This window comes from Lissotriton vulgaris, chromosome 6, assembly GCF_964263255.1.
Source record: "Lissotriton vulgaris chromosome 6, aLisVul1.2, whole genome shotgun sequence".
Lineage (NCBI taxonomy): Eukaryota > Metazoa > Chordata > Amphibia > Caudata > Salamandridae > Lissotriton > Lissotriton vulgaris.
Genome location: NC_141694.1, coordinates 919,181,830 through 919,253,918, shown reverse-complemented (window position 1 = coordinate 919,253,918; position 72,089 = coordinate 919,181,830).

The window sequence follows — 72,089 nt, the reverse complement described above, 5'->3', positions numbered from 1 at the left end:
TACTGAAAACAGACATTTCGAGTTTTAAAATGCGTGTGCAATAAGATGCATTTAAATGTAGCAAAGATTAATTTTAGCTGAAGTGTTTGCCTTTTACATGTATGACAATGCATGTAAGTAAAAAAATGCTATAAATTTGTTTTCCTACAAAACACACAATTTATTTTTGAGGCCTTTCATATTCCTAATGAATGTGAATTTTAAATGTATCTAATTTAAGCATTTAACATTTTGCACATATGCGCCTTTGCTTAGTCTATAAATTAAATAGCAACATATAGCGATTTTAGCATGTCGCATGGCAAATTGCTGCATTCTCATTTAATTTCCACCTAATATTAATTAATCTAACATTTTACTTAACAGACTGAAAACATCAAGAAACCCACAACCACACATCGAGCACATTTCAGACAGAAACAGAAAAATTTCAAACATTCAGGACACACAATACAGCGCTTTTAGGCATTTGTTTCATAAATTGCGTCAACGCTATTCACATACCAAAGTTACACTAATGGGAAAAACAACATCGACATTGAAACACACATTGAACCCACAGATCAACACATAATACTGAAACAAAATACAACCTACAGACTGTACTTAAACCAAACCATTTGTAAATGCTAGTTGTAAGTCATATTTACAAGAAACGCTTCTCAATAGTATTTCAAAAGACTGCAAAAATAGCCCAAGAGACTGCTATGTAATTCACCAGTTGTGACTGGCAGAGCACCAAAAATCGCTCTGCATTTCTCCATTCATAAAGGTGCACAGAACAAAGGATCCTTATATGTATTATGTCCATATTTTAATTCCCTGGGGATACAAAATCACCAAGGAAGAAATATGTTTTTACACCTAAACCTATTTAGGTATCCCTTCTAAGGGAAGCCGGCTAATTTACTTCACATCACATTATGGTACCGTCCAAAAAAGCAACACATTTTAACATGTGAGCTTAACAGCAGGCATGACCAAAATATTGCAGAAATGGTGCTTCGTACGTGCACCGCTCAAATTTCAAACAAAGTAGAGAAAAGTCTCTGCATTACCTGCCTACGTGAGTTGCAACTCACATATAAACCAAAAATATGACTAGTCAATCCAAACAAACAAACAAATTAGTCGCAGCAAGCGTATCCTAAAACTGCCTTGCCAATCAAGACTACCAAAAGCTCGCAGCAAGTACCGTAGAACGATTCTTAGCAATCAAGAGCGTCCAAATTCTAACTGCCAAATTCTGAATGACCTAACGGTCTCTCTTTTTTTTTTTTTTTAATACTCACGCCCAAAATGTTCTCAGTCAGGGGTGACATCATGTGGAGGATCAAAATCAGGAAGATCAGAAACACACTGGGCTGCAGACACAAAGAATCACCAGAAGCGCCGTGCACAGCATACCTCCTTAGCAGAAACCCGTCTTGTTTCCCTCCGTAGATTTCTGTCTCCTGACAAGATCTCTCCTTCAGATAGCCACCTCTCTGATGAGCCCCACGTGGGCGCCATTTGAGGAAATCAAAACCTGCTTCTCAGGGGTCTCACTGATACGTAGTCCTTTAAAAGCAGCAAGAAGTTGACACAGAAATCTGGAATACCAAAAGACATTTTATTAAACTCACATGAGTTGAGGCTGCATCACACAGAAGCCGTGGCAATTGAATGAGGCAGTCTGCAGAATACAGAAACCTGGGGCTTTTTATATGTTTTAGAATGACATAGTAAGCATAAATGCAAGGGGCAGTCTTGGCTCGTGCAAGCACACAAAAAATACCTAATATGGACATACAAGTTATCTTTGTTCAACCAAGTGGGAGGAGCTAACAGTTTTCAGAACGTAGTAAACACATTCCTATGTGAAACTAATCAGTAATAGCTGCAGACCCTACCGGGCATTTCTGAGCATGCGTTAAAGTGGAGGAGGCTAAAAATATCCTGTTACTGGGCAGACTTCAGGCGCAGCTAACAGGAAAGTAGGACAAAGCACATGGTGAGCACATGGCAGCACATGGCACTCAAAATGGCCTCCAGAAAGACAAAATGGCTTCTGCTAACGCTAACCCATTGCTGCTAATTTACGACACCTTTCCCCTATAGGAATTCCCCACCCCCTCACCCTATCCTGAAGAAGCCTCGCCATGTAAGGGGCAACATCCCTACAATGAGGGTCGAAACGTTGACCACTAACTGGAACACATAATCAGAGTGTGATTTTGTACACCTGTGTAATATGATGTTATAATAATGCTTACTTGATTTTGGATTATTTCCTGCCAGGCTCCCCTGAGAAGCCATTTTTCAATTGTTGAAAGCAAGTTACAATTGATTTGTCACTTCACCTACCCACACCAATCCTGAACACTGCACTACCCCTCCCCTTCCCTGTACAGTGGGCACTGTTAAGATGTTATTTATATGTGTATATAAACCAAAAATGAAAAAAATACAGTGAAATACGTATTGACACTATGTGAATAAACAATAGTGTACTACTAATATATTTGTCAATGAATGTTTATACTTTACTTATAGTTATTCCTAATTGGTCAGGGACCACTCTTTCTATATCACTGATTTTCTTTACAGCAGGAGAAGCTACCGACTAGCTGGATGCAAGTAGCTCTCCAGGACCATGTTTGGTTCCCTCCACTCTTACACCTTGCAAGCCCCGTCCTCGTGATCGATCTAGGTGCCAGCGATTACAGAAATATTCTTAGGGAACCACCGGACATTGCAGACCCCGAAGAATAACGGTCTGCCCAGATGGCAGGCTGCGGGCCTTGGAGATTGTACTGGACTCAAGGGCTTTGTTGCCAGGACGCACACCGAATACTGACGCTAATGAGTACTCTGATGCCTGAAATTGCCCCCTATCTGGGAAATTTTTTACATTTGTGAAGAACACTTCTGATTGGTAAGACTGACCTACTATGGGGGATCCAAGGTGTACCGCAGGGGGAATTCATTGATGCACAGACTTTTCTTTTCCTACGCAATGCTTTCTATGACGGGGGCATGCCCCCCAAGTGACTGGTACCTGCTGATAAAGTTGGAGGTTTGGCCTAACACCTCGGCGGCATGTCACTCACTTTTGTGGAATGGGGTGGGATGGGCTGGAACTCACATGACTGTGCTGCAGGCACTATAGTTGTGTTATTTTGAATTTGCAGAGTTTACTAAAGGAAATAGGGTGTTGTCTACATACCCTCACTGAGCATGGGTTTGCCAGGGAGGGAAATGTGATGATGCCCAAGGGGTGGGGGGTTCTTAGGGTAGTTCCTTGTTGGTATTTGGCCTTCCTTCATGTGAAATACTGTGTAAATTGTCAGAGGTTACACAACCTGGGGACACCACGTAATGTCTTGCAAGATGGGCAGGATTCTTTGGGAGGAGTGTTGAAAGATGAATGGTATGGTGTCCACCATGACTAAATTCCATTACATGGAATGTACGCGGTATCGCTACATTTGTTAAACGTAGACAAATATTTGCTTACCAGAAGAGGTACTAGGTGTGGGTGGAGTTTGTTCTGGAAACCCATGTCTGGGGTGATTCGATAAAATGTCTGAAGAAAAGGTGGCGAGGGCATATTTATGCCACCTCTTATTCCGGGTTGCAAGGAGTGCCCTCATATGGACAGCACCAGGAGTCCTGATCCAACATCTACATCACGTGGTTGATGTGGATGGCCGGTATGTTATTTTACATGGAAGGCTTGATGGCTCTGAAATCTGCATTGTGAATGTGTATACCCCAAACGATGACAGTCCCTCACTTTTAAGTGACCTTTTAGAAGCGGCTTCTTTATATCTTGGGGCTCCAATATTGCTCACTGGGGACTTTAACTGTATGTTGGAGGGTGGGCTGGAAAGGGAACTCCCCAAAATGCACACAAAACCAAGAATGACATTAGCGCTCCATCACATACTGCAGGGCTTACAACTCCAAGATGTATGGTGAGACTGATTCCCCCTCACAATACAGTTCTTCAGCTATACTCCTGCTACGGGCACTTCCAGTTGATTAGACTACTGGTTTTTATCCTCTGAGCTCGGTCCCCTGGTTGGGAGTATAACGTATCAGACGAGATATCTGTCGGACCACTTCCCGGTATTACTGGAGTTGGGGACTAGTAGGGGCAGATCACAGATACCTGTATGGCGCTTAGAAAGTGATGCATTAACTGATCCCCCATTTTTGGCCACGGTCACAGCAGAGTTGAGTAATTACTTCTGAAATAATTTGGAAACAGCCTCCAGCTGGGTTACTGAATGGAAAGCGATGAAGGTTATTATTAGAGGTGTTTGTATAAAAACTACGTATGGAGTGTGGACCCAATTGGAAAGGGAAGTTGCTCTTCATGAATCTAGAATGGGAACATTGCACAGAACTAAGTTCAGATCCCCAGAAACTGAAAGAGGGGACTGACGCTAAAGAAGAACTCATGACGGACCTCCGCAGACTGCAGAAATATGTCTATACGACGTATCAACAGCAATTATACAGAGATGGTGATAAAACTGGAGCCTTACTGGCTCACCTGGTACAACAGGAGACACCATTTACTCCTATCCAAAAGATATGTGCTGCAGACGGAACACTACACTTCACTCAGAGGTTCATAGCAGACACCCTAGCGACGCATTTAGGAAATGTCTAAACTAACTGGGTAGACCTGGGGCTGAGCCAGGTGACAAAATATTTAGACATGGTTCAGTTGTCCTCTGTCACCAATGATGAATGGGAGGCGCTGGACTCTCCAATCACTAAAGAAGAAATTCCTGGGGCTATCAGGCTCCTTAAACCGGCGAAAAGTCAGGGATCAGACGGACTCCTGGCAGAATTTTATAAGAGTTTTGCGCCACTATTAGTAGATAGATTACTTGCAGTTTATAATGAGGCATTGCAGATGGGCTGCTGCCCACCTACAATGAGTGAGGCACTGGTGGCTATGATTCCCAAAAAGGACAAAGATCCTGTTCTGCCAAGCTCTTCTAGGCCTATCTCCTTATTGAGCATAGGCGCCAAGATACTGATTGGTATTATGGCTCAACGCCTTCTACCCTATATGAGACGTTTGATTCACACAGACCAGGCAGGGTTTATCCCTGGACAGAATACTACCTATAATCTATGACGTCTGGCGAATGTGTGGCATGCCCCCAGCCTAGCAGATTTGGATAGTGTGACAGTATCCCTTGAAATCAAACAGGCATTTGACTCTGTGGAGTGGCTTTACATGTGGCAGGTCCTGGGGGCATAGGTGTTGGGGAGCCGTACCTTCAATGGGCACAACTACTTTATGCGGCCCCAAAGGCCAGAGAGCGGATGGGCAGGACTGTGTCTAAAAAAATTAAATTACGCAGAGGAACGAGGCAGCGATGCCCACTCTCGCCCCTGCTCTTTGCGATTGCCTTGGAACCATTGGCAGTTTGCATATGGGCAGTCATGGACAATTGGGAATACAGTTGAGTAACACCAACCATGTGGACGATACGCTATTGTATCTGCGTCAGCCAGGAACATCCATCCTGCTTCTCTTACGCAAACTAGGGCAATTTGGAGACATCTCGGGGCTGCGTCCTAACCCAGGTAAATCAAGGGGATACCGTTGGGTAGGACGGCCGCTACCAGCCCGAAGTGCGACTAAATATATACCTCCCTTGGGCCACTGAAGGAGTATGATATCTAGGAATCCACCAGGTTTACTCTGGGGACACCTTTTCTACAGCTAATATGGGACAGGTCCTTGAGGGGCTACAGGGCTCTGTACGTTTCTGGGCAGATTTACCCCTATCGTTTATGGGACGTATAGAAATTGTTAAAATGATTATTCTCCTACGGTGTCTCTATCTTTTACAATACTCTTTTACGTGATACCAAGATTGTATTTTGTCACCCTGGAAACCCTCATTGTCAAGCTCTTGTGGGGGAAAAAGCAAAGAAGGATCGGTCTCTCAACACTGCAAAGAACATGGGAGGGAGGTTCCATGGCTGTATGTGTATGATATGGCATCCCAATTGCAGTATGCGGTTCGCTGGTTTGACGATGAAGATAACTGGTTGGCCGGAACAGATGGAGGAGAGTCGCTAGCTACAATATTAATGATGGGATCTTCGATCCCCGATAGGTACCCCTATATATAATACATCATATGGCAACTGTATGAGAACAGGTGTTACGTAGGATAGTCTGACATGCTGCGTATTCAGCAGACATGCCTTTGTGGGCAGTTCATCCATTTGTAGCAATAGCGAATTCAATACCGAATTCTATGTTGGTTAGCCGCCGGAGGGAGGGGGGCTGTCTGCTGATGGGGATCTGTATACGAATGGCTGCTTCTTGCCCCGTGAGGAGGCACAAACTTACTTTGACCTAGGTCAGGGCCTTTTTTTACAATATGCCAAAATATCGAGATTCCCGCAAGAGCTATGGCAGACTTTTCCGGATGAACCACCTGTTACTAGTATCCTTAAAACTATGCTAAAGATGGTCCAAGGAGGAGATTGATATCGTTTTCATGTAGAGCCTTAAGAGATGATCTTCCGAGAGAGTCGCTGTGCATTTGAAGAGCCCATGACGGAGGCAGAATGGCGGAGGATTCAAGGGGGGTCTGTAAAGTTAGCACAAATGCTTGTTTGAAATTACTCCAAATCAATGTTATATACCTGGTACATCTAACCCCCGGTACGCTACATGTAATATAACCTGCTCAGGAGAACTGTTGCCCTAGATATCGCACACAGGGGTGGGAATTCATCCATATGATCTGGACTTCCCGACATTGCAGTTTTACTGGGAGGAAGTGCTGGGAAGACTGGGAAGGGTCACAGGCTGGACTATTACGCGGGATATCAGGATGGTGTTACTGGGACCACTGCCAACTCCTAAAAATAAAAACATAAGCAGGTGATTTGTAAACTTGGTCTAGTGTTAGCTAAGAGGTGGGTGGTAATTGCATGAATGCAACCAAGACCCTGAAACATCCAGAGTGGGCACGAGATATAAATGAGAGTGCAACGGCAGAGTTGGTCCGGATGCAATCTGTCAGAAAATATGAAAAAGCAGAGTAAGACAGATTAGCCTGGGCATCCATGATTACAGAGTTACAGGGAGATCAAAGTCATCCCACACAATGCTCTCAAGACAAGGAGGAGGCTCGGGGGGTAACACTGGGGGAACTTGGACAGGTACACCCAGACACCTAAATAACGGATACCTTATATTGGACTAATGGTATATGCAAACATGCATGACATAATATGGATCAGAAGGAAGGTAGGGAGGGTGAGGGGTTATTGGGTATTGTTTAGTTTCTGTTAAAGTTCTTCTGGCCATTATGTAATGTTGTAGACACTACTGCTGGAAATGCACACCCTAAGGGGGATATCAGTGGGACCACACTTATGGTCCGACACGCGCTTTTGTATAAATACTGATTCCAAATGTGTCTTACACCACCAAATGTACGTATTGTGCAGACTGTATTATGTTTACAGTTGAAAATGCTAATAAACCATATTTTAAAAAAATATGTGGAGAGTTGAATGTACATAAAAAAAGTGTGTAATGTCAAAGGAAATATTATCAAGGGTGTGTCCTTTCTGGACCTTATACTATACCCTAAAGAAGGAAAGATTTTTTACAGAACTTTTTCAGAAACCCATGACAAGGAACTCGTTGCTCAGCTATCATAGCTTTCACCCACGTTCCCTACTGACTAATCTGCCTGTAGGTCAGTTTTTAAGATTATTATGAAATTGTACAGAATTAATAAAGTACAAGAAACATGTTAAGAACCTCAGTGAAGAACTGACAGTAAGACAGTATCCACATTGACTGATACAGACAGCGGCGAAATGAGCACCCAATAATATTAGGGCAGCCCTTCTAGAATCACATGAGAAACCCACAAGTTATAGGATGGTCTGTGTAACCACTTTTAGCAACATAACAGACAACATCAAAAAAGCCATTTATAGAAATTGGCATATTCTAAATACTGGAAAACTGACTCTGGAAAGAACACTATTTGCATTAAGACGTAGTAGCAATTTACGTCACTTATTGGTTCACGCAATACCCAGAAATAGACAGCCCTTATTGAAACAACCTACACTCTGGGGTAGTTCTCCGGTTACTGGACATTTTCCGTGTGGTACCTTATCTGTGTGTCCGTTCCCTCAACACACAACACAGTTGGATATGACATTAGAGACACCTTGGTTACTTAATAACCACACTAACTGCAACATGAGTGGAGTAATCTACATGATAACGTGACCCTGTTCACTTCGGTAAATTGGAATGACCACCCGCAAAGTCAAGCACAGGATAGCGGAACACCGAAGTGTATCTAGATGCAAAAAATCCAATACACGTATGACCAGACATTATTTGGAAATTACCAATTCAGAAGATGATCTTATGTGGGTCATCATAGACAAACCTAAATATGATGCCAATATGGGCCCCTTAGAAAGAGTCTTCTTCCTATGTGAACAAAGGTGGGTGTTCCGGACCAGGTGTCATATCACAGGACTCAATGAAGGTATACCCTGGTGCTCCCTCTGAATACATTCTTTAGTGACTTTTAAGCTTTTGATTAGTTTGACTTATTATGAACTAATGGCTTGGTGACTGTAACAGACTGCTATTAATCGCTTTCACATTCAGTGCTCAAGAATGTCTCTTATCTTTACTAAGTACACAAAAGATTAGAGAGACATTTACATAAATATGTTAATATAGTGCATAAAAAATGAAACTGTGGGAGCGTGATTCGGTCTCCTTTGCACTGTATATATTTTTTTGACAGTGAATATTTTTTCGACTGTTGTTATTAAGTGGGTTTGAGACTGTATATTCCAAGTCTCACACGAATACATAATTTTTATTCTTGCTTGACTTATTTTCCTTGAATTATAAAGTAACAATTGATCTAAATATAGAAAACGCACAGAACGTGCTCTTAGTGACGAATACGCAAAAACAACAGGTGATGGACCGAATGAGGATCAATGTCACACATTCAACCCAGTCAAAAGATCTGGGTCCTAATCCATCGTTTTTTTGCACTCCACACCACCCTGGGTTAGACAATGGCGATATGCAAATCAGCTCTGACCCTGTACCCCATGGGAACAGTCCAGTCCGAACTACAAAAGCCATGTCCTTCCCAGAACGCAATCAAGCATCCGAGGACCAGACCGGTTTCGAGGTAACACCTCTCATCAGCCCGGCTAGCTTGACTCCAGTGGTGTGGAGTGCCTGGGACCCACGTCTGGGCATCCCCAGTACACTTATAGCGAGTTTGCAAAAACAACAGGTGATGGACCGAATGAGGATCAATGTCACACATTCAACCCAGTCAAAAGATCTGGGTCCTAATCCATCGTTTTTTTGCACTCCACACCACCCTGGGTTAGACAATGGCGATATGCAAATCAGCTCTGACCCTGTGCCCTATGGGAACAGTCCAGTCCGAACTACAAAAGCCATGTCCTTCCCAGAACGGAATCAAGCATCCGAGGACCGGACCGGTTTCGAGGTAACACCTCTCATCAGCCCGGCTAGCTTGACTCCAGTGGTGTGGAGTGCCTGGGACCCACGTCTGGGCATCCCCAGTACACTTATAGCGAGTTTGCAAAAACAACAGGTGATGGACCGAATGAGGATCAATGTCACACATTCAACCCAGTCAAAAGATCTGGGTCCTAATCCATCGTTTTTTTGCACTCCACACCACCCTGGGTTAGACAATGGCGATATGCAAATCAGCTCTGACCCTGTGCCCCATGGGAACAGTCCAGTCCGAACTACAAAAGCCATGTCCTTCCCAGAACGGAATCAAGCATCCGAGGACCGGACCGGTTTCGAGGTAACACCTCTCATCAGCCCGGCGAGCTTGACTCCAGTGGTGTGGAGTGCCTGGGACCCACGTCTGGGCATCCCCAGTACACTTATAGCGAGTTTGCAAAAACAACAGGTGATGGACCGAATGAGGATCAATGTCACACATTCAACCCAGTCAAAAGATCTGGGTCCTAATCCATCGGTTTTTTGCACTCCACACCACCCTGGGTTAGACAATGGCGATATGCAAATCAGCTCGGACCCTGTGCCCCATGGAACAGTCCAGTCCGAACTACAAAAGCCATGTCCTTCCCAGAACGGAATCAAGCATCCGAGGACCGGACCGGTTTCGAGGTAACACCTCTCATCAGCCCGGCTAGCTTGACTCCAGTGGTGTGGAGTGCCTGGGACCCACGTCTGGGCATCCCCAGTACACTTATAGCGAGTTTGCAAAAACAACAGGTGATGGACCGAATGAGGATCAATGTCACACATTCAACCCAGTCAAAAAATCTGGGTCCTGATCCATCGTTTTTTTGCACTCCACACCACCCTGGGTTAGACAATGGCGATATGCAAATCAGCTCTGACCCTGTGCCCCATGGGAACAGTCCAGTCCGAACTACAAAAGCCATGTCCTTCCCAGAACGGAATCAAGCATCCGAGGACCGGACCGGTTTCGAGGTAACACCTCTCATCAGCCCGGCTAGCTTGACTCCAGTGGTGTGGAGTGCCTGGGACCCACGTCTGGGCATCCCCAGTACACTTATAGCGAGTTTGCAAAATCAACAGGTGATGGACCGAATGAGGATCAATGTCACACATTCAACCCAGTCAAAAGATCTGGGTCCTAATCCATCGGTTTTTTGCACTCCACACCACCCTGGGTTAGACAATGGCGATATGCAAATCAGCTCGGACCCTGTGCCCCATGGAACAGTCCAGTCCGAACTACAAAAGCCATGTCCTTCCCAGAACGGAATCAAGCATCCGAGGACCGGACCGGTTTCGAGGTAACACCTCTCATCAGCCCGGCTAGCTTGACTCCAGTGGTGTGGAGTGCCTGGGACCCACGTCTGGGCATCCCCAGTACACTTATAGCGAGTTTGCAAAAACAACAGGTGATGGACCGAATGAGGATCAATGTCACACATTCAACCCAGTCAAAAAATCTGGGTCCTAATCCATCGTTTTTTTGCACTCCACACCACCCTGGGTTAGACAATGGCGATATGCAAATCAGCTCTGACCCTGTGCCCCATGGGAACAGTCCAGTCCGAACTACAAAAGCCATGTCCTTCCCAGAACGGAATCAAGCATCCGAGGACCGGACCGGTTTCGAGGTAACACCTCTCATCAGCCCGGCTAGCTTGACTCCAGTGGTGTGGAGTGCCTGGGACCCACGTCTGGGCATCCCCAGTACACTTATAGCGAGTTTGCAAAATCAACAGGTGATGGACCGAATGAGGATCAATGTCACACATTCAACCCAGTCAAAAGATCTGGGTCCTAATCCATCGTTTTTTTGCACTCCACACCACCCTGGGTTAGACAATGGCGATATGCAAATCAGCTCTGACCCTGTGCCCCATGGGAACAGTCCAGTCCGAACTACAAAAGCCATGTCCTTCCTTACAATAAGTACCTGTGGGGGTCCGAAGTGCATTGGGTCTTAATAAACTGCTTGAGACGAATTATGCTTTTTTACGTATTCTTGAAGAGAGGCTTGGATGACCCGCCTGAATATGAGAAACTTGGGATAATTTGCATTTACCTTGCATGGCTATTTGAATGGCAATAAGAGTGGAGGAAACGAAAATGAACAAAGGTAGCAGGAATTTAAGTAGGAGGAAAAGAAATGCAGAATTTAAAAAAACTGAAAGCAAATGCGCAATGAAAAAAGGCTGTCGCCACTGCCTTTGGGGCAAAAGGAAGCCCCAAAATAATGTTGTTAGGTACATTAATAGCACCTTAGTGGTGAGATGCTTTATAAGCGTACTTATTATTTTTGTATTTTCACGTTTGTTGTGAGGTGGTGGACACAATGGTGTATATGTCCATGAATTTTGGAAGAAATTTCAAGACGTTTAACAAAGTTATATACTTCTTGCAGATTATGGACCATACTGCAGCTGGTACCACTCAGACTGATGCCATCAGAATTAATTAGCTATACCAAAGGGGATGATGGACGGAGCGCTTGAGCAAATCAAACACTCACCCCTAGTCAACTGATCTGGGTTTAATCCATCATTATTCTTCAGAATTAAGTATGTTTTTTTTCTTTCTAATGGCACATTATTCTTATGAAAAATAGCAGAGTGACAAGAAGTGGGTCCTGATGAATGCCATTGAACCAACAGGTCACCTTAGGCAGCAACATGTCGACCGTACACTTATAGGGAACATACATATCCCTATTCACTTAGCTTTTTAGTCGTAACCACCGGAGAGACCTATTAAAAATAATTTTGCTCTTCTGTGAGTTTGTTTTAATACACGTTTTCACTTTATTTGCACTCTGCCCCTCACTCCCTACTTCCATTGGATGATTTGCAAACAAAACACCTCACGCTCCTCTCCTTTTTAGGAAGAGTTGTAGCCCACACTGCGAACCTTGCGGTTGCAGTGTGCAATAGGGAACCCTATGATGAAGCATGTCACCTTTGGGTGAGTGAGGGTTCTCGTCTTTAAAAGACAAATGCCCTACCATTTCACTACGCACAAACATTAAGGTCATGTTTTGACATAATAGATAACATCCCGCTATCTTATGTGAAAAAAGGAAATATTATAAAATCAAGCAGTGCAGGTAACCGTGATAAGTTGAAATTCAAAGGAGTTGAGAAGACACTATTTGGAAATTATACTGATAAGAGATGTTGCTACAAGTGTGGTAGTAGCAAACATGTAGCCTCTTCAACAAATAGCCTAGCTTTTGAAGTGAAGTGATACAAATGCAAAAAAATAGGGCATTTTGCAGTAGTACACAGATATGAAGGTATGGACATAGGGAAAACAATAAATACTGTGAGGATCAGAAGAAAGCCATGCAACACATTGAAACATTGGAAATTGAGGATAAAATGTAGGTTTTGGTAGAGTTTGATGCCGAGAATTCTTCAGTGAAAAGTATGAACAGTAATGAGGAACCATATTCTTCCCCTAAATGTCAAATTAATGTGTGTAGAACAACAATTGGGTTGTGGGCAGATTCTTGTTCATCTTATTCTTTAATCAAGATGAACACCTAAAAAAACATAGGTGAAGGTCATCTCATGCAAACCAGTGTGCAGTCGGAGGGATATTGTGGTGGAAAATTGCCTACATTATGGTATTTTGAAACTGAGTTAACTTTTAAGAATAGATCTCCTTTAAGTGAAGTGTATGTGATGGTGAATAAAAGGATGGTATTTGATTAGGGTGATGGGAACAGTGTGCTTTAGGCATAACATTGATTCCCAATAGGAAGAATCAGTTGCTAGTTATTGAGATAGATATGTGTTAGTTAGCACAACAACTTCCTTGGTTGTTGTGCTAACACAAGATTTTGTATTAAAATGTGATGCATGTCTATCTTTTCACAAGGTATGCAATGTACTTATGTAATTGAGAAATTCTTTAAAAGAAGAGGCGGAAAGATTGTGTAAAGAAGACATCAATGAACCAATTGAGCCATCGATGCAGTTGAATATAATGGTTATGGTACACAAACCCAATGGCAAAATTAGAATGTGCATAGACTTAAGACACTACCCTCCTTTTCTGATCTGCAAAGCTAACAGCTTTTTTAAATATAGTCAGATAATGGATTTTTTAATCAAGCATCCAACTACTATACCTGGAGAGCACCATTTACTGCATTAATGTTTAAGAAAGAAGATAGAATTTGCATTTGGAGATTATATACTTGCTTTAACGAGACTTGGGATAACGATTTTAAGATATTGGGTAGAAAGTGGCATACATTGCTAGGGTAATAGTGAATTCTTCAATGATAATTTTGGTATTCGCAATATATTCAGCACATTTAATATAGGCTAGGTTTACGTTGCACAATATAAAACGATTGCAATGATATACTGTACACAGGAACGCCTAGCAAAGTGGAGGGTGAATATACATGTGATATCTGGTGCCATAGATGAGGTCTTTTGGCTGCAAATATTGTCCATCTGTTTGCGTAAAATGCTCTGCAATCCAAGGTTATTAGGAAGAAATTTGCCTATGGCTCTCTAAAAAACTAGGGTTGAAGGTAACCCTGGGCGAAGAACTACGCTTCGGCAACTCCGCGCTCCGCGGAGAACGCAAAGTTGTTAAATATTCCGCAAACTGCTGTGTAGCGTAGTTCTTGCGCGCTCAATAGCATTTTCGCGTGCGCGAGGATGCTTGTCGGTAAGATCGAGTTGCCGAACACGCAGAAACTGCAATCTGGCACAGAATAACTCGCGAACACGTTAGTAGTGACCGGAAATAAGGGGACGCGAGCGGGCGGGACAAACCTCATGGGTAACTTCGCGCGCTACACATCCCGAGCATGCAGGTAATCAATCAATCAATCAATCAGGATATTTGTATAGCGCGCTACTCACCCAGAGGGTCTCAAGGCGCTTGGGGGAGGGGGGTCCGCTACTGCTCGAACAGCCATGTCTTGAGTTGCTTCCTGAAGCAGAGGTGGTCTTGGCTCAGGCGGAGGTGGATGGGGAGGGAGTTCCAAGTCTTGGCTGCCAGGTAGGAGAAGGATCCCCTCCCATGGTGGATCTTCGGATGCGTGGCACGGCGGCGAGGGCGTGGCTGGTCGATCGTAGCTGGCGGGTGGGAGTGTAGAAGGTCAGGCGGTTGTTGAGGTACCTGGGGCCCAGGTCGTGGAGGGCCTTGTGTGCACGGGTGAGGAGTTGGAACGTGATTCTCTTGCTGACGGGGAGCCAGTGAAGGTCTCTCAGGTGTCCGGAAATGTGGCTGTGTCGGGGGATGTCCAAGATGAGTCGTGCGGAGGCGTTCTGGATGTGTTAGAGTATTTTCTGGAGTTTGGCTGTGGTTCCGGTATAGAGGGTGTTTCCGTAGTCCAGTCGGCTGGTGACGAGTGCCTGTGTGACCGTCTTCCTGGTTTCGGTGGCGAGCCATCGGAAGATCTTTCGGAGCATGCGTAGGATGTTGAAGCATGATGATGAGATGGCGTTGACTTGTCTGGTCATCGAGAGGGAGGAGTCCAGGATGAAGCCCCGGTTGCGTGCGTGGTCCGTTGGTTTGGGTGCGCTGCCCAGGGCAGGGGGCCACCAGGAGTCGTCCCAGGCGGAGGGTGATGATCCAAGGATGAGGACTTCCGTCTTGTCTGAGTTCAGTTTCAGGCGGCTGTTCCTCATCCACTCGACTACGTCTTTCATCCCTTCGTGTAGGTTGGTTCTGGCGGTTCCTGGGTCATTGGTGAGGGAGAGGATCAGCTGGGTGTCATCGGCGTAGGAGATGATGTTGAGGTTGTGTTGGCGTACGATGGCTGCGAGGGGGCTCATGTAGACGTTGAAGAGGGTGGGGCTGAGTGATGATCCTTGTGGTACGCTGCATATGACTTCGGTGGCCTTGGATCTGTATGGGGGGAGGCGGACTCTCTGGGTTCTTCCGGTGAGGAACGAGATGATCCACTCCAGTGCCTTCTCTTGGATTCCGATGTTGCTGAGGCGCTGCACTAGGGTGCGGTGGCAGACCGTATCGAATGCTGCGGAGAGGTCCAGGAGGATGAGGGCCGCTGTTTCCCAGTTGTTGAGCAGGGCTCGGATGTCGTCAGTGGCTGCGATGAGGGCGGTCTCGGTGCTGTGGTTGGCGCGGAAGCTGGACTGCGAGTGGTCGAGGCTGGTTGGGCGAGCGCAATTGGTTATCCACTGTGTGAGGTTGTTGGCTGCTTGGTTGGGGTCCGTTGAGCTGGGGGGAGGGTTCTGGCTCAGTGAAGTGGTGAGCTGGTCGGTGGTGATCTTGTTCCAGTTCCTGCGGGGAACCTGTTGCGGGTGGTGGTGAGTCGTGGTCCTTCTGAAGCTGAAGTGGACGCAGCTGTGGTCTGTCCAGTGGAGTCCGGTGGAGTGGCTGAAGGAGATGTACTTGCTGGAGGAGAAGACTGGGTCAAGCGTGTGTCCGGCGTAGTGGGTGGGGGTGTTCATCAGTTGCATGAGTCCGAGGTTGGCGAGGTTGTCCAGCAGGGTGGTGGTGGTGTTGTCGTTGTTGTTCTCCAGGTGGAAGTTGAGGTCCCCTAGGAGGATGTAGTCAGCGGAGGCGAGGGTGTGCGGGCTGATGAAGTCTGCGATGTCTTCGCTGAATTGTGTGCGAGGTCCTGGGGGTCTGTAGATGAGGGTGCCTCTGAGTGTGGTCTTGGGGTCGGTGTATATCTGGAAGTGAAGACGTTAAGCGGCTGTGAGGGTGTCGTCTGAGTTGGTCGTGATGCGGATGGTGTTCTTGTGGACGATGGCGATGCCTCCTCCCGTCTCGTTGACGCGGTCTCTCCGGGTGATCTTGTATCCGTCCGGGATGGCGACGGCGATGTCGGGCGCTGAGGAGGCGTTCATCCATGTTTCCGTGAGGAAGGCGACGTCTGGACATGTGGTGTCGAGCAGGTTCCAGAGTTCCACGGCGCTCCCGAAGATGAAAAATGGCTCGCAAACGGGTCAAGCAAGCTACTACGCATGCTGGCGGAGCTATGCGTAGTTCGCGGAGTGCAAGTGCATCTTTGCGTAGCTCCGCGGAGTGCGGCTACGCGAACTACGCCCAGGCTTAGTTGAAGGTGGAAATTGACGTAGTGGACATTATGCTTGGTATAAAGGAATTGACCAAGTGTGTGACAGTGCAACAGGTCATTCAGATGCTACCCACACAATGGTCGAGCAGTGTGGATAATAAATTTGAATTAGTCAATTATAAATCCATATGGTCTGAATTTGTGTTCCAAAATGGGGTGTTGAAAGGAGGTAATAAACCTGTTGTTCTTTTGAATTGCAAACAAAATTGTTGGAGGTGTTGCATGAAGGACATGTCTCCAATAAAGAGAAAGGCTCTTGGAGATCTTTTGGTGGTAAGGGGTGGATCGGGATGTTGAGAGATATGTGAGACAACGTGTGTTTTGTGCTTGAAGACACTGTTAAGGAAAGAAGGAAATGCCTTTTTTGCCGATCACCTTTCTTGATGGGGTTTGGCATAAACTTAGCATGGATATTTGTTAGCTATTTGAAGCTTTGGCGTCAAGTAAAATAGATATCATTGTATATAGAGATTATTATACTAAATGGCCAGAGGTGAGTTTTGTTAATGAAGTCAAATCCAGCGTGTTGACTCCAAGGATTTTGAGGACTACTTGGCAAGGTATGGTGTAGTGAGGAAATGGTCTTGTTATAAGGTTTAATTGAGTTTGGGTGACAGAAAACAATTGTCTGTTCAGAAATGACTTGATTGAAGGGAGGTCAAAAGGATAGTGTGAAACTACAGGACAACTCCACATTTTATGAGGGATATGTATCCATCTTTGTTGTTAAAAGGACATATACCAAGTTCTATGGTTGTGCCAGCATGAATGAACATGAACAAGCAAGGACTGGTTGAGGTAGACGATAGGGTAATACTTGAAAGAGTATTTCTGAAACAAAAGATGTATGATAATTATGATCAAACAAGATTTACCATGCCCAAGGTTGATCAGTTAGTAAATCTAAAGAAATGTGTTTGAGTAAAGAAAGGAGAATCCAAGTGGTCTGTTCCAAAAAAGAAAACTTAGAGTGGGAAAATACACTTTTGTTTCTGAGGATGGAAAATTTGGAATTTGAGGAATGGCACAAGGTAAGGACAAGTGGAGCAAGAAAAATGGTTGAAGAGAATGAATGAGGTATCAGAAGCTCAACCACAAATACCTTAAATAAGTGTACATCAACTCTGGCCTCCCATAGGATTCAAGGATTATGTAAAATCTTGAAGTGTATATGATAATTGTTAGAAATAAGATCTCTGGTTGGCTAAGGCTTACGCCAAAGCCAGGCAGAGACCACCACTCTAGTCAGGGCAAGGGAGTTACAGGCCAAAGATAACCCCTGCTCACCCCCTTGGTAGCTTAGCACGAGCAGTCAGGCTTATCCCGGAGGCCATGTGTAAAGCATTTGTGCACGCACACAGCAACAACATCATAGGCACACTACAAAAGGAACTTCACACAAGGTTATATCAAAAATAGCCTTTGTATTCTCATAACACATTAGAATAGTACTCACATAATATACATGGTGACACCTGGCACTAGGTCATTTCTACAAGGGATTATGTACACCTGACAGGGCCCACTGGACCACTGTTAGAACCATCACAGAATGAACTTAGTGAAAGTAATACATCTCATAACTGTACAACCAGTAAACACTGGTAATAACTGTACTTAGCATCAGACTGTAACATAAACTACATTATGCCCAGTATCACATTAGGCGTAAATTACATTCTGCGCCAACCTCACCAGCATAAACGCATTAGGCAATCATCTCATAAGTCTTAACGCATAAGCCCCTTACCCTTCTAAGCATAACTTACATGAGGGGCATAAATCACAGTGAAGGATAACCTCCCAAGCATAAGTCATCTTATGCAAATAACCTCATACATAAAAAAACACATTTAGAGGTATAAAACAGGGTGAGTAAATCATACTACATGAATCACATTTCCTAGCACCACATAAATCACATTTAGCACATAGTCTCCTCAAGACCTAAGTAGAGGCATTAATCACATTAGGGTCTGGCGCCCTACAAACCTCCCAGTCCCCCTGGCCAACTGTCAATCTCCAAAGGGGCTCCAACGCCCTGTGTCCAGAATGCCAGGGCTACTGCCTAGCAGCGGAATGTAAAGTGTGCCACTGCGCAAACCTAAACGTAACAGCTGCCCAGTACTTGCTGGGCAGCTGGGAAAGTATGGGGCAAAGGAGTGCATCTCACTCCTAACTCAGACATGTCCCCAAAAGAATGGTCTAAACGATGCAGCTGGCAATAATTGCTGCACAGCTGGGAATGAAGGAAAGGCCTGGGCACTCAATGTGCCCTCTGATTCAAATGTGCAAAACGCTGCAGCTGCCCGCACTGGTGCGGCGCAGCTGAGGATAGGGAAACTAGGCCCTGGCATGACTGTTCCCTCAGGGCCCCCATTGGGTCTTCTCAAATGAAGGTGACAACCGTTGTAGCTGCCAATGCTAGTGCGGGCAGCTGGGGAAATAAGGATGGGTACTGGCACCACTGTGCCACACAAGCCCCTCTGGGTCCCCACTGAACCTCCAAAAACAAATGGGGCAATATTGCAGCTGCCCACTGTCAAGCGGGGCAACTGAAGAACAGAACCGGCACTGGCACCTGTGGTGCCTCTGGGGCTCTTTAAACAAATAGGCAGATAACAATGGAGCGGCCCGCAACGGAGGGTCGCTCATGAAAAGACAACGTGCCTTTACTGGCACCAACAACCTGTGCCCAGAAATGCCCCCAAGCCCCACTGGGGCCCATGACTAAAAACCACTGCCCACTCTCGGCTTGCTACCAGACGGGGCCGCCCTGACTCTGTGCTACTTCCAAGCACTATCTAACTCGAGCCCCACTCACCGGCTTGGGCAAAGGCAGGACTCCCCTCTCCTCTTGGCGGCCTGCACGGGACCAGCAGTGCTTCTCTCATGGCACAGGGCTTCCCTTTTCTCATGAGAGCCCCACGCTACCCTCGGTGGCCTCCGTCGCCTTTTCTTCTTCACCCGAGCCCTCGCCTGGGACCCAGGACTCCGGCACGGCAATTTCCAGCACAGGGCTCACCCTTCCTCACGGGAGCCCTGCTCGGCTCTTGCATCTCCGGTGGCCTGGACTTCCTTTCCTGAGGCGGAAGTCCCATCCCGCTCCAGGCATCGTGCTGCCTGACTACCAGTTTCGGGGCCGCAGCGGTGATTTTCATCGCAATAAGAACTCAGGGTGGGCTCCCGCCAACATCGCAGCAATTCCGGGTTGGCACCCACTCTTTAAGCATTCCAAAAAGCAGGGTGGGCACCCACAATGCAGCTCCAAACACGGGTGGGCACATGCAGTATTTTCAAAGGCAGGATGGGGGAATCCCTATGCTTGGGATTCCCCTAGAAACAAAGACTGCAGCTCAGTGCTGCAGAGCCTACTCGCTCTTCTCCTCAAAAGTCAGGCTCTCACAAGGCACTAGAAGCAGGCAATGGTCTTGCAGTCCAGAATAAATCCAGCAGAAAGTTCCTGTGAAGATTAAGGGCAATGCAGGGCCCTAGGAGGGCAAGCCTTCCTTCCAGGCCCCCCCTGGGCCCGAGCAGCAGCAGCACGCCCCAGCAGGAACAGAACCAAATACAGCACATTTTCATGGGGTCACAGCCCCTATATTTATATCAGTAAATCCCTTTGTGTCACAGCACAGGGCTTGGGGATACTAGTCAGAATTGGTTTAGGGGGATTTGGAGCACTTTTTTTGCCCAGCTCCTCTCCCCTTTGTCAGGTGGGGGCTCAGTGATCAGACACCCCACAGGGGGCGGAGCCAGCATTATGGAGGGAAGGCACAGCACTATTCAGGTCCCAGGTGCAACTCCTCCCTCCCATCCGCATGCAGAGCTCTGTATTCATCACTGGCTGACTCACCCTGTCTCCTAGAGACACCCACACCTCCCAGCTCGTGTCACTCACAAGCCAGACAATCAATTCACATCAGGCAGGCGGACACATAGCACACAGAAATGCCAACTTCTAAAAGTGGCATTTCTCCACCAGTAACCATACATCTGTGCACACCATTGCACAGCATTTATTCTCACGAGTTCATACCTACTAAACTCGCCCCTGCACTCCTCTCATACCGGAAATTACCATGGACACACATATCCCCCATGCATTCCTATGGGAGGGCACGCCAATCTCACCACACACGCGCAGAGTGTGCACACACTTTACACTGGGCCACAGTGCTAAAGTGCCCAGAGGCCTAAAAACACTACCACCATGTCAGAGCTTAAGGCAAAAAGTTCAGGGGTGAACCTGCTAAAAAGTGCCAAGTCCAACAATAATATTAATTTTTTAGTAGATAGTAGAATGTTATGATGATAAGATTGTTATGCATAATTATATTTCCAATTTACGGTGGGATTTAGCAGTGGAACTCATAGAAGTTGTTGTGTTTAATGTTTATATCTATTTAAAAATATATTTTTTATTTTGTTATATTTAAAGAAAGAGGACATGCATGTTTACATTCAAACATGTACAAGGTTATTGATGATACAGTTGCAATCCTAAGTGCTAGAACGTTGATGTTCGAACACAAGTGTTAGTTGTTGCTGAGCTGTTTGCGCGGTTGGTTGCATCTTTGGTAATTGAATAAATCGTCTTCGTTTCAAACAATGTTTGCTACGCATTTGGAGAAGAGGACGTTTTATTAAAGATGCATGGTTTTTGCCTGATCTGTTTATTTTCAATTGTCCTCTATATTGACGGATTTTAGATTATGCGAGGTTCTGTAATTCTCAAATTTCAAAGCAAAGCAAACGAAAAACAAATGAAATTCTAAGTTCAGCAGTTTTCAAAAATAATTTATTTTGCAGAGATTTACAACCTTATGCGTCCATCTTGTTTTTGCAAGTATGAACACGTGACATCAGTAGCTGATATGTCCTTGGCTCATCTGATTTCATTTGTACTTCAAGGAAACGGACAGTTTTTGCAGATGGTTTCTATTAACCTAGACAATGCTTTCAAGCACGAGCACTTCATTCACCTCCTTAAACCCTGCATTTGTTCACATCTCTCTTTGTCTTCAGACTCTTCGTGAGTAACACAACACTTGTAGGAAACTGTATATTTCCTCTCTGCTACCAGTAAGATCTTTGTCTTGAGAATAGGGGCTTTTGTACGGATATGACTATTCAAATCAAACAAAAGAGAGTCGCTTGCATCTGGCATTCTAGACTAAAATGTGTTTCCATATAATAATTTCTCTTTTATAAAGAGCACTTTACCTTTGCAGGAAGTATAGTTTTCAGGACGTTTTTACAAGAACGAAGTTTGGCAATCTTAACACGCATTGGCCAACACAGAAGGTATCCTATTAGTTTGGTGTGTGGATCAGAACTGCTTGCGCCGCACAAATGCCAGACCTATGATGCTTGTTTGCCTGGCAGAACTGGGGAGCGAGCACATACAAAACCAATCTGGAACATCGATGCTACACAAAGTAAAAGAACCATTTTTTTCCATTGTACAGATGGTTTGTCAATTCTTGCTTCCCAGTGCTACCGCGCTGCTTGCCAATTAATTTCAGATGTAAAATAGTATCTCATGCTTTCCAAAGGGGGAGGGATGGCACACCCAAAAAGCCAATAGAAAAACAGTCAGATTAAAATAGCCCTAGATGTGATTGGCAATATCTTAAGCCAAAAGGAGGCTGAACAAAGCCCCTTCAAGTAAAATAGCACACAGTATGCTTTCCATGAATGAACCAAGCGCAATAAATGCCAACCCTAACAATGAATCAGCTAGACAATATACATCAAAGACATTGCGCTATTACACTTTGTATTACGAAATTGATAAACCTATCTCTTCAGAAAAGCACTGTTCAACCGTGGTTAACAAGCAATGGCAAAGTCAATAGATATGGCAATGTCCGCTTGCCTTTTGACTTTGGCAATTCTTGGTTTGATCTGTCATAGTTTGTGCAAAACCCTATTATTGGGGAAGCAGCCAGGTCCTCCATCTAAAAAAAGTAAATGACCAATGGCAAAAATACTTTTGGGGGTTTAAAAAAGCACACATTACTATAATTGTCTCTGAAACCGAAGATGACTACTTTGTGTGTGGATGTGCTCCTCGTGAAAGCTATACCTGGCTGATGAGCCCTATTCAGGGTAAAATGGTCCTGGGTTGCTTGTGTTCCATTTCAGAGAGAACCTGGCCTGGCAGTTTGGAATGGACTGTTCCCATTGGACCAGGGTCAAGACTTATTTGCATACGACTTGGTCCAATCTGAGGTGGCATATTGTGCAAAATAAGAATGGAGTTGTATGTGTTCCAGAGTAATTACCAGAGGCTGAGATTATTTCAAACATTCCATCCATAACTTTTTTGTATGCTTCCTTGTGAAAGGGAAGCATGCTGTAACCCAGAGTAAAGTCAGCCAGTGGCTGAAGTGTGCTAACCCACTATCCCATGTTGCATGCTGCAGTGGCTGGACAAATGTGAATGACACAACAGTCTAATGGATAAAGTGTGGCTAAAACCCATGTATACATAACTGGGAAAACCTCAAAAGGCCTTGGCTAACACCTGACCTACAAACACCTGGTTTGCTGTTGGCTGCCAGCCTCTTGCCTTTCCTAATGATTTTTTAAGATAGTTTTGTTAAACTTTCTAACATGTAGATAGAGAGGCTTGCCCAGACAGACGCACAGGCAAAGAGCCTGGCACAGAGGGAGAGGTTTGCACAGACAGATATTTAGACTGAGAGGCTTGCCTAGACAGACAGGCTTGCCCAGACAGACAGAGGCTTGCATAGACTAACAGAAAGGCTTGCCCGAATATACAGACAGAGGCTTGCACAGACAGAAATATAGAGGCAAACATAGACCGTAAGGCTTAAATAGACAGACAGAATTCCAAAGAAAGACAGAGAGATAGATAGAGTGGCAGAGTTAAAATTATTAATATAATCATTAAATGTCGATAGAAGCAGAAATTGCACACACACTGAAAGCACACTAGAAAGCATACAAGTAGGACATACAGACTAAATTGGTTCACTAATATAATTGTACAGCTAAAATAAAATAAAATACATACCAGAATAACTTACAGCAGTTAGAAGTGTATTGCATGTATGCATACCAAAAAAATAACAACTTCAGGAAAACAGTTTCAAATGGAATTTGGTATGCTGAGAAATTGAAGTAGGGCTTATAGCTACAAAAGCAACTCTCTAATCCATAAGACCCTTTATATACAATGTTTAAGTGCTTCAGTGATTTTCATAGGGAACCATATAATATAGTATACTATATTTATTAAAGATTGGAAAATATGAAAGAGGTCAAATGCTGGTTTGTAAATAAAGGGTACTCGCCAAACTTAATTCGCACAGCCACAGATATCTCAGCTACATATAATAACCATAAAAAAGTGATAATCACAATGGACACGAAAGAACCTAAGTGATTTTTTTAAATCGTTTTTTACTTATAATTCTTAATTAATAGAGATCCTCAATTAACGTCATGTCAAATATCATTCCTTCGATTCTGGAAACTGAAAGAGAGTAAGACAAAGCTTATGAATTACTCTAGTGCACAGAGAAACTACTATTCTTTTTTTATGGCAGCACTCAGACAGCTTATGGGGATGATGTGCATGACGGCGCCTCAGCGCCGCTGGTTGCTCACGGGATGCTCCTGGGCCATAGTGCAATGCTTGGATGGCTATGGGAGCTGGAATGACTCCTCAGTCAGGCCTAGGAGACCACGCTCCCTCAGTGTTGTCAGGGCGCTGATCGGAATTGGTGCTCAGTGATTTGAATACTATGAACCCATGACCCACTAAGATACTGGAAGGGTTGTACTCCAAACGAGTGCATCATTTTGTGAAAATGGTCCTGTACTCAACAAGGAACCAACATAAATTCAGTATCGATAATGGACAATGTTATGGATATTTCCTATAGAGGGAAACTAATTATGCCTTCTTATTTTACTTGATATGTTGACCATTTTCAAATTGGCATACTTTGAGTTACTACTAGAGCGCTAGTTTTTGATTGAACAGGTCAATGGTTTTCTTCCTTCCTTCCTTCCTTGTAGAGTTAAAGCAACATGGTAGATTGCACCTGATGAACCTGTCCCTTTCTTCAGTATTAACCCCAAACATTTTTCCTTCCTCCTCCCCTTTTTGAGAATTCCTCTTTGTTGGGCTTAGGACTATGAGCACTTAATCACTGCTAACCAGTGCTAAAGTGACTTTCTTCTCTGCTTAAAACATGATAACATGGGCTTAGCCACAATTGGCATATTTAATTTACTTATACTTCTTTAGTAAAGTGTTGCTCTAAGGGCTTGTCTGCTTGCCTCCTGTTGGATGTCTCAGGGACATCAAAGACTTCACTCCACTCATCAACAGCATCTGGACTCTGACATCTGATAGTCTTGACCTGCCAATGGTGCCAATCCAGTCTTGAGCCCTTGGAAGTGGGTATAAAATGCTGAAACTACAAAAACCCACGAATTGCAGTTGTCATGCTTGGAACCAGCGTATCTCCTTCAATGCCAAACCATTACTGCTACTGCCAGGATCGAGGACATCGCATCGCTGGCTACGCAGTTTGATGACAACACATTCTCTACATTAGATGGATTCAGCCCTTCGATTTGTGCAGCTCAGAACCAACACATTGCCTACATCTCTAGGATCTACGCCAATGCATAGCTTCCCTTGCTACTCACATCTTGCACTAAACATTGACGCAACCCGAGCGAAGGTACTGTTTCAGCGAGCCAAGGCTGGTTCCTGTAGTCGACTGAGGTCCATAAAAGGCAGCATGAACTTTTGGATTTGTACCGGTCAAGCGTGACCAGATAGCTCCGGTTGACACTTTATGCTTTTAACCCCTTGGCTGCTTGACACATTCCCCTGCTGTGCTGGGGGGAGGGGGCGCGCACAGCGCCCCGGTGCTCATGACGAGCTGAGCTCGTCATGAGCCACGGTTCTCGTGTGCTCATGACGAGCTGAGCTCGTCACGACCACGCCCGTGTAATGGAACGCTCAGCACAGCAGGGGAATTAGCCCCGCGTGTGAGCGTTCCAACGGTCATGGCATCATGAGCACACGGGAACCGTGGCTCATGATGAGCTGAGCTCGTCATGAGCATGGGAGGGGTTAAGCACCATAATCCAAGATATTTTTTAAAACCTCATAACTTTAGTTCTTCGTATTGGATTATTGTCATTGTGGTCTTGTATTGTTCAATAAATTATGCTCTATTCTTCTAACCAGGTGTAGTATCTTTTGGTGTGGTATTTTCACTATTTTGCTATACTAAGTGTTGCACAAATACTTTAGACATTGCCTCTTAAGTTAAGTCTGACTGCTCTGTGCCAAGCTACCAGGGAGTGAGCAGAGGTTATTTTAGGGTGTGTGTCTGACTTACCCTGACTAGGATTGTGGGTCCTGCTTGGACAGGCTGCATAACTCTGTCAAACAGAAACCCAACTTTTAACAGCACCCCTACACCTTCATCTCCATGATATTCAAATAAAACCAAAAATGTAACCTCTAAGTTTTATTTTCCTTTCTATTCCAATCTTCTCTGTTTTAGTATGTAAGAAATTAAGTCTGATTGAGTACACTAAGAAAACACTTCCAAGATCAATAGGAAGTGATGTTGATGAAACAATTCATGACACTGAATCACAAGTTCAGGAGCTGACATGCTTCAATCAGTGAAGGCAGTGAAGGATTTGGGTGACAAAGCCACAAATAGAAAATCACTACAAAGTCCCAGAGATACTGACTCACTTATACTTTTGCAATGACTCCCCTAAGAATACAATGGGCCCGATTCACAGAACTAACTTAAGACAAAATCCTAAACTTATTACCATTTTGGTATTAACAGAAGGCAATTACTCATTTTGGTATTCACATAAGGCACTTACTCATTTCGGTATTCAAAGAAGTTAGAAGTCCTAACTTTAGGGCTCCTAAATGCCTTCTTGAATACCGAAAGTCTTAAAGTTCGAATTTTTCTCAGTTTAGGAGTAGTAAAGTTAGGACTCCTAACTTTAGGAAGCATACTGCTGGGGCTAGAAGCTCTGAAACCACTAACAGTTGAATGATGCAGAATAACAAAAGTGTCCAGATAATTCCCAACATTTCTAAACATATGTAAGTGTTTACTTACTTTATAAGATTGAATAGTAAAGAGGTCTGCCATAAATGTGGCCTTTATGTACACTGCATGTAGCATAATTATTATGTAGACTCCTCTATTTGCGCCTGGGAAAATACATGTAGAAGTAAGAGGATAAATGGGAAACACTAGCATTCTATCAGTGCTACACAGGTGTGGTTTCAGATTTGTGCAGGAGAGTGAGAAAATTTGCACTGCTCTCATTGGAAACATTCCTGTTTTGTAGTGTTCCTTTAAATCTGCTGTACTCTGGCACATGGTCCTTCTCAAGAGGATTGCAGAACATGATCTGCTACAGGGCCATGGTTGAAGATAAGTGCACAATTCACATGGATACAGGCACATATTTGAAACATGGGTGCTGGGGTACATAGTGACTTGAGACAACAGCAGGGAGAGAATGAGAAACCTTTGAATTGTGCAGCTATCACAGTAGGGCACAACAGTGCAATGGCACTATACAAAGACAATGCTGCCGGACCTGCAGTGTCATAGTATGCACAACAACAAGGGAGCAAGACACAAGGGATGGAAGGGTAAATCAGGCTAACAGCACATAGAGCAGACGCTTCTTGAATACTTCCCTCATAGATTGACAGGACACTAAGGACCCTCTTTATGATGGTGGTCTGGGGTTTAGGCTGGGAAGCAAAAACAGGTCTCTAGTGTTAGTCAAATCTTCACTCGGGAAATGGTCCATGGTAGCAACGGACATAGAGGAGCCTTCTACTTTAGATGGTTTAAATATGGATCCCAGTACATGAGGAGCTTACATTGGCTTCCTCCAGATACCAGCTTTGATATCATTTCATATGCAGATGATACGCAACTTGTCATCACTATGGGGCCCAACCCTGAGTCTACTAAACACAGATTCAGTGACTGCATGATACAGATTGCTTCATGGATGTCAGCAAAGTTTCCTCAGCTGCATTCCAGTAAAAGAAAAATTATGATCTTTGGGAAGGCACACGCTGTCTGGTCAAATGATTGATGGCCATTTGAATTGGGGCCGATTCCATACCCCAAAAAGTGGTCAAAAACTTGGATGTACTAATAGATGACGAACTCCCTGTGACAGAGCATGTAAACTCAACTGCTGGAATATGTTTTGGGCTTATACATATGTTCAGAAAGTCTTTCAATGGATACCTGTGCAGACCAGGAAAACACTCACCCAGGCATTCATAGTGAGTCGCTGGATTACGATAACTCCTTATTGGTTGCAATGAATGAAGGCCTCATTTCCAGACTCCAAGTTCTTCAGAACACAGCTGCCCGCCTGGTCTGCAATCTTCTGCTCTATTCTCCATCTGAACCCACTCTGCCAACACTCCATTGGCTTCGGATAAAAAAGTGTGCTATTTTTTAACTTGACTGTCTGTTTTTAAAATCTTTGCATGGAAATGGTCGATGCTGCTACTTGAAAAACAAGCAGCATTCATACATTCCAGCCAGCTGTCTCAGATCTAGTGAATTAGTGTTGTTATGTCCAAGATGAATGTGTACACCCAGGCATGGGAGCTGCTCTTTAAGGCCACTCCTTTTATTTCTTGGCCCCTCAACATTGGAATCAGTTACCTCTGCAGCCACGTTCTTGCCCGGGTTTATTGTCATTTAAAAATCTTTACCGCATGAATGTTGATGATATCCTCCTCCTATGCTAATAATGGTGATATCCCATTGTTCATGACGAGCTCAGCTCATCATGAGCACACAAGAGGTGTACCTCGTGACGAGCTGCGCTCGTCATGAGCATCGAAGGGGTTAAACACTTGGGGCCCGATGTAGGTCGCCAATTACCGGTCGGTAACGGCCGATTTCGGCGGTTACCGACCGGTATTTGGGATTTGGCATGTAGGTAGGCTTAATTTACAGAATCTGTATATTTACTGATTCGGTAAATTTACAGATTCGGTAAAATTCCGAATTGGTAAATTTACCGAATCGGTAAATACAGATGTAGGTGGCACTGAAAACAGTGCCACAGGCCATTACCGATTCGTTATTTACCATGTAATACTATTACATGGTAAATAACGAATTCCAGTGTACATGCACATCTGTGCATGTACACCTGTGCCATGTGGCACACAGACATGCCCTAAGGGCATCTATGTGTGTCACATGGCACACAAGGCAAAATCAGGGGTGTAACAGGGTGTCAAAGTGGCACCCTGTCACCCTAGCAAAATCGGTAATTTTACCGAATCGGTATTTACCGATTCGGTAATTGACATTGATTCCTATGGGCCTGTAGGCCCATAGGAATCAATGGTAATTACCGAATCGGTAATTACTGAATCATACAGATTCGGTAAAAATTACCGAATTTTTACCTACATCTGATTTACCGAATCTAGAATACCAAATCGGTAAAATTCGGTATTCTAGAGTCGGTAAATCAGATTTACCTACATCTGGGACTTGGCTGTTTAACCTCTAATGTTACATTTAACTGTGACCTATGCAGGCTGGTAAAGCGCCGAGAGATTCCATCACGGATGATTTGCACGCACAAGAAATGCAATTAACATAACAAAACATAACATAACCAGCAATAGCAAGCCTTTCTATCATTCCTTAAAATGTAATCCTAGCCCTATAAGAAAGGAGGAAAGATGTCTGGCTCGTACAGCTTCAAAATAATATATGGATCACAAGACTATATCCAAGACAGTGGTGTTTGAGGTCAGCCAAACAACCCATTTACGCCTGGTGCAGCGTCTCAGATAATTTTGGGAACCAAATGATTCAAATGAATCTTTCTCCTGCCAAAATTCAACATACTATAATATAGTCTCTCCACAGTGATGGCAGAACTCGCATGATATTTTACAGAAATATATCATTCACTCAGATTGAATACAGAGTGAGAATCCAGCCTTATAGGTGGTGTTGCTGGCCTTCAGTTTCCTTCTGTCAGTGATGATAGTGGGGGCAGGCATCACGTCCCTAGTTAAGGTGTTACCTGTTTAAAGTCGTTATCAAAGTAACTCTTCTTTGCAAGCTATAGGCTGACCTGCAGAAAGTAGTCTGATCCAGTGAGAATAACACAGAGCTATTCCCTGCTTCATTGAGACTTGATTAACCCCAACAAGACACACAAGAATCTGGTTAAAATTCTGTGTGTGGGGAGAAGGTGGGGTGAGCAGTGAAGAAATATCCTCAGGATAATTCTGACACAACATTTAAGTCTATACTGCCTAATATGACAACCAAGCTTCCTGGACCTTTACATACGCCTGGTGGCACTGGCCTAATGGATGTTAAGCCCATATACACACCTGAAAATGCTAAATAAATAGGTGAAGTGTCACAATCATGATCAATTACAGGGATGCAAAGTAGAGGTCCATTATGCAACTTCTCCTTTTTAGGATTCAGGTAAAAAAAAAAAAAAAACTGTAATTGATGGCTATTATTCAGGTCCAACCAGCTCATATATTGTTTGGGTTATAAAGACAGACGTCCGCCATGCCGATAAGATGCTCCCTATGGGCGAACTCCATCCTCGGAAAAGTTGAGCAATTTCTGACATGCAACCTGTTCCCAAATCATGTAAAGCACCTGCCAATGAATATTCAGCCAGAGACATTCAACTTCTAAATGGACATTGACTCATTGGCATTATCTTTCTGCCCACCGAGGAACTAGAACAATAAATGAAGTATGATGGATAAAAGGTCAATGGATAAATGCACATTACCCAACACTTTTTACTGAAACAAGTGATAGAAAGAATGACCATTCAGCACAAATATCCTGGCACAAAATGAATCAACCCGCAAGCATACACCACAAGTCCATGCACATATGTCCAGAAGCGGCTAGCTACAAGTTGAATCCCATACATTTAGGATAAATCAAGTTCCAGACAACATTAGTCGCACAATAAAAGGCCACCTCTCCAGAGTATTGGGAACTCTGAGGCAACTAGGTATTCTTACAGCAGGTAGTGACAGGTCCACATCCAATGGAGACATTGAAGAACTGTCATTTAGTATGTGAGTACTGAAAATGTACCACAAGACCCAGAGTACATTTCCATTACGGGCATTTGAAAGAACCCTAACTAGTATGAGTCTTTTGCAAGTTCATCATGAACATTTAAAAGGAATCTGTGCAAGATTACCTCAGTTTACATATGTTTTGCACAGAAAGGATGCCAGTAGAAATGGTGGCAGGTCAGAAGCCATTTCTGACAGCCTTATGTTTTCCAGGTCCTTATTAGTTCTTTCATTAGTTCTTTCATATGTTGGAAATGGTGGCAGCACTACCAGTGGGAAGGCTGCTTTTCACCACACTCAATATGAGTCAGAGAAATGCAGAAAAGGGTACACATTTATTTATCAGAGGGTTCAAAAGTAAGTGGATTTCTGAAAATGTAGAGAAATTCTATCTTCTTTTGTTCTTCTTTTGTTTATGGCAGCTCAGACTCAGATGCATAGGGTGATGCATAGAGTGATCACAGAACGCCCGTGTGTTAGTTAAAGAGATGAGAACATTGCTTTCATCTAGGTGTGAGAGGACCAGGGCTTGCAATATTGTTCTGAAACGTAATTCTGGGAGGGAGGGGTGACTTTTTGAAGAGGTATAGCTGGTACCATGCCATCGTAGTTTTCATGATGATGTCTTCTTTGAAGGGGTGTATTTGTCGAAGATTAATGAATTCAAGTGATTTTGCAGCTTCTTTCCGCTGTGGTGTGAAGCTGTCTTGTTTGATGTCGGATAGCCAATATTTAATAGGTGGTTATGAGGAGCTCTTCATGAACAGAAGGAAGTCCGTCATTGTATGATTTATCTTTAGATCGGTTCTTATCATTCAGCTCTGGATTAGGTCGAGGCTAGATGTGAGTTCATGAATGCTCTTAGTTGCAGTGATTTCAAGGTGGGGTGAATGTCATTAGTGTATTGGAGGATAATGATGTTAGCACCTCAGTATAGTGATGGGAACTGATGGCATGGGCAAGAAAATTAAACTTAGTGGGTACTGCCTGTTTGCAAATGTTCATATCCTAGGGCATCCAGAGACCATGTTAGCCACAATGGAAGTCTTCTTGTATTTCTCCTAACTCAACGACTTACTCAAAGGCTGAGCTTATGTCTTTTGGAATTTCTTCACATAAAAAGCACTACTACGGGACTAGGAGCCACAAGTATAAACAATTCTGTTTGCGATTACCAAATAGCAAGTTTTTGTGATTTGCGTTTTAGTAATCACAAACAGCAATGTACAAATGTGAGTTTTACACATTTTACAATTCCCAGTGGGTGGCAAATAGATCTACCTCTCGAATATTAATGAGTTAGATCTCGATTTGTGACCTATTGAGAATAAATAAAAAATCACAGTAAGTAATACTTTATTGTACAGTTAATAAAAACCATTCCAAATCCAGCAGCAATAAAAACAGTTATAAATACCTATAGCAGCATGGGGAATAATACTTGTGATAAGTTAAAAGAGAGAAAAAAAAACTTCAATTAAACAATACTAAAAATTAGAATTAAAAAAATAGTTAGGGAGGAATGTTCGTCCGCCACTAAGGCACTTCTGCATTTCCTCGGGGGAGGTTTCTTATGATTATCCTGAACTCCTTTCCTTTCTGAGTGTGTTTGCAGTCACCATTCCTTATAGGAGGCAGGCCGTTCTTTTCCCTGTAAGGTCGTACCTTTTAGTAACCTGTCATTGTTTGATCTTATGAGCCAACTGGGCCTCTGTGTAGTCCGAGTGTTTTGGCTTTGGGGGTGTGGAAGATGCGCTTTCTTTATCCGTTTATTCTTTCTTTGTGTTAATTCTGGCTTCTGCGGCTTCGATATATTTTACCAGTCGACATGCCATTTGGACTTCATCACCTGAGAAGCAAGCCAGAACTGCTTGCCTGCAGGACCTGATCCGTTTTTTGTTAAATAGTGGTCTCAACAGGTTCCTGCGGTCTTGCTGCAACTCCTTGCAGATGGTGATGAGGTGTAAGATGTTTTCCCCATCATTCCCGCACAGGCGGCATTTTGCTGGTTTTAAAGGATGCAGCCAAGGAGCCATATGGTCTGCTGAGGGCAATACTCTTAGCCGATATTTTAGGGATGACTCTTGTTTTTTTGGTGAAGCTGGTCAGAAGAAATGTCTGCGGTGTAAGTTTATTGTAGGTTTGTACAGTTAGCCAACCGTGTGCTCACTCCGTCAGGGAAGCTTTGTCCTGTAAGAGAGATTCTTTCCTGGCAGTGATGTTTACTGCTTTTTTAAAGCCTGCCAGGTTCCCTTGTGATCCCACAGTTGTCGCACCCCCAGTTGTTTTATTGCGTCCTCCAGAAAAAGCCTTGCTGAGCTATTGTCTTTACTTTGTAGATCTTTCCATAGAAGTGCATTAAGGGTATTTGCCTCTCCCCTGGTGATTTTATACTAACTTTTAAGGTATACTCCCTTGCGTGCGAGCTCTTCTTTTACCAACCCAAATTCGAGTCGAATCTGCGCCGGAGAAGTGTACCTCGGGAGGCCAAACATCATGTGCATCGCTCTTGTTATTACTCCGTCTAATGTTCCGGCGTCCCTGCCTCTCATTGCTTCGCTTCCATATGTAATAGATGGAATCAGTTTGGCTTGGATCAGCTTTATTAGTGGGGAGAGGTTTGGTCCAGCGATCTTATTTTTCAAATTTCTTAGGGATACAGCTGTCATTAGGCCTCTCTTTTTTATTTCCTCGCATTGTGGTATAAAGCTGCCCCTGTGATCTATGATTACTCCCAGATAACAATATTTATTTGTAACATCCAGTTTCCTTGTGTCCAGGTACCAACTGGGTGTTGATTTCTTTTTGCGATGGTTAAGGCACATGACTTTTGTTTTGTTGTAATTGATGCTGAGTTTATTTGTTTTGGAGTATTGCAAGGTGATGTCAAGGAGCCGCTGTAGACCAATCGGAGTCCGGCTGATTAGCACCAGGTCGTCTGCGTAGAATAGGTTGGACAGCTAGATGCCGACTAATTTAGGTGTGTGGGAGTTCTTTTCGTTTAGTGTGCTTGATAATTCGGACATAAAAAGGTTGAATAGGGTTGGCGCTAGCACGCATCCTTGCTTTACTCCTGTGCCGGTTGGGATTTTCTTAGTTAAGAAGTCCCTGGTTCCTAATTTAACCTGGAACCAGGTGTCGCTGTGCAAGAGGATTAGTTGGTTCAGTTGTATTGAAGGAATTTTCATTCTCTAGTTTTTGCCACAACAGATTTCTATTTACGTGATCGAAGGCGGAGCTATAATCGATGTAGCACAGGTATAAGGGTTTTTTTGCCTCTAGCGCTGAGTCAATCAAGAGTGGTAAGGCTAGCATGTTAGTGGTCGTCCCCATGTTTTTCCTGAAACCGGTTTGATTAAATGGGATTGCTGATATTTCTTCCGCTCATGATGTTAGCTCCCGGAGTAAGAGGCCAGCATAGTATTTTGCCTTGTTATCTAGTAAGGCTATCAGCCAATAGCTTCTTGGGTCGTTTCGGTCACCTTTTTTGAATATTGGGGAAATAATTGCCCCCCTCCTTGATTGTGGAATTGTTGAGGTCTGCCATATTTTTCGAACATTGGTTTAAGGACAGTGGCCCAGTATTCTGGCTCTTGTTTGAATACGATTGGAGGTATGCCTTTTGGGCCAGGGACTCCCTCTCTTCTCCCTTTCGAAATTCTATTGGATATTTGTGAGTTCGTAATTAATAGTTCCTCTTGACTGATGGGGGTATCTTTGTGTGGGGACTTCTGTTCTTTGCTTCTGATTTTAGCGTTGCATGATTCTTTCCGCGGTTCTTGGGCATCATTGGAAATGTATGCTACGGTAAGTTGTCCAGGCCTCATCCGTCGCGTGGGATTCGATCCCCTGGCTTTGTTCGCTGATCAGGCTATTTATCTTTTGCCAAAATTGTGCGCTGTTGTTTGTTTTGGCATTGTGTAGGAGTTTTCCCCAAAAGGACTCGTCAGCGTCTTTTTTTAATTGCCATATCAGTTTCCTGCGGTTGCTTTTTTAACTGTCTCAGCGCTTGACAGGCAGTTGGATCTGTTTTTGCTCTTCGCATTGTGTTGTTAATCTGCGTCTTCAGCCTTTTTAGCCGGATATCCTTTCTGAAATTGTGAAGGCTCTTATGTATCACGGCGTTGCCCTTTCCATCTGGCTTTGTATATCTGTTTCTTTCTGCTGTGTCTCTCAGTTTTTTGGTAAATAACTCCCAGCATATGATTAGGTTTGGGGATGCGGATTGTGCCTCATCTAGAGCTTGTTTCGCTTGCAATAGGAGGTTTTGTGGATCGTTGGTTTTGCATTTTATCTGTCTTTCGTTTATTGTGAAGTCCATGCCTAGTTTGCTAGTGCCTGGGGGGCTTTGTATTATCGGTGCGTCTATCATGGTTTCCTGGGGGAGGTGGTCGCTGTGGTCCATCGTGCAGATGTGAAAATCTCTTATCCTTTGGTACAGACTACGAGAGAAGAATGTGAAGCTGATTGTGGAGCTTGCCGTTGTGCTGTGGAATGTTGCAGATTGTGGTCGATCGCCTGGAAATCTGCCGTTAAGTGCCCCGAAGCCCAGCTCCTCTAATTTGGCCAACAGGCTTCTGGCTGTTTTCGTGCTTCTGCCTCCCGAGGTGCAGTCTTGATGGTTTTGCTCCCAGGCAAACGGATCCTCCTCGTCGGAGCTTACGGGGGCCGAAATGCTGAGCATATTTAGATTGATGTCCCCAGTGATGATTATGCTGTTCGTTTTCTCAGTTTTTATTAGATTTACAAGTTCTTCCTTCAGCTGTTGTGCTCCCTTGATTTTCTCCCTGGGATGCAAATAGAGGTGTATTAGTTATGTTCTCTTTTTTTCCTGCTCGCAGAGTGACAGTCGCAGTGCTTGTATTGCGTTTGGGGGGGCTATGTTGTAAGCCAATGGTACTGCTTCACTCCGTACGACTCTTTTTTCTACGGGAGCTTAAAACGTCCGTAAAAGCAGATTTCACCTCAAAATGCGTACAAAATGGACCCCCCTGGGTACGGTGCATACACCCCATGGTTGCAGGGGTACAGTGCATTGGGGCATGGTGCTATGCGTATGTCCCCGTGCGTACACCCCATGATCATAGGTGTACGAACCGTAGGGGTAAGGTTCGTACACCCCAGTGTCGTAGGTGTATGGTGCGTACACCCCGTGCGTACACCCCTTGATTTTAGGGGTACAGTGCGTATGTCATAGTGTTGCCCTCCGTACAAATTGCTCATATGCGACGTTTACATTATGAATCGCGTACTCATTCCCCGGTCCGGATCGTACTTGGCGGGGCATTTTTTTGAATCATACGGTTCACTGTGCGGGTCAATGTCGTACAGATTTACCCTTCATTTTTGTATGGTTCACAATGATTTGGACGTATTTTCTCGGAACGGATCGTACTACGCGATTCGGACGGATTCGGACGGAAACGGCTACGAATACAAATCGTCATACGGATGCGTTTCCCGAATACGAATCGACCCCTTAGTAATCGTCATGAAATTTTGAACAAAAATAAACATTTTAATGTAGGTGGGATTAATTTTTGTCATGCATCATTCAATTAAAAGTTGTTGATGATCTGCAAACCTTTTTTAAAGGGCCTTAAATCGCACATTTACCCCTAAGGCAATTTTGTGCTTCACATGTGCATCAGTTTTATTGGGGGGCAAATCAAGAAGGCACCCTTGGTTTTGCATTTCCAAATTTGTGATTTCCTATTAGGAAATGCAAAACACAGTGTTCTTTAGAAACAAATGGTTTAGCATTTCCTAAATAGAGATTTCTTAATTGCATTTCCACCAGGGTAAGAATCGCCATGAGTAAATTTCTATTTTTGTACATTCCATTTTGCATTTCCTAAATAGTGGTTTCTTAAGATTCACTATGTGGGAAATGGAAAACTGAAATTCATATATCTAACCCGTGGGAATATTTTTTTCCAAAAGAATTCTTTCAGTAGCAATGTTTGGTTGTTTTCTGTGTTGCTCTTTCACACCACATTCTCCAAAACCTAGAATTTCAGTAAGCTTATATTATGACTGTGTTCAGTGTAAAGTCACACTGTAATCATTTTACTCTTCTGGTCAATAATTCTAGCAACACATTTCAGTAACATCTGCAAATTTGAGATATTGGATGTAGATGAGATGAACTCCTAATTTCCATGTTTGTCTATACTTTTCATTCTGTTACTATTTTCATCTCCATCTTTATCAAACTGTTCTTTAGGTATGGTAGGCATTGTCATTTTTGGTAGCTGGGGTCTAGATATATTTAAACCATTCCACCAATTCTGGCTGGGCTTCAGCTTGCACTACAGACCAAGAAACACCTCAGCTTACCTAACTCTCTCCTCCTGAAACACATTCTCAATAGTGATACACACTGAAGCAGACCACTTTTGTCACCATCCCTAGTGTCCGTATGATTTCATGGAGCTCAACGTCTGCTTGGTCACACTACTTACCTGGGAGAAGGTTCCAGGATGTGCAGCAGTCCTTACCACCCTGTAGCCAGCAATGTGAAAAAATGTAAATAAGCTTTTTATAATCTTTTAACACAGATGTCACGGAGGGATATGTGTTCAACCTCCCCATTCACCTAATAGTGAGAAGAGTTCAAAACAGCCATCATGGTGACTTCCAAGCAGCCCTACATCTTGTCTTACCATGTATTCTGGTGGCAAAGTGGTAGCCTGCAAGCTTTGAGACCTGACTACAACAAATGTGCCTTGAACAAAGTTAGTGCAAACATAATTTTTTATGACATTTGAGCAGCGTAAAATTTGTTCTACCCTTGTTATTATTGAATGAACCACATGTGTATAATGTGGCCTTATGTATTCATAGGATGTAATGTGACATGAAGGAGAAAAGTGCACTAAAAGTCATACAGGAAAGTACACATGCTATGGATTCGCAATATTTATATATGTGTATGCTTGCTAGTGTTTTGTTTCCAGTAATAACAAGTTATAGTCCATATGCATTATAAGAAGGTATTTTGTTTGTTAAATAATAGATTATGTATTCATGAGAGTTGCATTAATTTTTTAATGTGACTGTTCATATATTAGCATTAATTTGGTTATAACGTGTATTGAAGTTCTGCATTAGTTAACTTGCCCAACTACCTTAAGCACTTCGGTTTCACACTGTTTCACCTTGAATGTGAATATTTTTCTTTGATGGAATGTTTTTTCCCCTCCCCAGAGGCTTGGTACGATGGTCTATTGAATGGAATGAAGGCTCCTTTGTGTCGAACCGATAAGGCAGCAAGAATGGAGTCATGAGTGAAAGGAAATATGACCAGAGGGGAGGCCTACTGTCTGTGTGGAATGAAGGCATGAAGTCAAGGTTGTCTAGAGAGATTTTGAGTTATCGACTTGTATTCGAAACATGCAGCTGAGAAGAAGGAATTATGACTGTGTCTTGCTCAAGAATTTATTGTTTGAAGGTGGACTCTAGTTGGGTACATGACAATAATTTTGTATGGTCTTCATGGGTATAACTAGGCAATGTTTGTGGCTTTGAATGTACACTGCGCTGAGACTTCTTTAGGATAGGAGAGGTTTAGACATCTGTCCTTACTTTCTATGCTTTATTCTCGTTGTGTGGCTTCATGCCATGCAATACTTTAACTTGGAAACTTTTGTGGAAGTTTCATGCTGACACCTTTCTCTTTATCATTTGGATCTATGCAAAGCCTAGTTTAGCATTTTATAGTGTTGTTAAACTGAAGATTTAGAAATCTTCATGCATCAGAGACAGGAAGGTCAGAATTTCTAATGTTGTCATTCTCTGTGTTCTTTTTGTTTTGTTGTTGTTGTTTAAGATTTATTTGACAGAAAATGTCATAAAAGCTATAAATAAAAAATACATTTGTAAAAAGAGAAATGAAAGTGTATGGAATTTCAAGCTTATATGGACAGGCAATACAATATGGTAATCAATTGGGCCCATGGCGTAATAATACATTTGTCATATTCAAATGGTTAAAAAACTATACAACAAATCCGCAAATAATGTAAAACTTTGATAAAAAAGAGTAGGCACCTCATCTTGATGACAAATCGTTAATATGCTGGAGAATTTAGATTTTTTCTTAACATAGCAGCGAGAATTAACAAGTAAAGTGCCTGTGCATGAAAATTGGTCTTATATTTAGCCAATTAGATTTATATTTGTGACAAGAATTTGTCACAACCTTGAATAAATTAAAACTATGCAATTCTTGAAAGAGCTTTCCACCTAATAAGCCATGCCTGTCCTAAAAACTTTGCTATACAACATGCAAAAAGATGTCTAGATTTGGATCTAAGGATGTGCAGTGCTGTGTGGTGATCCTGTGTGCCCAGATGCTGGCAAATCAATGTTAGACATTTGTCCCATGAGGTGTTATATGCCGGACAGGCGAACATTACGTGGGCGATACTTTCTTTCGGGGCTTTGCACTATGGGCAGTCTTTTCCATTGCCTAAGTGCCAGTTCGCAGTCGTCTTGCGATTGGGGAGGGTTTCAAACCTAAAATGTATATACAACATCTTGTCCCTAGCCTTTGCCCACATTGGGTTTGTGGTTCTCCCGTTGGCCCACCCATTCCTAACAAAGTCGTTTGAGCTTGTCTCTCCTTGGGATTTTTGGCTATCCCAATAGACCTCGATTCCAATGGCTGCCAAAGTTATTTTACATTGGAAACCCAGCCTATTTTGCAGCCTGTGTCTAGGTGGATGATCTCAGTGAGACCTTCGGCATATAGAAGAAGCTCAGGGGTCTGCCTAATGCGAGTCAAAAAGAGTAATGGGAATAACCTAGCTATGTCGCAGATTGACCAACTGCTCATGTCCAGCAATAGAGGGATGAGGGGAACATGTTTAGGTAACATTACCAGATCTCTAAAAAATGTGTGTTCGGATCGGCAGAGCTCATCAAGCTTGTCAAATACCATAAAGAGCAGTGCCGACTACTTTGGCATCGCAAACGTGGAGGGCGGGGGCTACCGGCCTAGTGTGTGAGAGGTTGTGTCTTTTCCCTATTGCTCCGACCAATCGCTTGTGTCCCAACAGCATCTTTGCTATGTGGGGTCTCCAAGACATTTTGTTGTAGATTCTTACACCTAAGTAATGGAAAGTATCTACCCTTTCCAGGGTTACCCCAGCCATCAAAGGGCTGTTCCTATATGACTTGTGGCAATAAAAGGCCATATATTTATTTTAAGCTGTTTATGACCAGTCCCTGAATGTCGCAAAAGAGTTGGAATCTATCAAGGAGGCGTTGCAACCCAACTGGGGTCTTAGATATCAGTAGGGTATCATCGGCAAACAACAAGGTTGGTACCATGTTGCCCACCAGGATAGGCGAGTCTGCAGGCACCTCCTGAAGTAAACCAACCACCCCATTCACATACAGGGAGAACAAAGTTGGAGCCAATACACAGCCCTGTCGGACTCCTCTGTTGACAGGGATGCATTCTGTTAGCTGCCTCTACCCCCACCTGACCTGGCCAAAATTGCCCTCATGGAGCCGGATCAGTAGTTTAAGGGCAAAAGGGGGAATGCCCATCTCGCCAAGTGTCATCCATAGTTTGGATCTAGGGACCAGGTCAAAGGCAGTCTTCAAATCAATAAATGCGAGATAAAGAATGCCCTTGGATAGCACCACTACCTTCCAATAAATAAGTAGGAGTCTAAACACCTGGTCCATTGTCCCTGTCTTTTGCTTAAATCCAGTCTGGTACTGGGAGAGGATGGCTTCATCATCAATCCATAACTGTATCCTATGTAGAAGCACCCGACTGAAGACCTTCTGCATAGCATCAATCAGGCTGATTGGTCTATAATTAGAAGGATCGTCTCTAGCATCCTTTTTATAAATGGGGACCACTTCAGCGGCCCTCCATGATTCTGGAACCAGAGCTCCACTAGCTATCGCATTTACTAGTAATAAGATGTATGTGCCCAGTGAGAGGAATCGGCCAAGAGATGGCAAGCCATCTGGACCCGCTGCTTTGGAAAGGACAATTTTACTTATTGCCACTTCTATCTCCAATAGATTAAAAAAATAGATTAAAACACTCCGCTTCTGCAAGAGGACCATATAACCCATCTAGTTCCTCAGCTGCAGTGGCATTGAGTACAGCTTTTTTAAATGATTGTGCCAAGCCTGGCCAGTGATGTGATTTGGAGGTGAGCATGCACCTGATGTGCTCCCTTAGGTGACCAATTTCCAAAACAGGTTAGTGTCTTTGGATAAGCATGCTTCTTTAAGTTGTTGCCAGTGGGATTCGTCCTATTCTATCTTTGCCTCTTGCTGGGCTGCTTTGTAGAATTTTCTAGCGGTTTTTATGAGCAGCTGGTTCTTCTCTTCAATAGCTGCAGCCAGGATCAATCTTTTTTGCCTGCAATTTTTGGTGTACCACGAATATGGATCCTTTGCATTATTGCTTTTTTTTTGCCCGGGTTGGGAACTTGAAAATATGCACTAATTTGGGTGACAGTGTGGGTATGAACCCTGGAAACCTCCGCCGGTCTGGTTGCGCTATAGACAGCTGCTTCGAGCTCAAGTGTTCCTGCAATTAAGTCGTGATTAATACCAGCTATCTTTGCGTCATGCAAAACTACCTTCTTCCATTTCAAGAACTTTTTACAGTTTGATGGATCTATCTCACTAGTAGTTGTCAAGGGTAGGTTACTCAGCTGGTAGTAAGGTGCCTCCCACAAGGGCTTTAAAGTTAAGCATGAGGGATTGTGATCAGTCTCTGGTCAAACCCATGATGATATTGAACAAATTCCCCCACAATTTCACATCGAGGAGAATTAGTCGATCCAGGATGGACAACTGACTCTATTGTAGGTGTTATCACCTTGTTTGTCTGATGGTGACCTACCATTAACTGCCCTCAGCACAAACTCCATAGTGATGACATAAAGTTGGAATGCCTGTTGTGTCCATCTTTGGACTGGAGGGAGGTCAAGTTGGGGGACTGCCCATCTATTGTCTTGTTCTTCTATTCCTGTTAGGTCTTCTACAGCCAAGGGTTCAAAAGTGCAGTTAGAATCTCCTGCAACCACCACTGTGGCATGGGGTGAAAAATTAACTAAACATTCATCCAGTTCTGAGATGGTGGGTGAGGGCCTGCCTCCTTTTATCCCTCTTGCATAGACATGAAAGCGTTCAATTGTGGGTCCACCCCTTGGCCCACTAATACTTAACCACGGGATATCTGGGCTCTCATGGCCTTTCTTGGTAGTTATTTTTGGACATTAATCATGTAAATATTTTCAGTTTGCAGCGAGTTTGTGATAGCTAGAGTAGCTAGAGGGGGCACTGGTCTTGGCTGCCATAAATAGAAAGTTGGGCATGTCATGGAGATATAGCCCTGTAATTATTTGGAAGGTCTTCTGGGACTGCTATACTCTTGAGTTTATCTTGGATGGTAATATTAGAGTTGTTTAATCTCCCTATTAAGAGATCAATTGAAATTTGTCTACAGGCGGGGGTAGCAGGAATGGCCGGTTGATGTAAGGTAGGGCCGTGGAGGGTATGACCTTTTCTGGAAGAAGCTGAGGGCCAGATGTATCAAGGCTTTTGCGACTCGCAAAGGCTGAAAATTGCAGATTTTCGGCCTTTGCGACTCGCAAACGGCCGTTTTGCGATATTTCACATGTATGAAATAATCGCAATTTATTTAATCGCAATTATTTGCGATTCCTTCTTTTGCATAGCATTTAAGGAATCGCAAATTTTGCGATTCCTTAAATGATATGTATGACACATTTTTGGTGTGCGAATTTGTGTAAAAAAATCGCATTTTACCATCAACTTGTAGTTGGTGGTAAATTGCGATTTTTTACAAAAATGCCCTAATTGGCATTTGTAAGGGTGGCATGTGACACTCATGCATGCCCATAGGGCATGTATGTGTGCCACATGCACACACATGTAGATTTGAGGGGTGCAGCAGGGTGTCTTTGAGATGTCCTAGATCCATTGCCCGGGTTCTGCCCGCGTGAGTCCCGGGCTGCCGGAGTCCACGTTGGTTTTTGACTCGCGCCTCCTGGTGCTCTGAGTGATGCTCTGCGTGCGGTGAGCATAGTGTAGCCTGGGGCCAAGAGTTCTGGCCCCCAAGTCCCGGAAAGAAGGCTGGCGTGCGTTGGTGCAATCGGGCGTCCCACGCTGTGGGAACCCGCGTTGGTTTTTGACTCGCGCCTCCTGGTGCTCCAAGTGACGCTGTGCGCGTGGTGAGCATAGTGCAGCCTGGGGCCAAGGGTCCTGGCCCCCAAGTCCCGGAAAGAAGGCTGTTGGTAGTTGGTGCAGTCAGGCAACTTGTTGTTTTGTACCATCGCTACTGCGGTTCTTATTTGTTACTTACTCTTGAGAATTAACTTTGTTCGTAGAGTTAGAAGTCCTTTGATACTTTTGTATTGTTATGCAATGTTTCCGACTTCAAGCTTTACTTTGTAGTCAAATAGATTCCACTGTGTTTTGCATCTGAATTGAAATCTAACTCTTTTATTCCTCAAGCTCCCTAAAACATCAGAATAGGAGTGGGCAAAAAGGGCCTAAATCCACTCAGCTGGAGTAAATGGTGGCAGAGTTGGATGGTTAGGGTCTTGAAGTAGGGAGTTAATTGATTTTTGATGAAGATAGCTAATGTTTAAGGCTAGGTCGGTTCCAGGTCTGAAGTTCCTGATTCGATGTAGCAAATCTGTGCAGTTCAAGTGGCGGTGTAATAGCAGTGGAAAAAGTAAGTATTAATAGGGTTGTGTGTGTATGGCTTATGCCTAGCTTGAGGTGATGTAATGGTTGTGTGCTGTCTGCATGAGGTATTGTGTATGATGTGTGAATTTGGTGTTTAACATGGTAAAGTTGCTAACGGGTCCAAGATAGCCTAAGATCATGGGATAGTATTCAAAGTTGTGGAAGGCATTGTACTTTATTTTCTGCTAAATGTTTGTGGGATTTGACATGAGACGTCATTGACAGCCCAATTACAATAGGGACTTTTAGTTGGTGTGATTGGGGAGTACGATTTGCACAGTGGACACTTTGCTCAGGGGAATCCTGTATTGATCAAGGTGATTCTTCACCGGTGAAGGTTTTGCTTGAATGTGTGCATTAAGTGACAGAATTCTGTTGATCTCTTTGGTAAAGCAGACAATTGTTGTACCGTATTTGGTTGTATGTGTGCTGCTTAAAGAGTACATTCATTGAAATTGTAAAGGAGGGTGAATACTGCGAGGAGTGAGATCTACATCACACCGTGCCGTGCTGTTATTTGTCAGTTTGTGTGAAGTTTTGTTATTATTGGTTGACTATGTCACATTGTATGGCACTGGTATTCGTTGTAGAATCAAACTTTTTTGTGAAAATCGTTTTTTTCTGCTGAGTTAGATAAGGTTGATTGTGATTTTGATATATTGTATTAAAAATGAAAAGTTTTAAAGTAATACTGGATTTGGTTAGGGGATATCTGTCTGTCTCTGCATGAGAGGGAGAAGAGGCGCAGCGTAGGATATGACAGGTCATTTTTTGGCGATAAATACAGGGCTTCACACTTGCCTGTGGCTTAAACAATGGCACAAGATCACAGAAAAGGAGGGTGCATTAGCGTGTCCTTTCTAAGGTACATTAATATATGGATCATTGAAAATTTGAGACAAATTTTACATGAAATGAAGTTATAGACCTGCACAGTTCGAGGTGCTTAATGCGTGGGAATGTACTGCATATGCTAGAGAGAAAAAGAGGGTTCAATTAAGTGCTGGAAGAATAGCACATACTTAATGCAGATGGGAAATGGGATGCAGAACAGAAAAGGTGGGGAACAGATATGATAAATGAAGCCAAATTAAATCCAGCGTTAACGGGTGAAGCCTTTGGAAATGAAAGCAAAAAAAAAGTGAGAGCAGATGGATTAAAGGAAGTGGATAAGGGATCTGCAACTGATGGAAGGGACCCTAGTGATGACTTTTTAAGTATCTTGCTGTCTGAGCATCCACCGACATGTAATGAAACAAAAGTAAACGAAGGCCCAAATGTAAGATTAATGGAAATTTAGAGGCTGCTACTGCACCGATGAATGCAACCACCAATGCAGTGGGAGATACCGTTATGAATTTAAACCCGAATATGACACAAGCTTATTCAGGAACTTGTGTACTTAATCAACCTACAGTTCCAAATAAATCTACTGCTCCAAATATAATGAATGCCCTTAAGATCCCAATCAGGATTGGACCAATAGTTCCGATATATAACCCCAGTACTACAGAGAGTGCTTTATGTGATATTTCCATTCCAAATGAGACCCCCAGGAAAGGTTACGAATAGACAAAATGTGCATTTTGTCCCCTTAGATCTTCCTTGTGCTGTGAGTGCAGATCCATCTATGAGTCAGAGATGATTTGGAACTTTAAGGTCAATTGTGGGATTCCTTGAACTAGGTTCCCTTATATGGGAAAACCTTCAAATGTACCCAAGAGCATGCCTAAGGTGAAGGTGATGTTCAAGCCACTGGAGACGACATGTATATTGACGGAAAAGAACATTGAGGACTGGTTAAGGGAATGCAATGTTCTTCAAAGGGAATGTAAAGTGCCATCGAGTGAGGCTCGCAGTACTGAAATAATTAAGGGGATGATTCAGTCAGCTGTGAAGGTGGATTTGGTAGATGTATGCAAATTAAAACTTTCATTGGATGAAGTGAGAAGTGGAAGTTTGGAGTTAAATCAGATTGACACTTATCAACAGCATGACCTTTTGTTTATAAACAAAGATGACACTCACAAGGCGAGACAGTCTCATGAGAAAATTTCCGAATTGACACAGAAATACAAGGTAGATTTAGAGTGAACTAGAGCTCTACAGAAAAGTCATCAACTTAAATTTTCTGATCAGGATTTGGGAAATATGAAGACAATGGGTTTAAAAATGCAAAATAAAGAACTAATCCAAAGAATGCAAATTTGGGAAACATTGGAGAAGTGGGAAGTTAGATGGTTAAGGAAGAATAACCCAAGGAGAGCCTTCTCCTTTGGGAGATGGAAGACCACTTGTTAAGACATTACCTTTATGAGATCGGCCTTGTGAAAGTTAATTTAATGTACCATGTAATAAAAGTGATCTTGCATCATTCACAAATGATTTTCCTAAGTTGAGAGAGAAACCTGTAGATTGGTATAAACAGTTTGTGAAGATTTCGAAGGTCATGTGGACTGATTTAAATACACTGTTTTATATTGTGGTTCTGGGGGATTTGTGATTTCTGAAAGAGAGACAGAGAGAGATTCCGCGACTAAAATGCTGTCAGAGATGATGATGAAGAAGTATAATCAAGTAATGATATGGTTGAAGTCTAAGGTATCACCAAAGGACATGGATTGGGTTAAGATTGATCAAACAGCACAAGAGCCCAAACAGATGATTAATGCTTATTACGAGAGGTTGTTACAGGCATTTAAGCAGTATGGTGGGGTGGACACAATGGAACCAAAGGACATGGGACTGTTTGTGTCCAGGTTTCTGACAGGACCGAGACCTGAGATTAGCATGATGATACCGGGTTTCTGACAGGACAGAGAACTGAGATTAGCATGATGATACAGCAGCATTTGATATGCTGGAAAAGAAGTATGTTGATGAAAATTTGTCTTATGCAAAATACTGCAGAGCCGAGATTGAGATGAAGCAGGAAATGTTTATGGTAGCCGAAATGATAGCAGCACAAAGAGGAAATCAAGGTCCACCATTAGTTGCAGCTGTACTGCTTATGTATGGAGTGTATCAGCAAGGAGTCCCTGCTGCCCAGTGTTGAGGTGGATTTCCATCTCAAGTTAAGGGTAGAAGAGTTTCTATAGACTGAAATTGACGTGGCTATGTTGAAAAAGTCCAATCCTTGCCATATCTTTAAAAGGTGGGGGCACTGGAAGAGAGAATGGCATTTTAGCCCAGTGACTCAAGGGTTAGAATACAGGGTTTGTACATCAACAAGGTAACAATTATATGCAGACACAGCATGTGCCTAGACCAAGAGCTCAAATATCAATGTAGCTCAAGCCCCAGCAGTGCAGGTTGCACAACCTCTGATGCCAGAGAAAAATGCAGCTGGTCCCTGATTTGTTTCAAATCAGGTTCCAAATGTAAATCAGAAGTTTAGTCAGGTAACCTGTTCATATCAACAGTATCCCATGCTTGAGACTTTTGACAAATTTAGTGCTGATCAATCAGCTTGAAGTTGCCCTAGGGGGAGGGGCATTGCGTACTTGGCGCAGTCCTAGAGTTAGACCAGAGTGACCCTTATGTAAGTGGTGAAGTAAACGGCTATGATGTATTTCTTCTTTTTGGTTGATACTGGTGCTACTCATTCTACTGTAAGATCAGTGGAAGTTCTGAACTTATCCCTCTTCGGAAGAATGGTACTAGTCGTTGGAGTTTCTAATCAACAGATGAGAAATCCCACTACAGAGTAAGTGCCTGTTAGAATAGGGAATTTTGAAGATAATCACCAGTTAGTGGTCTGTGACTCAAGTCCAGTAAAACTGTTAGGACATGACTTACTGGGCAAATTCATTTGCACTATTTACTGTACACTGAGCGGTGTGGAGTTCCAAAAACATGATGAAGACATGCCTGCCTCAGTAGTTGAGAACTACTCTCCGATTGTTGCTATGTATACCATGATGGCATCCAAAGATCTGCCTTTAGACCATAGAGATTCTGTGAAGGCTGAGGTGTGGGATTTATCGGGAAAAGATATTGTACTCATTAAACGAGTTGTACCTGTCTGTATACAGATAAAATCAAACACTGAATTTCCTTGAACCCCACAGTATAATTTGTCTCCTGAAACGATTGCTGGGCTTTAATAATACCAGTGATAGAGTTCATGATTCAGCAGGGAATATTGAAAGAAATTATGGGGAGTCCATGTAACTCAACCTTTATAGGCTTGCAGAAGCCTAGTGGTAAGTACCGTATCGTACAGGACCTACATAAAATTAACAATATTGTGGTCCCTTGTCATCCCATGGTACTAAATCCTGCTGTAATATTCTTTCAAACCCCATGCAAAGCTGAGTGATTTTCTATTATTGATTTGTTGCAGGGATTTTTCTCCATACTCCTGCATGAACACAGCCAGTTACTTTTTGCGTTTGGACTGGGCAATCGTGTTTTAGCATGGTGCAGAGTTCCACAAGAGTATAAGGAGAGAGCCCTTCTACCTTCAACCAGATCCTCTGAAGTCTCTGGTCATGCCTTGTAATTCTGTCCTTGTACAGTTCATTGATGACCTGTTGATTGCGTCAAATACTTGTGTAGCATTCAAGATCAATAGCATCACATTGCTTAACAACTTGGCTGAGAATGGACATAAAGAGTTCAATGGAAATTTGCAGTACTGTCTGAAAGAGGTTCAGTACCCTGGTCATCATATCGCAAAAGGACTCAGAAAGGTGTCACAAGAGATAATCTTGATGATTCTGCAACTTAATCTGTCAATAACTCAGAAGTAGGTCAAAATGTTTTTAGGAATGGTAGGTTACTGTTGCCAGTGGATACCCAACTTCTCACTAGTGGTCAAGCCTTAACAGAGACTGACACACAAGTATGTGTTGGATCCGGTACCTTGAGACAATAACTGCCTGGTAGCATTCCTGGAGTTGAGAGAAAGTCTTTGTAGTGCCCCGGCGCTAGGATTGCCTGATTACACCAAGGCATTTTTGCTTTTCTGCTGTGAGAGGAAGGGCTGCACTCTCTCAGTACTAAAACTAACAAATGGGAATGCCCATAGGCCTATGGTCTATTTTTTAGCTACCTTAAAGCCAGTAGCAGTGCCTCTGCTTTGGTGTCTTAAAGCAGTGGCAGCCCCAGGTCTCATTATAGAGAGATGAGAAGGCATTGTCATGGGTCATCCTTTAAAGGTGTATGTGCCTCACTCTCTGGAAATACTGTTGACACATACTCAAATTCGGCATTCAACTAACAGTCATTTGACCCAGTATGAGCAGATCATACCTGCGCTAAAAACGGCACATTGAAGAAGTGTTCTGTTCAAAATCCTGCCACACTATTACCCATTGCTGATACTGATATTGATATAAATTAAATGGAGCATGACTTTCTCGCTGTCACTGAGCTATACACCAAGCTGAGACATGAGATTTAAGATGAGCCAATGCCTGAATCTGATTCTGCATTGTTTGTGGATCGCTTGGGTTTACGAGACCATGAGGGAAAATTATGAGCTGCCTACGCGGTTTGCACATTTCAGGAGTACTGGAAGCTTTGTGGCTCCCAGATCTATATTCAGCACAAGTGGCTGAGTTGATTGCCCTTACTAGGTCATGCTGTGCCTCTAATCAACAGAGAGGGACTGTCTAAATGAATATTCAATAGGGTTTTGATGTGGTTCACGACTTTGTAGAGTTATGGTCACAGCAGGGTTTCATAACCTCTTCTGGATCACCCATCTGAAATGGGGAGTGAGTTAAAAAACTCCTCGAGACATCACAGAAGTCAGCTTAGATTGCTTTTGTTAAGTGTTCTGCACATTGTAAGGGTGATGATTATGTAACTGTTTGGAAATAGGTATGTAGACGAGGAGGCGAAATATTGTGCTTACAATGCTTGTACTTTTAATGGTGAATATACCAATGAGGGAACAGACAAAACCAATTACAATCTACTTTTGACAACAGCAGACACCTGAGAAGAAGTGAAGAGATTACAGAGGAAAGTGATAGAGGAAGAAGAGCAAGGTTGGGTCAGAGCAGGTTGTGTTCAGAGAGATGAGGATGAGATCTGGGTCTCAGCAGATGGTAGACCAGTGTTTCCTAATAGTCTTTTATCACCGATGGCACAACTCTACCATGGTCACACTCATGTAGGAAGGGATGCGATGGTGAGGATGTTTCAACAAACCTGGTTTAATCCCAGATTTAGGATGATGGCTGAATCATTGTGTTACAGGTGCATTGTGTGTCAACAGAAAAATGTAGGGAAAAGAAATGTACTTACAATGAGTTACATTGGAAGGTCTGGTGGTCCATTCAATAGGATGCCTGTGTGTGAAGAATTGAGTTATGTGTTAGTTTTTGTGTGTATTTTTTTGTATAGTTTGAGGAATATCCTTCACACAGGAATGATAGTCTGACAGTCGCAAAATTCTTGTTGAGGGAGTTAATACCGAGATTTGCTTCCCAGGTTTGTGGGAATCTCAAGGGACACACTTCCACAATTAAGTTTTGTGAATGCTGTGTACTGCTTTGCAAGTTGAACAGAGACTGCATTGTAGTTACAGGTCTGAGGCTTTGGGCCTGGCGGAGCTGACCAATGGAACTTTGAAATCAAGGCTTGCCAAAATATGCACTTCTACATCATTGAAATGGACAGGATTATCCCACCATGAGATTATCATGGGTAGGGCAATGAGACTGCCTGTAGTGCGTGTGAATGTGCTTGTCAACATTACTGACAATTTACTGTAAAGCACTGGCTGGTGTGGTACATTCTGTGTCTCATCAGGTCGAAGCTGCAATGGTCCTGCCTCAGGAGCAATGCCATGAACAGTCTCCTGATGACTGGATTCTGGTCAAGAAGCACATGAGGAAGAACTATTTGGAGCCTCTTTGGTGGGGACCGTACCAAGTGATCTTGGTCACTACAACTGCTGTCAAATGCAGAGGTCTCCCCAAGTGGGTGCCTGCTGCCCACACTTGCCAAGTTCCATGTCCCCTCGATGAGGTAGCAGCACCTGACCCAGAAGAGCCAATAGTGGTCAAAGGACCACAGGAGCAGGTTATCCAAGCTGTTGAGGACTCGCAAGAATTTGAGACAGCTCTTGTTCAGTGTGAAGAGGGTCTTAAAGGGTTGGTTACTGAGGTTGAAAACAAAGTTGGTTCGGTGACTGTATCAGAACTCGAGTCAAACCCAAACAAAGGACTTTTTGCTAATAGGAAATGTAAAACTTAAAAACACATGTCCTATTTTTTAAATACATTGAACCCTGCCCTCTGAGCTGTCCAGAATCCATCCTAGAAGTGACTTATATGGATTAAATAGGAAGATTTTGGCCTGATAAAAGTTTTATATTGCCAGGTTGAAATGGTAGTTTAAAACTGCACACACAGGCCCTGCAATGGCAGGCCTGAGATACACTCACTTGAAGCATTTAATTCACAGGCCCTATGTACATGCGGTACCACTTTACTAGAGACTTATAAATAAATTAAATATGCCAATTGAGGATAAACCAATCTTACCTTGTTTTAAGGTGGGAGCAGAAGCGCATTGGCACTGGTTAACAGTGGTAAAATGTGAGGAGTCCAAATGCCAACAAAAATAAGATTAGAAAAAATGGAGGAGAAAGGCAGAACGTTGGGGGGAAGACCACTTTAAGTTAGGCAGGTGTAACAGTACATCCGGAATCAAACATTATTTTTGGCACTTCGTACTGGATCAGAAAACTGTCGGTTGCAGGATAGTTAATTTTGCTAATAGGCCCCAGCTAGCAGAAAGATTCATAAAAACACCCTTTGGATTTACCACATATACTTAGGCCCTCATTTGAAATATTTTGGCATAGGGCAGTGCCGCAAGCCTTCCTGCTGAGCTGCCCTACGTCAAAAGAAAAGGACAGGAATGCGGCGTACCTATGAGATATGGCACATTCCTTTCCTCTTCCACAGCGCTGGTGCACAAATGGCTGTCATGCGCCAACTCAGGCACTATTGCACATGGTGCAAGGAAGTCTGCATTGAAATCAGGTTGTTTTTGTGGGGAAGGGACACCTTCCTTCCAAAAACAACCCTTAAACCACCCCTGGGAAGTTGTAGGCTTTAGACAGATTCCCAGGTTAATAGCATGTTGTAAATCTGGGAATATGTCAAATGCCATGGGTGTTAGGTGGGAACACCTACTGTAACACCCATGGCACACCTCTCCATTGCACTTCGAGGCAATGCAGCAACTTGCGCTGCATTGCCTCACACCATATACATTAGGCTATGAAAAGCCACGTAGGGTGGCTTTACGTGGTCTCATAGATATGGGTAAGCCCAGTGCGCCACTGGAATGTCAATTAAAAGTGGAAGTTCCGGCGGCGCACTAATCTTCTAAATAACTCCCTGAGGTGAATGGTATTGTGTAGCCACAAGACGTACAAGTTAGTAGTAAAGCCTGTCAAGGCTGCTCGTGCCTTTTGTTATGCCACATTTGTTTTAAATAAGGTTCCACGCTTGTGAAATGGTACGTCGTCTGCGAGGATCTCAACAACATTAATCAGTTGCAGCAGAGGCTCACAGGTGATGGACAGTCCCAGTCATGCTTGTGTTATTCCTGGAATAAATCTACTATAACCTACACCATGTTGTGCAGCCACATTACTACATATTTGGCAACAAGCAGACTTTAAAACACCCATCAACAAGTATCCTGTTTTATATTCAGTCTCCTGAAATCCAAGCCGGCGTTGTGTGGCACCATTCCATTTCCTGCCTACTGCCTCAACGTTGTGTGGAAATCTGGAACTTTCTGCAAGTATTGTAATTCCCAGCTGTTCCTGTAGTTTCTGGAAACGTGTGCACACACGTACGCTCACACTCTGCACACTTACTTTACCCATTGATGCATTTCCTTGGCAACACACACCAGCCTCTAACTTGTCATATCAGAAGGAGCCCCAGTGCAGCATGACCTTGCATACACACATGTAAGCAATTCCGCTTCCGGGTTCAATTTATTAAGGAAATGCCTGACCTCTGAAGAACTCTTTCTACCTGGCCAACTTCTTGGGCGTTATTAACAGTTTTTCTTCCAACCAAATAAATCTTTTATAAACATTTTTTTGTTACCCTGTCGCTTCTCTTTGATTCTGATGCTCTTTTAATCGTTGTTTCTGCCTCTTTTGCGCTGCATTTGCTTCCTGAGGTATGGATTCTGAGCAACACGTAGCTCAATTTCCACCATTTCTGCAATTACCTGGAAAACGTAATAAGTGGCAGCGGTAGCTAAGAATTTTTGAAAGTTTACTGGTGGCGATTGATGCAGTGAAATATGCCTCCGATAGCAGCTATACCTAATTGGGTATAGCTGACCCCCCGGGCACCGATGTGTGCTGAATCAGCTCTAAGTTTGCCTGTTACTCAGGTACCAAGATTTTAGTGATGTTCGTCTCTAAATAAAACGGTTACTCCATTGTTTATGAATATTTCATTTATTCTTCATGAAATTGTTTTCTTTTCAAAACATTATTTTCCGTTATTTCACATGAAAATCCAATGCATTTCGGCAGTGTATTTCTGCCTTCATCAGGGAAATAGTAAATCTACAAATTAAAGAAACACATTTTCAATCTTATGTACATTTGAGTATATTGCATCTTTTTTCAACTTAACTATTCAATATTTACACTTATTCCATTTTAACTTCATCAGCGGGCTTTCTATTTCAAATTCATGGGAACCTCGCATTTTCATTAGGACTATAAGAGTTTTAAGAGTTGGATATAGCTGAATCTCACTCCGTTCCTTAAGACAGTTAAGTGCACTGAGCTCGATTTCTGACTTTGGTTTTCTACCGTCTGTAAAGCGGTTTACACAAATGAAAATAAAAGCCTCGCGTTACGCGCTGGCAATGGTGATTTAAGCAGAACCGGGTGTCTGAACGTAGTGCATTATGAATGCGTGTTGACAACTGTTATACGTTAATTATTGCTAAGTCGGGTATGATAGTGAGTGTTATTCGTATTTTACGCGCTTAAACAGTCGATGTTTGTTAGTTATTAGCTTACCACAGCGTTTCTGTTCCTCGCGCCATTCCTCTACGGACTGATTCTGCTCTCTTCCGGAGTTACGCCCCTTGCGCCTGCGCACTATTTGGCTCCTGCTGACTCGTTTTTTTTGGATGTGCGTTTTCACGCTAACTTTATTGTTTTCTATTATAGGGGATCTGTGCCAGTACACGTTACCACTATGTGTTATAGCTGCTTTTACGCTTGCACTGTGTTAGTAAGAACTGTTGGGGTTATGCTCAATGGTTATTACTGTAACAATTATGTTTTGCTGTTAATAATTAACTCGAGAGATTATAGATAACAAAGAAATTCTGTTCTTTCATTAAGTCCTCCGGGCTTCAAACTGCCCAGGTTATAAATCCAGTAATTCTCCTGTTTCAACAATTTTGTTTTGTTCATGGAACCTTCCATTCTGGGCAGTGTTTCAAGTACACATACTCGTAGTTGGCTGACATTATGTTGCATCTGAGTGAAATGTTCCGCCACACTAGTTTTCTTAGATTTGAGTCTGATTGTACTTTTGTGTTCATTTATATGAACTTTCAGTTTGCGTTCAGTGTGTCCCACATAAACGTCTCCACAAGGACATTTAATCATGTAGATTAGATTGCTTGAGTCGCATGTTGCATTCACTTTTAATGATATGGGGTAACCCTTTTGTGGGTGTGTTATGCTTGATCCTTTGATGATATTGTTGCACGTGTTACAATTATAACACGGGATCGTGCCCCGGAATGATGTTACAATGTGCTTTTCATCCTGTGGTTTTAAGAAATCTGCTAAATTTTTGGCACGAGTGTGTGCAAAGATTGGTTCCTCTGAAAAAATTCCTTTGAAGTCTGGTTCCATTGTAAGCATTGGCCAATGCTTTTTAATGATTTGTTTAAATTGAGTGCTGACTGTGGAGAATTTGCTCACGCATGTGATGCGGTTGCTGGGTACTGGTGTTTTCCGAATTAGTAACTCTTGTCTGGATTTCTGTTGGGCTCGTATTAGTGCAGTTTGGGTGATATCTGGAGGATATCCCCTTTCAATAAATCTTTGTTTCATTTCGTTCATTTGCTTTCTGCATTTTGAAGCCTCTGAGACCACTCTCTTTACCCGTAGCATTTGGGAATATGGGAGATGTTTCTTGAGTGCTGGGGGATGGTGGCTATTGAATTGCAACAGGTTATTTCTGTCTGTTTGCTTACGGTATAAGTTTGTAGAAAATTCATCCACTTCTTTGGTTATTTCAACGTCAAGATATTGAATTCTGGATTCTTGAATATTCCATGTAAATCCAATTTGATCTATTTTCAAATCCATGATTTGTAATTGATGTTCCAATTGGTTATGGGAACCTTTCCATATCAAAAAAATGTCATCTATGAATCTTACATACATGACGATGTTATTGTTCCAAATTGTATCTTGAAATACGTGTGCTTCCTCGAATGCTGCCATGAACAAATTTGCATACGCCGGAGCGGCGCAATTTCCCATGGATGTCCCGCTTTGTTGCATAAACCATTTCTTGTTTTGTTCAAAATAACTGTGTTGTAAAGTGAACTGCATTAGTTCTAAAAGAAATACTTGTTGTTCTTGTGGGTAATCACTTTCTAGAAGGGCGCTTTCGATAGCTTCCAAGCCTTGCTGATGCGGTATCGAGGTATAAAGGGCTTTTACATCGATAGTAGCCATGATCATGTTTTCATCTGGTTGAATGGAGGACAATTTTAAGAGAAAGTCTGTGGTGTCTTTTAAGTAGGATCTAGTTTTCAGGACTAATGGTTGCAAGTATCTATCCAAATATTTCCCAACTGGTTCATGAATACTTTGTTTGGTGGACACAATTGGTCTGCATGGTGGTTTCCATAGGTCTTTGTGAACTTTAGGAACTAGGTACATCGTTGGAGTTCTTTGATGTTCTTGTGTGAGATATTTAAGTGTCTTTTCCGTGATCGTTCCTTGGTCATGTGCTTTCTGAACTATACTCTGCAAAACTTTTTTAATTTCTGTTGTGGGGTTAGTTTCAATCTCCATGTATAAGTTCGTGTCTCTTAGATGTTCAGTCATGGTCTCCTGATAATACGTTTTGTTGAGGATAACTGTGGCACCTCCTTTGTCTGCCTTTTGACATATGATCTTTTGATTCCCAGCTATGGATTTGAGAATTCCAAATTCTTTCTTGGTGATGTTCATTTTGTGTGGTTTTTGTTTGGTGCTCAGTTGTTTTAGGTCCTTGCTGCACAGTTGTTCATACAAGTCTATTGTTTTGTGGCTTATGGGGGGCATGTATGTGCTTCTGGTTTTTAATCCCCTTAATTCATCTGTTTCCATTGTGGGCTGTTTTTCCACGATATTTTCAAAGAAATGTCTGAGGCGCAATTTTCTTGTAAGTTTGAATAGACTTACTTCCAACTCTAAAGTATTAGTGTGGGCTGTCGGGACAAAAGATAATCCTTTTTGTAATGTCGCTATTTGAGTTTTGCCGAAATGCATTGGATTTTCATGTGAAATAACGGAAAATAATGTTTTGAAAAGAAAACAATTTCATGAAGAATAAATGAAATATTCATAAACAATGGAGTAACCGTTTTATTTAGAGACGAACATCACTAAAATCTTGGTACCTGAATAACAGGCAAACTTAGAGCTGATTCAGCACACATCGGTGCCCGGGGGGTCAGCTATACCCAATTAGGTATAGCTGCTATCGGAGGTTTGAGTTATATCTCTCCAGACGGGGAGAGAGCCCCGGAGGCACGAAAACATCGCAAATCTTTCAGTTGGAACAGCGGTGCTCTACCCTACACTTCTAGTATATTGCAGTGAAATATGCACCAGCAGGAAAAGCTGTGATTTTATACACTTGCATGGATCTGGCCGCGCAACAAGTCCTTAATACCATACCACTGGTTGCACCACAAGGGACGTCAGGAGACAATTGGAATCAGTGTAAGGAGGCACTAGCACGTATGAGTAAATAATACGCTGAGGAACCTAGTATTATGCTTGAGCACCACCATTTTTTTTAAAGGAAGCAAGCGTGGCTGAAGGTGTGAAGAAGTATGTAGCAGTGCTAAGGATTTTAGCTGCAACCTGCGAGTTTGGAGCTACTACATACTTTGCGTATGTGATCAATTTGTGACTTTGTGCTTCTCAAAGTAAATGCAAGAGAAGTAACTGTGTTGTATGAGTACTTCTTTGTTGGAAACAATGGACAATGCTAAGGGAATTGAATGTTCCATTATTTCCACCAAGGCGATTTATGAGAATCAATCTGTCAGCATTGTTGATACAATGCAGGATGGAATGGTCAATGTGGTAAACATAGGAAACAAGGTATCCAAGCACCTTTTAGGAGAACATCATTGGTTTGCTTCAGAAGTGGTTCAAGAACTCATATTGCTAACAGCTGTACCTCTCCCGCCACTGGCAAAAGATGCGCATCCTGCAAGAAAATAGAACATTTCCAAGTGGTCTGTAAAGGTGGTGTCACAAAGTACCCATAGACAATGAAATGGCAGAAAAGAGAGAAGAGGAAACAACTTCCCCCTTTTGTTTTCCCTTTTCCCTCCTTGCAGCTCAAAACACTTCCCAACACCACTGACGTCAAAGTGAATAACAGCCCCCTTGATGAAGCCAATCTGTTAAGAGCTGGACCCGCTGATGTGAAGACATTGCGTGAACACACTGAAATGGACAAGGGCCCTTTAAGAACCCGTCCAGAGGCGGAAGCAGTGGTGCACGTCTCTATTGCCAAAGGAGACTGGAAAACAGGACGCTGAGAGGAGCCAGAGGAGACCTCGACTTGGGACAATAACCGGCAATTGTCTACATGCTCAAGCACTCCTCAGAGGACACCGAAGACCAGAGGAGTGAGCAGAATTGAGCAGTGCCCTGCCACGTTTCAGGAGGGATGTGGCTCTCTCAGGTGCGCAGCTCGTTTTGGGGCCTGTTTAAATGTTAAAAAAACCAAGACCCTAGAGAAGTCTGGAGGAGTGGGAGATTAGGGAAAGGGTGTAGATGGATTATTGACGAAATACCTAATAAAGGAAATCTAAGGAATTCACTGGTGACAGTTGGGTTTATAGAGCCTTTCCCCTCACTCCCAGTCCTAAAAAAGTCAAACAAAAATATAAGAAAAGGAAAGAATCAAGAGACTTACCGGAGACATGTTTTCTTCTGTGAGGGGCATTGGTGGTGACAGGACCCAGGGGAGGCCACTCTGAAGAACCGAGGAAAAGAGAAGAGAAACTTTATTCCACGTAAACCCCTGTTAAAAGAAAAATAAAAGAAGCCTTATAAAGGAAAGAAAAACCCTCAGCCTCACTGTTTTTTTTTTTGCATTGCTTGTGCCTTAGCTTCAGTGTCACAGGTGGCAAGAAGCTCACCAAGGTTAACAGCATTGAACTTGACGAAGAGACTAAGGGCCCAAATACCGAATTCTTAATACCGATGTTTACTGATTCGGTATTGAGAAATCGGAATTTGCGATGTAGGTAAAAAAATCGGTAATTTTCTCGAATCGGTAAAATTCGGAAAAAAAAATACCGATTCCTTAATACCAATCAGTATTACCGAATCTGTATTACCGGTTCGGAAAATACCGAATCGGTAAATACCGAATCGGAAATTCAAAACACCAGCAATTAAGGAATCAGTCAATCCTGTGCATCCATCCACCTCCCAACCAGTAAGTGGCCACACCCATGCAGGTGCACTGAATCAGAACCTTGTGGAGAGGCTGGGAGTACAGAGGAGAACAACTGAGCCACTTGGTGAACTTTTCCTGCAAAACCGGCACAATAGCTAGCAAGGACACAGACAGAGAAGGCGGTGAAAGGAAGAGGAAGCTGAAATTCAGCGAAAGGGAGCTACAGGTCCTGGTTGAGGAGGTGGTAAAACAACATACCAAGCTGTTTGAGAAGCAGTCCTTGCAAGTGGCTGAATCTGAAAAAAGGAAGATCTGGCTGGGAATTCAGGCAAAAGTGAATGCCATAGGAGTAACCCCCCAGGACTTTGAAATACTGAAAACAAGGTGGTATGATGTGAGGAGCATCACCAAAAAGAAGATGGCGGAGATCAAAAAACAAGCTAGCCAGACAGGAGGATGTAGGAACAGGGCACCTGACCTGATTGCACTTGAGCAGCTTGTGGAGTCCACCATAGAGACAGAAAGTGTCTGCAGAATCGGGGATGCAGACAGCTCAGCTAGAGCTGCCACCAAACAAGGTAAGAATCATGCACACCAATCTGCACCCCCCTTCCCTATCCCCATTCCCCAATGAGTGTGCCCGAAATGAAAATGTATTATTGCCATGCAGGGGTGCCGAACTACCGAGCCAATTTACAATTTCTGTCGACAGTAGAGATGTCACACAGGTCTGCTCAAGACAAGGCAGGAAGGGCACCCCAGAAGTCAAGATCAGAGGAGGTCAGGGCAAGTGCAGGGCACACCACACTACCACCACCGGCATCACCACCACTGCCAGCCTCACCACCACTGCAAGCATCACCACTACTGCTATCCTCACCACCAGTGCCATCATCACCACCAGTGCCATCCTCACTACCACTGCCAGCCTCATCACAACTGCCAGCCTCACCACCACTGACAGCGTCACCACTACTGCTAGCATCACCAGCAGCAACACCACCTGCAGTGGCAAGAACCAGGAGGCATGCCGTTGCCACACTCCAGGAGATGGAGTCGTCCTTGGAAGACACCAGGGGGGGGGGAAATCTCAACTGTGGTGTTGGATGGCAGTAATACTGGGTCGCAGTCCACCTCAGAGAGAGCACACACAGGTGCCAGACGCCGCAGGGCCCAGGAAACCAGTCCACCTGTTTAGGGTGAGGATCATGGTGTCTTCGCAGGGCTGGAGGCAAACATAGTCAAGGTGCAGCGCCTGCAAGGGAAGGCAATTCAGTCTGTACAGCGGTAAATGAAACACCTCAACACCAACATGGTGAACATTGAGAAGGGCATCAGCACCATGACCTCCACGCTGGCTGAGGGCATGAGGGAGATGGCTGAGGGCATGAGGGACATGTCCCAGTCAGTGATGCTGCTGTGCAGCAAACTTGATGAGGACAGGATGGCACAGTGCAGGGAGAGGCAGAAAATGGAAAACCATACTAAGGTAGTGAACCGCCACTCAACAGCCACTTCTTTGCTCTGCAGGCGCTACATGGCCATGCAGGAAGGGATGTGCCACTGCAGCTGTGATGTCTCTAGGGGGCTGGTCAAGGTAACGACTGCACTTGCAGTGCTGCTAACAACTCAGACAGCCAATACTGGTGCTGTGGACGTGGGAGACAGTGAGGAGACGACCAGTAGCAGCAGCATCACGCCCCCTGTAACTGAGACCCGAAGGAGAAGCAGACGGCATGGGGCTGGCACTGGATCCATAGCCAGTGAAGACAGTCTGCTGATGGCATCCAGCAGTGTTGTGCGTGGGCACAGACGCTAATGCAGCCCACACTTTTTGTACCGAATTGGGTGAAGTAACCCATGACTTCCTCTTAGGGTTGTCACAAATTGGACTGGCAAGTTGGGCCCTTTGTGTAGTGGCGTAGTGCCCAAATATTAAAACTACGTCATTTATATACAACTGGCTGTTTCTCCTTACTTACTCAAAAATAGTTGTGTGTGATCTCTGCCCGTCTTTGTCTCCCATCTGCTGCTGGCGCCACTCCTGCTGCGTTGGGCTCTGGCTCAGCAAATTCATCATCATCCTCCTCAGAGTCGATTCATTCAACTTCTGTACCTTTCTTAGTGGCAAGGTTGTGCAGCATTGCACAAGTTGCAATGATTTTGCAGAAGATGATGGGTGTGTACTGACGTGCGCCTCGGCTTTTATGGAGGGAGCGGAACCTTCTTTTTAAAAGTCCAAACGTGCGCTCCACAACGTTGCGTGTTGATTTGTGTGCCACATTGTACCGTCTCTCACTCGGGTTGATCGGTTTAGGTAGGGAGTGAGGATGAATGACCGCACAGCATAAGCGCTATCACCTAGGTGAGAAAGAGAGTGCCATTAATTACATACACCAACACTTTCATCTGCAGTATTCATCAGGGTGTGTCACAGTGATTTACCTAGCAGGTATCCTTCTCCAAATTCTGCCGCTGCCAGGCGTGTGTAGACCCCACTGTTCTGGAAGATGTATGAGTTGTGGTTGCTCCCTGAAAATTTGGCCACGATGTCAGTGTTTACGTTGGCAGCATCGCAGATTACCTGCACATTTATGGAGTGGGTGGATTTTCAGTTTCTGTAGATGTACTCAGTGGCTGCAGGTGGGCAGATTGGAATATGTGTCCCATCAATGCTCTCTATGACATGTGGGAACTGTGCCATTTGGTAAAAGTCTGTTTTGGTTTTCAGCAGTTCCGCCTGGGTGTTTGGGAAGCTTATGTTGTGATGTATTCTCTGCATCATTGCATCCAGGAACTTCTTAAAGAAATGGGACAGGCAACTCTGTGACACCCCACCTACTGCAGCTATCACCCCCTGGTAACTGCCAGATGCAAGTAGCTGTAGGCTACAGAGCACCTGCACATGTGGTGGTATGGCGTGCGCCCTTGGTGTTGGATGCTCCAGGAGTGGGTGCAGGTCCCTTATCAGGTCCAGGATGGTGTGGGGGTGTAGCCTGTACCTTTCATGGATCTCATTCTCAGTCAGTTGAAAGAATGTGATGCGCTGTTTGTAAACGCGCTCCTCCCGTCTCCAGAACCTCACTCCTGCTGCCTGTAGCCGTAGCCGCCTTGCAATTACATAGAAGGCAGTCATAGTGATCACACTGTTGCATTTTGGGACTGTTTAAATCCATTGCACCTGATTACCACCTACTTTCAGTCAGTGTTAATTACCGACTCCTAAATACTGAATTTCATGAAATTTGGTATTACCGATTTTTCCTACATCTCTTATCTCGTTTTTATAATTTCTTATTTACCGATTCGGTATTTGGGTGTTCAATAATTCCGAATCGGTATATTAGAAATCGGTAATAAAACCGAATCCTCCCTACATCTCAAATGCCTAAATACCGGTCGGTAACAGTGAGGTTTACCGAATTCCACCGTTACCGACCGGTATTGGGCCACCTACATATGGCCCAAAGTCATGCACAGAGAAACTTAGCAATGTGGTTTTGACTGTTGAATGTAACAGTTTCAGGTGCACATTAAGGTGTGCTGTTTTGATTGGTGAAGTATCTTTTCAAGTCACGGCCCATTAAGGCTGACCAATCACTTTTCAGAAAAAATGGAAGGGCAATATGATTCTTACACATTTTGTTGTAAATTCAGGGGCAAATTCAAAGCTGGGATATCTTTTATCCAAAATTCAGTGCCTTGGTAGATTCACTTTGTAGGAAGCTGGCTCTGTGTTTACTATACCACTATACAGTGTCCAGTAGAAGCCTGTAGGTAGGCAGAGGTAAAAGTAGATAGTACCCTACTCTCTATTTGTGGTAATGTGAGCAAGCAGTAAGACCTTATCAGATGGTAGTGCTTAGCATCTGTTGTACAACTCTGGCAAAGCGTGACCTCATACACTCAAGGACTGAGCTCTGACCAATTAGTTTGTGTAAAAATATTACTTAGTTATATTTATTTTCTAGAACCAAGTGAGGCCTGATACGGGTAAGTATCAGAATACTTTGAAAGCAGATGCACTTTTAAATACCCTTTGAAATGCAGTGAGTCATTTACAGTAGTATTACGTTGTATTTACAGATAGTCAGACTTACTTTACAATTACTTTTCTTACGCAGGCAGGTATCTGTAGATAATAGGCTGGGGCATTTCCTGAGGGAAAGAAAAATGTATAATATGTTTTGCATTATCATTACTGTTTTGCAGGATTACTCATGATACACATTTAGCCTTGGGTGAACAAAACGAAAGGTATGGGTCCGTGAATAGGTGTTGGTCAGATGGGCACTCAAGTCTTTTCACGAGCAGCACAGAGGCGGCCGGGTACAAAGTGCAGGGACTACACGTTAGCCAAAGTGCTAAGCATGGTCGTGGGTTTGGGGACTGTGGGCAAGCAGGCCACCAGATTTAGGAAACAAAAAGCTCCTAGGGTTGAAGTCAGCACTTTAGGGCCCAATGGACAACAAGAACTACACCACCAGCAGTGCAGAGGCGGCCGGGTGTAGGATACGGTCTTGGTTGAAGCTGCAGAGTCGGTTGGGGATCCCACTAGGTCTGTCAGCAGGTGGTGATGTGAATGGGGGCTTTGGGAGTCATCGTCACATGTGACCACAAGTGTTCGGGGACCTAGTCGGTCGGATGATCATGGTTGGTTTCTTTGGCCAGTTTGGTTACAGAGTCGGTCTAGGGATTGCCTTCAGTCGTGGTTAAGGGAACCTTCGTGTTGGTCACTGTAGGTTTGATGTGAGAGCTTGTTGAGATTCAAGGGTCACTGAGGTCTAGTCTAGGATCGTTGGGGGGGACCGCCTGAGGGTGTTGGGTCACTCGGGCATGTGGTGCCAGGAGCAGAGTGTTGGCAGCTCACAGACTCAGGCAGAGTCAGAGTTGGTTACCTTCGAGCCAGCCCAGTGCTCACAGGAGACAACGTTATTTTTTAGTCACAAAGTCAGGGCAGGTTCTCCAGGTTTTTGAGGACCGCTTCCTGGAGAACAGACCGGGGTTCTGTTGGAGCTGTCTGATGTCGGTACCGCCGGTAGGGCTGGGGCCAAGTCCGTTAGTGTCCTCCTTTCCCTCTCTCCGCACAGCTGTTTGTTCCTTCTTCTTCTTGTCTGGTCTTGTGTTGTCTCTTTTGGTGATTTTTTTGAACAGAGATGCTGTTCACAGGAGATCCAGTCTTTGTTGAAGCCAGTCAGTCCTCCCAGGGGTTTCTGAGGTCATTGGCTGCAGGACAAGGGGATTTTGGGTGCAGGATCCCTGGAGGCTGCAGATGGGCCAGTGTGGTTGGGGCCAAGTCAGGTCTTCACTGCAGTCTCCTCTGCTGGGATTCTTCTTTTGCCCTTCTTCTTAGGTTACAGGAGTCTCCCTTCTTGGTGCAGGGCTGCCCTATAGAACTGTATTAAGGGGGTATTTTAGAGGTCTCGAGGTCAGGAACCAATGGGCTACTAACTTTAGGGTGACTACGCCCTTGGTGCGCTCACCCCACATGGTGAAGTGGTCGCAATCCCTAACCCTGATTGGAGAGTGCCTGCCATCTGCAAGATTGGGGGCACTTAAGAGTGGCCTTCACCTTGCCTCCCCCACCTGGGGGGTGTGGTTGGCAGAGGTGGGCACACCTTTTTGGCTGTTCTAATTTTACCCGCCTGTCTTGCTGCTGAAAAGGAGGGGAGTCAGGAAGGGGGCCTGCTGCTGATAGCAGGAGAGGCTGGGGGTCCCGTCACAAAGGTGGCAAGGCATTTGAAGCTCCCCTACCACAGATGGCTCTGCCTGACCTGGAGGAGGTGTTGACACCTGTGTCCAGAAAAGGCTTTGTTTCTGGGATCAGGGAGTGAAAGCTTCCACCCCAGGGGTGCTGAAACATGTTTTGCGATGGCAGGCTGGTGTTTAACAGTCAGGGAACCCACCAGAGGCTGGTCATTTTTCAGGGAGCACCTGTAAGATGCCCTCTGGGTGCATTGTATAATAAATACCCCATTGGCATCAGTGTGGGTTTAATATGCTGAGAAGTTTGCTACCAAACTTCACAGAATTCAGTAAACTCATTATGGTGCTGAGGAAGTTGTAATGACAAACTCTGAGACCATATCGTCTTTATGGCTTTACTGCACTTACAATGTCTAAGAATGGACTTAGACTGTAGGGGTATAGTGCTCACGCAACTGTACCCTCACCAGTGGTACAGTGCACCCAGTTAGAGGGGTGTTTTATCTATACCATAGGAAGCAGGTTACAGGCATGGCACACAGGAAAGTGTGCTATGTCAAATCTTCACTTTTCTTTGCATCAAAACACTCATTGTGCAATGGCAGTGTGTGTGTTGAGGTACAGGACCTCTAAAGGGGGCACACTATGTGCTGCAGCCCTTAGAGACCTTCCCTGGCCACAATGCCCTTGGTACCCATGGTACATTTTACAAGGGATTTGCATGTGGCCAGAGAGGTTCCAATTGGGGGTACAAAAGTACGTTTTGGGAAAGAACTCAGGCCCTGGAAACCTGATTGGCTGGGACCCAGGGCACATCAAGTCAAAGTGCATCAGAAATCTGTCAAAAAGTGGGGGGATTACTGCAACAGGAACCCAGCTTCCTACACACTTTGACTAAGGTATACATAGCTGTCAGAGGCAAAATCATCACAGGTTGTATCTCAAGCCTGTGGTGCGGTACCTGTATTGTTTGGTAAAATACTTGAAGGTGACATAGAGGATGACATGTGTATTACTTGTGTTAAGAATATTTCCTCTCCCACAGATATTGATAACTTCCCAACATGTACTCTGACATGACCGAAACTGTTGCAGGCTTTGAACATCTCATCCGTCTCAAACCTGGGGACCAGCTAGTGGTACACAAAGTGCCTTTGAGTGCTAGAGATGAATTACAGAGTGTTGTGAGTAGCCTGTATTCTAAAGGGATCATTAAGCCATGTGACTCTTCCAAATAGGTTTCACTCATTATTTTTGCCTGAAAAAGGTCCAGGGAGGTCAGATTCTGTGCTGACTTACGCTCCCTTAACAGCAATAGACTCATTGATTGCTACCCGCACCCCAAAAGACACAAATTGCTCACTAATTTAGGAGGTTCTAAATAAATTTAGATTATCGAGCAATGCTTGGCTTACCATCAGATTTCCCTCACAGCTGTTTCACAGGACTAACCAGTTTTGTGACTCCTTTCGGACTTTCGTGCCTGAATCGTGAAACTGACAGAAGGAGTGACGTGACGGGAACTGGTAGGAAGTGGAACGCTCTGACTCAGGCGGCCGCCGATAGCAAGACGCCCAAGAAGTCTGTAAGATAATCCACTTCCTGATTTGAGTTTTGTCCCAGTAAACACGTAACAAGTACTGGGCGCTACAACGGGATCGGTGTATAATCCAAAGAAAAGAAATAGAGTGCCGCTCATCTCCTCTGTCTTTGTGGATAGTCTCTGAAGGAAGCTGCTCATTTGCCCACGGAGGGTCTCACTGCTGAAAGGGGCTTTAATCCCAGGTCGCGCTGCTGGTGGGAGTAGTTCCGCACTCGGCGGTAACACAGCACGCTCCCAGCGTGCGCTGGACCTAGGCAGACAATCAAACTACTGCGGACCACACCGGGGGACTGCGAGGACCAGCAGCCTCTGGCTTCCACAGCTGGTGCCTCTTCCCCCGGCGGCCACGCCCCCTCACCACCGACTACATACCTTTCGCGACACCCGCTCCGCGGGTGCCGCTCATCTCCTCTGTCTTTGTGGATAGTCTCTGAAGGAAGCTGCTCATTTGCCCACGGAGGGTCTCACTGCTGAAAGGGGCTTTAATCCCAGGTCGCGCTGCTGGTGGGAGTAGTTCCGCACTCGGCGGTAACACAGCACGCTCCCAGCGTGCGCTGGACCTAGGCAGACAATCAAACTACTGCGGACCACACCGGGGGACTGCGAGGACCAGCAGCCTCTGGCTTCCACAGCTGGTGCCTCTTCCCCCGGCGGCCACGCCCCCTCATCACAGCACAACATAAAAACTACCTCAGTCCCTCCCGCAGCGCGGGGCGAAGCCCGGGCCAAGGGCGGGCCCGTTCTAGCCCGTTACAGCCTGGTAAGACTGGACTGGGCCACCTTATTAACAACGTCCTAGAGTGCCCCAAAAAGTAATATCTGCTACCTATGTCATTTGTATCTTGACGTTTGTCTGTTGGACTGCTGTCATTATATCTGCTGTGTAATTCATCACTGTGTATTTTATCAACATGTCCCCTAGAATAACACGCAACAGCAAAGCCGCACATGTTGCGCAGATTGTAGGTCCAATAGACCAATTCATTGCAAAGGCTAATGACGCCATTAACCAGGGTGTTCTTTTGTTAGAGAGAAGGGTCTCTCAAGATTTAGCAGCAGCAAGGCGTTCGTCACTAGGCCTATTGGCTGCTGCTGTAACCCCGCAACGTCTCCCACTGCCTGATTTACATCATGAGACCCCGTCAGTCCCAGGAATAGTGGATCTATCAGTATCCATAGACCTGTCTATCACGCAAGTATCCCAACTCCCTTCACCCCATCCCTCCCGTTCGATTGAGAGAACTCCCATCCTTTTTTCCAACACGGAGGAGATCCCTCAATCCCCCACGGAAAGGGGACAGCGTGAAGGTGCCATACCGAAAAAGAGACAGGGTAAAAAAGATCTCAAAAATCCTATATTAATTACTAATGGTTCACAACAGCCCTCTTCGTTTCAACTGAACGATGATTCTCCTACATTAGCTCAACCCCTAATCCAACCTGAAATCTGTCAACAGTCTACCACCTTAATAACGTCGGAAATTATTAATCCTCCTTCCGACCATCTTATTACTGCTTCAAGCGGTAATATAGGTAATGGGCGGGTTCTCCTGGAGCAAGATCCCCATATCCTAGCTTCACTTGAGGCAATAATTAAAAGTCATCTTAAACCTGTTAAATTGGCATTATCCAAGATTGAAAAGCTATTAGCAACCTTATCATCTGAAATAAGATCTAAGAAATCCACGTCTTCTACCCCTGCTGTCCTTGTACCCCAACAGCCCAAATCAAACTTGACGAACTCAGGGGCCCCTCTACCCCAACAAACTCGACAAATTCCTAAAGCGGTAACTACCACAGCGGTAGCTCATCACTCTTCTACCCACACTCCTGCCCATACAATTGCAAGTAAATCACAGCAAACACCTGCTAATCATGCTGTAAATAAAAAAGCTATCATTCCCTCTCAGCCTGGGCCGCCAGCTCAAACGACAAACCATCCTACCGTGTCAACTACACGCCACCCAGCTAATCCACCAGCCATTAAGAACGCGGCTTATAATACAAGACACAATTCATCCCGCCCTGTTCACCTTCCTCCAGAAGCAACACCATATGTAATCATTATGACCGGGGTTCCAGCGTTGCATATTAACTCTGAGGAACCCGGATGGTCATTAAAAAATAAGGTACTCCATTGGTTAATGATAAATCGACCATTTCCTCCATTCTCTAATAACAACATTATTTCAGTTCGTAGAGTCCCCTGGATAGGGAAGGAGCAAAAAACCATCCAAGGCGACTGCATTATAATAACTTTTGAAGATCCCCAAACTGCAGAGTACATTTGTCCAAGGGATAAGCAAACATCATCCGATGGCATAGGAACTAAAAGGCTAGCTTTCTTCTACCCTCCGGCCCATTATCCTGCATCATCTTTGGAGTGGAATTGGACTCAGGTGGGGTCTAGGCTTAGAAATTCAGATCGGTTAAACTGGCAGGGCCAAGGAGGTAGAAACCCCATGCCCCTGTCGGATTGGAGGGGTGTTCCCACGTACAATAGGTACGACTGCTTGGAGATGGTGGACTGACCACCAACAGTAACTGATCTGTCTGGTGGGAACTCCACCACCCCAGGCCCTTCCCCTCCCACACAAACTGATTCCTCTGCACTGACATTCGCACCGATTCATTTGCCAACTACAATAACGCCCTCTCTAATACAGGACACGCCAATGGATCCACTGGATATTCACATTTTTTATCACGCCAGTTGTCAGCTCCATCCCATCAACCTAAGTGACAATAATCAAGAAAGTTTGTCGCCATCTCCTAATCCTGACCTCCCAGCAATACGACGAAACCTGTCTCAAAATGGAGGGTCATCGTCTATGACTGGCCCACCATCCATGATTGGCACAACACTGATACCCACTTTGCCCATATTATTCTGGAATGTGGCTGGTTTGCGACCCAGAATGCTATCGGCATCATGGTTGGCTTTCGTCACTTCCCACGAAATAATGTGTTTTCAAGAGACCTGGACTACCGATCCACTACACATTCAAGGGTATTTAACGTTCCATTCTTCCGCTAGTCCTTCTACACATGGCAGACCCAAGGGGGGTCTTGTCGTTTATATATCCAATAAGTTAGAAGTAAGGAATATTTCCCTTCTGTGCAACACTCCCTGTTATCAAATTCTATTGATCATTTTTAAAAATGGTACAACATATAGTTTGATTAATTTTTATAATAATCTCCCACCGACAGAGTGCATAAGAATAGTCTCTGAAATTTCACACTGTATAGACGAACAAAGAGCAAAGTATGCATCAGCCACTTGGAATGTAATCTGGGGAGGGGATTTTAATGTACAACTGTGTTCTCGTTACAAGAATTCTGATTGTGGCCTTCTTGATGAAAATGAATGCCCTCTGTCACATTTTACGCACTCCTTAGTGGGTGATTCTCTTAATGTTATTTTAATGTCACTGGAATTGATATATGCCAATGAACTCACCGACCCTCCAGTGGAATTTAGGTCTACCTTTCACGGCAGGGGTTGTTTTAGCACCATAGATTTTATACTTTGTTCAAATTCTTTAAAGGGTACTGTTATTAAGTTTAATACAGGAACAGAAATTTCAGGTGATCATTTTCCTACTACAATAGAGCTAAAGCTGCCTACAAGGGCGTCAAACCTTATAAAAAATAGCTTACTAACTCAAAAATCATTGTCCATGTCAAAAACTAACGGCTATTCAGTGAAATGGTCAAGGATAGACCCACTAGAAACATCTGGCTCAGTGATCTCTAAAGCTTTACCCTGGATAAACATATGTTTGAACGAGTCATCCTCCCCATCGGACATCATTTCTAGTTTTGGAGAAATCCTGAAAATTATACAGAAGGTCCTTTCACGCACCCGCAAATTAGGCTGTCGCACTGAACAAGGCTGGTTTAATACGGCATGTCGAAAAGCTTTAAATGCCCTAAAAAAGGAGCTTCACAACCCAGTAAGAGACCAAACAAAAATAGCGCTGTTAAGATCTAATTACAAGCAGGCCCAACTAAGCTGTAAGAGAGCCCATAAAAATGACCTTTGGGCTCAACTACACGAGAGTTGTACCAGTAACGACAGCTCCCTATTTTGGAAAATAGTAAAATCTCCCTTCCTAAGCGAGGGTAATTTGCATCAGCACTTGGATGTCGCCGTACCCTCAGATGAATGGGTGGTACACTTCTCCAAAATCTTTAGCGACATTCCAACGGATTGTGCTGTAACTCCCAACCCAGTGCTTGGGACCCACGATAAAGGGGTGTACCCAATTGATTTGAACTTCTCCCTCGGAGAGGTTAAAAGAGCACTATCAACCTCTAAATGTGGAAAGGCCCCTGGTCCAGATGGTGCACCATTAGATATCTTCCTTCTAAATATAGATTTATGGTCCCCATTAATAACCCAATTAATTGCTGCAGCGTTAAAAGATGGTCTACTGGACTCTTGGTCCACCTCCATACTGCTCCCAATTTTTAAAAAAGGTGAGAGAAATAACCCTGCCTGCTACAGGCCTATCTCCCTCCTGGACTCGCTGGGTAAGGTGCGGGTCGCCTAATCCTGGATCGTCTACAGGATTGGGCGGCAGAAAAGAACATCATAACGGACCTGCAGTACGGATTCCGGGAGGGGTTGGGCACTGTTGAACAGGCTTTAAACCTTTCACTTCTAATTGGGAAGTATGTTGGAGTAAAAGGGGGCAATCTATTTATGGTCTACGTCGACCTTAGTGCGGCGTTCGATTGTGTAAGCCATGCCACGCTGTGGTCCATCTTGGACAGGCTGGGCGTTGACCCACCCCTTATCAGATTCTTGCGAGAGCTTTACTCTAACGCCTCGGCCCGTGTAAGATTTGGTACGGCTGGGGAGTTAACGCCCTCTTTTCCAGTAAACCGCGGAGTAAGGCAGGGTTGTGTCCTCGCCCCCCTCCTATTTAATTTATATACAAATGGCCTGGAAGTAGCCATGCTAGAGGGGTGCCAGGACCTACCCACTATCAACAGTCGCCCAATTCCAGCACTTCTTTACGCTGATGACTCCGTACTTCTCGCTAGGACCTTAGTACAACTCCAGAAGCAGCTTGATAAATATTGCAATTTTATGTCCTCACTTGGGCTAAAGGTCAATAAGACCAAGACCTTCGTCATGCAATCTGGGCCCAAGATAAAAAGCTCTAAACATCTTTGTATCGAGCAATCAAAACTGGAACGTGTCAGAGAATACCCCTACCTGGGCATCCTAGTAGATGACAAGCTGACTTGGAAAAGGGCGATGGTTACCAGGAGATTGCTCTACCAACGAGCAACTTCTGCCCTCGTGTCTTTTTCCAGAAAAATGGGTAAGCCATCTCCCTCAGTACTGCTTAAAATCCACCAAGCTAAATGCTTGAGCATTGCCACATACGGAGCTGGGGTATGGGGATATGCAAACACTGATGAACTGCAAAAAATTCAGAATGGCTTCTTAAGGTACCTTTTGGCTCTTCCACGGAGTGCCCCTACATATGGCTGCCACATAGAACTTGGAATTGATTACCTAACAGACTACATAAAATGCCAACCAGTGCTCCTATGGCATCGCATTTGGACAAAGCCACAGTGTCATCTTACCCGTGCACTTATCTCAGAATGCCTTGAGATGTCGGCCTGGAAAAACATCCCATGGTTGAACTATGTAGTTAAATTCCTGAAGGATCTCGACCTCTTGCAGTACACCATCGAGCCTTCATCCATCTCTGAGATGAGTAGAAAAACCTTGAAGCATCATTGTCTCACCCACTTAAGGGAACTTCGTTTATGTAATGAAATATCCAAGCAATCAAATGTAAATATTTTGATGGTTCAGGTGTCTCTAGGAACTCAGCCATATTTATCGTACCATGTTTCTAACTACGAAAAATACCTATTAACTAGGTTACGTTTTAACCTCTTTTTTAGACTAGTTACTTTTCCTAGAATCCTAAATTGGTCCCGTGACCTTGATAAATGTCCTTGCGACAAAGTCTCCTCCCAATCAACGATGCATGTAGTACTGTTTTGTCATTACTACGCAGAAATACGCAAGCGCTGGGTTTTACCATTGCTGCGTCAAATGGGGTTGAGGACCTGTCGCCCTGCTTTCTTAGCTCTGCAACATCTTGATTCACAGTATGTGGCAAAGAGCCTAGCTCTCTTCCTGAAATCATGTATAACCATTCATAAAACGTTGGAAACGATTCCCTTTTGATTACATGGTCATCTGTATTACTGTTGTAAATATTTTAATACTGTACTTTCTTGGACAATGTAGCTCTCTACCTGTTACATTTTTAGGTGTATTAATAGTAACTGTGATTTTATGATGCAATGCCTATATGTGATGTACTTTTTATGTTTAACAAAATGGTTAAACGAATAAAAGATTTGAATTGAATTGATTGACTCCTTTCGGAGTGCTCAAGTGCTTCAAGTTGCCTTCTGGGCTGGCCTCCGCTGCTAGTAACTTCTAGAAGTTAATGGACCGCTACTAGAAGACTTTTCTGTGTTGCACGCCTATCAGG